Genomic DNA, 72,089 nt, shown 5'->3' with positions numbered 1-72,089 from the left:
CTGGCAAGGAGTGGAAGCGTGCGTGTTGTCCCGTTGGAGTCTAGGACTTACCGATTAGAAGCTGTGGCTCGATCGCGGAATCAGACGGACGTGTATACATACCGAGTCAAGCATTTAGGTGCCGATTCCGATCGGGTAAAAAATTTTCCCGTACGACTCGTATCCGTATTTTTTTATGTACGAGTCGTACAAGTCCCGTACAAACGGCGAAGTACGATTCGTACCGTAAAAATACATACAAATTGCCTCGGGAAAAGTCTACGAGATGTCCCCGGACAGATTAACGTACGAGTCGTAAAACTGAAGTCCGAGCGCACAAGTCCGATCCGTACTGGCAGTCCCGAATACCCAAGCATATGGAAAACGTCCCGTACGAAGCAAACTTTGTACGACCACTACCCCGGGTACACTTGGGCCCGGGGTACGAATCGTACAGATGTCCCACCCCACCCACGCATGTACGCGCCGTACCCCAGCACCCACGTATGTACGTGCCGTACCCCCCACCCCAGCACCCGTGCATGTACGCGCCATACCCCAGCACCCGCGTATGTCCGCGCCGTGCCCCCCACCCCAGCACCCATGCATGTACGCGCCGTACCCCAGCACCCGCGTATGTCCGCGCCGTACCACCCCACCCCAGCATACGCATATGTAAGCACCGTACCCCCACCCCAGCACCCGCGCATGTACGCGCGCCGTACCCCAGCACCTGCGTATGTCCGTGCCGTACCCCCCACCTCAGCAAATGCGTATGTAAGCGCGTACCCCTCACCCCAGCCCAGTACTTGGACGCACCGTACCCCAACACCGTACCCCAGCATCCCCCCATGTACGCGCCATACCCCAGCACACGCGTATGTAAGTGCAGTACCCCCCACCACAGCACCCGCATATGTACGCCCCGTACCCCCCACCCCAGCCCCGTACTTGGAAGCACCGTACCCCAACACCGTACCCCAGCATCGCTTATGTACGAGTCGTACAACACCATTGCACATGTGAACACTGTACAACAACATAGCCATGGACGCACCTTACCTACGCGAAAAAGACTCGTACTGAACCAGGACACTGTAAAACAGCACAAGGACTGTCAATTCGACTCGCACAATACCACAAAACACGTCTTCAGGACAAAAAAACAACTAAAAGACTGACCTGGCACATCCAAACAGTCAAGGAGAGGCCCAAAATCACAACCATCTCTTATAACACACCCACCAAAAGTTCAAACACAGCCACACCCACAAATGGACCAATAAAAAGGGCCCACAAACACAAACCATGAGCCTTTGCAATAGACCCACTGCTGACAGACATCACACACAAACAACTGCACCCATACACCTTAACTCACACACCTTCACACAACGTCCTTCACACAGACCCCCTCTACACATACACACACACCTACACATTCACACCCACACACCCACAGCCATCCACACCCACACCCCACACCATGCCCACAGACAAGAATCCAAAGTTCACAACGGAGGAGCTGGACATCCTTGTCAACGAAATCATCAGAGTCGAGCCACAGCTGTTTGGAACATTGGTCAGACAGGCCAGCATATCCCAAAAAACTAGCCTGTGGCAGAGGATCGTCGATCGGGTGAATGCTGTTGCGCCCATCAGAAGGACCAGGAATGAATGTCAAGCCAGGTGGCACGATCTGCGCAGGGCAGTCAAGCGCAAAATGAATGAGGAATACGCCCAGAGTAACATCACAGGAGGTGGGCTGCCCCGCAGACCTGTACATTACCATCCCTGGGAGGAGAAGGTGATGGCCCTGCTTCCGCCGGTGGGAGTACACGGAGTCGAAAGAGTTTGAGAGCCTGGTGAGTACACAATCAACTCACGTAACATGGGGGAATGGCATCCACACCCCAACTACAACAAATGCACTCACCTACCCCCAAGCCCTCACCTGACACAACCACACTCTAAACAACGCTCAGGCCACTAACTTGAGTATGCCCCATTTACAAAGCAAGGCCATGCCATGTCCCAGCCTACACAAACCACAAACCCAAGACAGGATGACCGGGATGCTGGGAGGGTGGGGATCACTAAACATATTGTACAACTCAGAAACAGACACCATTGCCCTCAGCCCATATGGCCCAGGTACATACACATGCACCATGCGCAATGCACAGGGACTGGCAAAGTACTGACAAGGTAGCTGGCACTTGGCCCTGCTGTAGGCAGCACAAGGCCCTCCTGTGACAACTGCAAAATCTAACACAAACACAACCAGCTCAGATATCTAGAACAGGAACTCACACTCACTGACATGGCAGCATGCTCCATGGGGGGACAGATACATCACCTGGGAGACCAACTGCCAAATCACACTACACTCACCAGCAGGCACCGTCAATCAATCAACAATCGATCAGGGTACTTGTAAGGCGCGCTACTTACCTGTGCGGGTCTCAAGGCGCTGAGGGGGGGGTTTCCAATACTGCTCGAAGAGACAGGTCTTGAGGAGTCATCAGACGGCAAGTAGGTCTTGGGTCAGTCGTAGGTGGGTTGGGAGGGTGTTCCAGCTCCTGGCGGCGAGGTAGGTGAAGGATCTGCTGCAAGCGGGCGTACGTTGGATGCGGGGGACAGCTGCGAGGGCGAGGATGCCGGAGCGGAGCTTGTGGGTGGGGGTGTAGAAGCTTAGTCTGATGTGCAGGTAGGCTTGTCCAGCGGTGTGGAGTGCCTTGTGTGCGTGGCTGAGGAGCCTACAGGTGATCCTCTTGTCGATGTGGACCCAGTGCAGGTCTCTCAGGAGGGGGGTGATGTGGCTGTGGCGGGGGGCGTTGTGCCAAGGCATTGCAGAAGCGTAGTAGCCGCCGTTGGTGTGTGGATGGGAGTCCTGCTTAGAGTGCAGTGGCGTAGTCCAGTCAGCTGCTGACGAGGGCCTGTGTCACTGTTCTACTTGTTTAAGTCGGGATCCACCAGTACATCCGGCGGAGCATGCGTAGGGTGTCGTAGCAGGAGGAGGAGACGCCGTTGACCTGCTTGGACATGGAGAGGGAGGATGCGAGGATCAATCCCAGGTTGCGTGCATGTTTGGTGGGTGTCGGTGATGTCCCCAGAGCGATTGGCCACCAGGAGTCGTCCCAGGGTGAGGGTGTGGGTCCCAGGATGAGGACCTCCGTCTTGTCCGAGTTCAGTTTCAGATGGCCACTCCGCATCCAGTCGTCGATGGCCCTCAGACCCTCGTGGATGTTTGTCTTGGTGGTGTGAGGGTCCTTGGTGAGGGAGAGGATGAGCTGGGTGTCATCGGCATAGGAGATGTCTTAGAGGTTGTGGTGGGATGCCACTTGTGTGAGGGGGGCCATGTGGATGTTGAACAGCGTCGGCCTGAGTGATGATCACTCACCCCTCACACAAGCACACACCCCCGGGGCAGCCAAGGGAGTCACACACTCTCACAATGGACATGTGACACAACAAGATCAAGCCACAGCCAAAAAAGCATCCAAGGCCAAATGCGACATATCAAAGACCCAGGATAACCTTTCAATCAGTCCCCTGCAACATACCCATCCACAAGTGAACATTGATGTGAATGCTAGGCACATACAGCTACCTGGAGTAACTGTGGCAACCAGAACATGTATGAAACATGGATGTCGCATGAAACAGCATTAACATTGTCTCTCTCCGACACACAGGGCAACGTCATGGATCTCCCCCCAACACTGGGGGGGGAACAATCACAGGCCCAGGCTCATCAGGAAGATGATCCCACCGGCAGCGACGACTCTCAGCACTCTGTGGATGACCCCAACCGACCTGGACCCTCTGGTGCCCCAGCCCCTGCAGCACCTGCGTCAGGCACATCTGTGCCAACCACCACCCCCATTCTTGCCACATCCCAGGAGACACCCAGGAGCCCTGCCCGCACAGAACAACTGAGCCAGTCTGACCTGGAGGGACAAGGTTATCCGGCCACCCAGGAGAAGGCAGACAACCCTGCAAATGCCATCCCTCAGGGGTCTGGTAGACCCGATGTGCCCATAATGGCAGGCCAGGCTCGTGTGGGCAGGGGTGGGGGAGTGGAGGCAGGCGGAGGCACGAACCTGACCAGCCAGCTGAGGGAACCGGTATGTCACACATACGCCACATCTTGGAGACATACCGGCGTGACACCAGGGGCATCAGCCAGGTAGTGGGGACCCTCAATGAGATTAAGAACCAGCCGGCCGAGCAACACGCCAGTCAACAACAACACCAAGGACGGATGGAGGCAAGACTGGCTGAGCTCCTGGCGGTGAAAACGGACATAAGCCGTTCACTCCGTCGGATCGCCGACAACATGGGCAACCCTCCCTGTGCCACCAGGCGAAGACCAGCACCAGCCACAGGGAGGGAGGAGGAGGAGGATTCGTCCGATGGAGCGTCCCAAGCATCCTCAAGGCCTGCATTTGAGGGTCCCGCAAGGAAGGTGGGTCTTCCACGGAAAAGACCGTGAGAGGCAGCGGACCATCCACATCTCCCTGGTCACCTGGCCTGGCACCTGGCCCTCAGGCGCAACAGCAGCACCTCATCCAATGACATTCTCTGCCACATGGACTTGCTGGTCACAGTCTGACCAATGATGACCAACACTGTGGTCTGGACTCTGATGACTCCAACTGACAAGGGTGCCATCTCCCCCTGTGAACTTTGGATTCCATGCACACTGTATTGCACCTAGTTGTCCACACTAAACAGGCCCCCCACCGAGAATAAATCTCTCTTTCTACAATTACATGTTGCATTCATTTTGCATGAGTACACAACCGACGTGTGGGGAAATGTCAAACTATGCATGAGTGTTGCACTAACTCCAGCCATCCATGCCCTGGAATCTGAGTCTGGGACAGGACACACATGGTTTACAATGTATCATACTATACAGACATGGAGCACAATACTCAACCGTGATGGCCTCAAGCTGCTGAGGGGGGGCATGCATTACTGTGCGGACAGACCAATTGGGAAGAGTATCCTGAAGGCGTAGAAGTCATGGCTCATGTGGATGTTGCCGGGGAGGGAGTAGCAGGTATGTCTTGCCAGGTGGGAGAACTACGTCCTGCATGCTGGAGTACGGTGGATGTGAAGAATGGTGGCCAGGGCAAGGTTGGATGCACAGAGTTGGCACAACGGGGTCTCGGATGACAGACGGCCAAGGTTGGTGTGGGTCTGGGTTTGTGGCCTGCCTCCTGAGTGTGGGTGAGGAGTCTGAAGGTCATCCTGCAGCACACAGTGATACATTGCAGCTATCTCTGGTGGACGGTGATGTGGCTGGGGCGCAGGATGTTGAAGCTGAGGTGTGCACATGCAGCCTTGCGGGTGTTAGGATGTACTTGCTCCGTAGAGGGTGGGGCAGTAGTTGACACGGCTGGTGTCGTGGTCCTGTGGCATGGTCTGTCTTTCCCTGGAGTGGATCTATCTGTGGATCATGTGCATCATGCAGAGGGTGTTGCACCCTGAGGTACAGATGCTGGTGATTAGCATCGCAAATGTGAGTCACAAATCCATGATGCACACCATCTTGTGTGCGTGGCCACTGGGTGTATGTGCAGGGCTCTTGCGGGTGGGACACAAGCAGTTGACCCACCTGTAAGGGGACAATCCTCAGATGATTACCTCAGTCCTGTACAAGTTCTGCCTCAGGTGGCTGATGTTTAGCCATCCATCAATGGATCTCATGCCTTCTTGAATGTTGGAACTGCCAATGGCTGCGTCTTTGGTGAGGGTGAGGAGCACCTGGCTGTCAATGGCATACGAGCTGATGAAGAGGTGCTGTGTGCATGTGATGCCGGTGAGGGGGACCTGGACACATTGAGGATTGACACGCTGAGAGATGATACCTGGGCCATGTGCCAGATGATGCCACTATACTACATGCTGAAGGCTTGAGTCCCACTCCCATGGCCTTGCTGGTGTACGGAGCCGGTGGGGAGTAGGAGGGACATTACCTGGTTGGTGTGACAGGGCCTGGAAGGCGGGGCAGCGCTGTGCAGGCAGTTGGAGTTGCACAATCATCATGCAAAGGTGCCGTGTGTGCGCCTAGGGTATGCCTGAGAGCAGGCGGTAGCTCCTTGGATGGACAATGCTTGGAGGGTGGCTGCAACATCAGACTGTAGTGTGATGTGGGTCATGTAAGGACATGAGGTTCGTGCAATGTGCATGTTGCATGTGCTGACGGTCCAGCCTTTGGCACCGCGTGGGCGCAACAGTGGCACAGACAAGCTGATGCCAGCCAAATGAGTGGGTGGAGGGAGGAAGGGAGGAGCATCTTTGAGGTGTGTGTGTTGCCGAATCTGTAAACTCTCTGTACCCTCGCTGCAGGGGCTGCAGCAGCAGGCGGCATGACCTGGAAACTATGCCACTAGTTGCACACAAAGACAAGGATGTCAGAAAGGACTACTGCAACAGGTGTATGTAAAGGAGGAGTGTCCGGTTTCCCATGCACACCCAGAGACAATGGATGCACAATCCCCAAAGATGACTGACACCGGATCATGAAACTGAAGGACGAGCTGCGCACAGGATACACACCCTCAGCAGGTGTTGACGGTCTGTTGTGGCAACCAACATGCCCAAATACATACACAACCATGGACATCATGCACAATGGATATTCAAATCCCTGAAGAACTGCATGCAGGTTGCTAAACTAAACATAGACTCATATGCCCAATCTTTGACAACTATGCCAGAGATGCCGCATGCAAAGTGGCAAGAGACCAGCATTGACAGAGATGAGGCACCTTGGAGGGTGAGGTACACCTTTATTACTCAGGTTCACACCTAGGGAAATGCATCAATATAAACAGACTCACAGGTCATTTTGCCGAACATGTGGGACCTACACTGGACACCCCCTTCACAACACAGATGCTGTAAATCCATTGAACTGGCACACATGTGAAGGGTGTGAGCCAAACACCCCCTGCTGTACACGGAGGGGCTGCAATTCCCCATTTATCCTCTAATGGGGATGTCCCACACTATGTCCACCCGTAGCATCCCGTATGTTTCAGAGGGAAGTTGTACACACATTGATGCCTTCATCAGAATCCACAGTCCCATCACAGATGACTGCTACGAAGGGTGACTATCAATACATGGGAGTCATGCAACATGTCATGTGCCCCATGGTGAGTTGACATGTATGTATAGTGACACAACATGCACAGGAGCAGTGCCCACACATTACAAACACCTACCAACACCAAAATGCCGTGCAGCAATCCTTAACCAAATAGACTTTTCCCCATGTCCGTGCATGGGACGCTGATTCAGCACACGTTGCAATACTCATGAGGAATAGCGGGAGGCCAACGATGACACGAGCAGACAGCATGCAAAACTACCAGGGGATGACAGACACACAAGAAGTCAGGGAAGAGATTGTCATCCGCATGCATGGTCATTTACTCGACAGGAATAAGTGTGTCACCATGCTATATTAAAATTGAGTGTCTAAGCTAAAATGTGTGGAAGGACATCATCACTTGAGTGACACATATGAACACACATCTAAGTCACTTAGCATACAGTCAGCTGGACACACACATAGCAACACATGCCACACAAGGCTCCAGGCGTGCACACTCAGACCCATGGACTCACCATTATGAGAAGAATGTGCGTATGAGCTGACTCCGGATGTCGTCGTCCTCCTCCTCCTCATCATCACTTGCCTCGTGACCAAGCCCTTCATCCTCCACAGGTGGATGTTCCTGCTCATCCGTATCCAGGATGAGTGGCACAGCCTTCTCCACTGCCATGTTGTGCAGCATGCAGCACATGAGGAAGATCTTGCAGGCCTTCACCGGTGCATATGGGAGGGACCCGCCTGTCTTGTGAAGGCACCGGAATCTGCTCTTCAGGAGGCCAAACGTCCTCTCAATCACTCGCCTGGTCTGCCCATGTGCGTTGTTGTAACGGTGATCTGCAGCTGTTCTGGGGTTGTGGAGGGGCATCATCAGCCATCGCATGTTGGGATAGCCAGAGTAACCTACATGGAAACATCATGTAAAGAAGTGGGTCAGGAGATGCCGTAAGATACAAAAATAGCGCTAAACAAAGGACAGAGTATACCCACCAACAAGACATGCTCGTTCGTTGTGCAGCCCCAGCATAATTTCTGGCACCCTGCTACGCCTCATGATGTAGGCATTGTGAGCTGACCCTGGAAAACGTGCTCAGACATGCGAAATCAGCATGTTAGCAAGACACACCACAAGGGCATTTATACAGTGTTAATGTTTACGGTTGCGATAGGCGACCTCCTGTGCCTGTGGTGGTACCAAAGCCACATGTGTCGCATCAATAGACCCAATGACATGGGGCATCCCTCCCAGGGCATAGAACTCACCCTTGACACCTGTCAACTACTCACAAGTTGGAAAATTGATGAATTCATCCAGGAGCTCCAACATAACTTCTAAAAAATCATGCAGGACACGGCTGAACATGGTCTGCGACATGCCACCCACATCAGCTATGGTGAATTGAAACGTACCGGTGCCAAAAAATGTAGGGCTGCCATCACCTTCATCTTGGGGGTCAGCGCAGTAGGATACCTGTGTCGCGGTTGGAGGTGTTGTTCAAGCTTTGCGGTCAAGTTCTCAATCAACTGTTGCGAGATGCGGTAACGTCTTATGCAGTCACGTTCCCTCATGGCACCCAAGTCTGGCATTGGTCGGGGGAGAGGCGGTGCCCTGCAGAAAATTGGAAGGAATAACGAAGAGTGAGTACCTAACAACATCAATGTCAAAGAACTGAGCACATGCTCAACTGCTACTACACATCTGCTAAATACAGAGTCAGGTCTGTGCTATACATCCAGGACACGTATGCCAGCCAGGTGATACTCCTACGACAAGCCAGCTACACCCGTTGATAGTCAAGTTCTACATGACATGGCCCGAAACTAGTTGTGGGCCAGTGTAAGTGAACAGCCAGAGACATCACAGGAGTGACATACATCCACATATCTGCATTTGAAGGAGGTCATCTCATACAGACTGCTGGTGGCAATCTAGACGCACAGGTCACATGTCATTGGAAATGTACAGATCATACACATAGCGATGAAGGGGTACACGTGAAAAAAGAAAACACAGACATGGATACGGCGCAGATATGTCCTCATGTCATAAAATCATCTTTGAAGCATCCAGAAACACGTAACGTGTGAATCCACATGTGGCATGGTGTGTGTATATGTGTGCCATGCCCATCTACACACAAACACATGTTGGATGCAGCAACAGCAGATGCAGTTGACGGAACACCAACAGCAAGCTCATGGTAACACATGAGACACACAGGACATAGTCACATCGGGGCACGCTGGTACTTAGATGTCAGGTGTTAGTGCCCCTGTCCCTGGCATCAGGGGACATTTGCGGGTGTTGGTGACTGTGCCATACCAGTGATGCAGTGCTTGACACGTTTGTACTACATGCACACATGTGCAAAGTGGGAAGGGGAAGTGTGCCACATACTGCCCCATCACACATGACATGTGTACACAGGTCATTACACATCTATTGTGCTAAAACATGAGGAGACATGTGCCACATCACTGCCTGACACACCTAGGCCCTGCACATGAAGGACTGCAATGACTATGACTTGATGTACAGCCGTGCACGAGTCTGACACCTCCATTCCATTCGTGTGTGCCTCCTATCACCTGTGTAAGCTGTGAAACGCACCGTGCACACGCTCTGAGGGCGTGTGAACGGTCCGTATCATCACATTGGTGTTCACGCCAAAGTACGGGTGTGTGTACGGACCGTACACATGTATGTGTACTACCAGTGTGTACACGTACGTGGACTATGGTCGTACACGTATGTGTACGAGAAGTGTGTACATGTACGTGTACACACTGGTAGTCCACGTACGTGTACACGCTGGTAGTCCACGTACGTGTACACACTGGTCGTACACGTAGGTATACACACTGGTCGTACACGTACGTGTACACACTGCTCGTACACGTATGTGTACGACCAGTGTGTACACGTATGTGGACTACCAGTGTGTACACGTACATGTACGACCAGTGTGTACACGTACGTGTACGACCAGTGTGTACACCTACGTGTACGACCAGTGTGTACACGTATGTGGACTACCAGTGTGTACACGTACGTAGACTACGGTCGTACACGTACGTGTACGAGAAGTGTGTACACGTACGCGTACACACTGGTCGTACATGTATGTGTACACACTGGTAGTACACGTAGGTGTACACACTGGTCGTACACGTACGTGTACACACTTCTCGTACACGTACGTGTACACACTGCTCGTACACGTACTTGTACGACCATAGTACATGTACGTGTACCCACTGGTAGTACATGTATGTGTACACACTGGTCGTACACGTACGTGTACACACTGCACGTACAAGTACATGTACACACTGGTAGTACACATAGGTGTACACACTGGTCGTACACGTATGTGTCAAACGCACTGTGCAGCTGGTGCGGTAGGAGTACGTGTGAAACACACCGTACCTGTGTGTAGATAGCTAAATTACATAGGGACACATGAGGGACACGTGTTAGGGCCTAAATGCATGCTGGTTGTCATCGATACCGATTTTCTATTTCAAATTTTCAATCATGTGGCCTGGAATAGGCAGTTGGCAACTAAATAAAATGTTGCAAAGTGGTTGTTGACTTCATATCATGCTCATATTTTGAACCATGCAAAGGCCCCCACTGGGGTATGTTTAAAGGGATTGGAGGAAATGTAGGATGCAAATGAGACTGACCAATCACTCTGTACTCCTGTAAATGAAACAGCCCAGCAAGGCAGATATAAGTCAGCCAGACCCCATGAGAGGACACTTGCCTGCACCACCTTTCACTCAACACCACTGCTGCTGCTTGTGCTTCCTCTGGCATCATGTCAGGGTCTGTGGAGAGGGCCCAGCCTTTCACCCATGAGGAGAATGAGGCATTGCTTGATGTCATCCTCCCACAGTACCCCAGCCTGTATGGGAGACCAGGGGAGCAGGTGAGTGCTGACTCCACTAGCTTTGACTGTGCACCTTTTTTGTGAGTGTCACTTCTGGCATTGTGTCCAGGTGTGACAGACATGCAATGTTGTTTAGAGTGGGTCCCAGGGGAGGGAATAGCTTATGTCTCCCATGCAGAGCATGATGTAGTTCCTGTGTGCACTCCTCACTTGCATTGTGCTTACTGTGACATTCACTGCATAGTGCATGGCACATTCAGCCTGCCCAATCCTTAGGGCAATTTTTGTCCTATTGTCCAGAGGTGATTCCCTGGCCCCCCCCGGTGTGACAGGTGACTGTACCCACAGATGTGTGTGAGTTGAGTGGAGCTGTGGTGAGAGTGTCCAAATGATGTGTACGCCCCCTGGACATTGTTGTGTGTGAATGTTCCTTGTCATGTGGGTGAGTGTCTCTGTGGAGTGTTGCACCCCAGCTGCATGGAGGAGGCAACAGCTCCACCCATCTGATGTGAGAAGTAAGCCGTGCAGAGTGTCTGACTTGCTGAGCTAGCACCACACCTGTGACACCCCACAGGCAAGTGGCACATGTGCAGAGTGAGGTTTGTATCCGCTGTTGCCAATGGCAGGTGATTGATCTGTGCCTGTGTGTGTCTGTGTACTCTGCTGAGGTTGCGTCAGTGGCCTGGGGCATGTGACTGCTTGGGGGTGGTGTCCATCAGCCTGGTGTTGCATGTGATGCACAGCGTGTGCCATGATCATGGAGTGTGTTGCACCCCTCATGCCACCTGTGTACTTTCAATGCCATGTAGTGCATTGGGGCTTCCACATAGGCTAATGTCCCTATGACAAAGGTGCTATTTGTTGCCAGCATACTATGCCCTGTTCAACATATCAAAGATGTTCAAATGTGTGTCTCTGTGACATGGAGCAGGTGTAGTGATGTTGTCTCACTTTGTCATCCTCACAGGTAACTGCCTACGCCAAGGGGGAGATATGGAAGTGGGCCGTCAGGGCCGTGAGATCTGTGGAGGGTCGCAGTCGGCACCTCGCCCAGCATAGTTTGGCCTCTGTGGCATAGTTCCCTGCCCTCATTTGTATTTATCTAAAGTGTGCTACATGTGCCCATTGTACAGGCCGACCCCATTTTGCTTGTGCATCCTCACACTGGGCAGTGCCTGAGTGTCTATGTACAACTATCTGTTGATGGTTGTTGGTCACAAATAAGTGTTGGCAGCCTCACGAGGTGATGTGGAGTACATTTAGGAAATCTTGATGCACATTTGAGTAAACCCAGATTAAGAGGTGTAACTTCAGGATCTGTCTCAATAACATTGTCTCAGGTATGGGGGGTTTGTGCGGCCAAGGCCTTCATGTCCAAACTTTATGTCTCCTTGCCTGGTCTGACCTGTGTGTGATAATTGTCTGGACAGACACTCAACATGCAGTGACCCAGTCATGTTGTGCTGGGTTTAATGTTTTTGCTTTGCAGCATGTGTCAAAAATGTAAATACATGGCTCATGCTCATCCATTTTTGCCACCAGTGTGTGGTCGAGATACTACGTAGTTTGGTCTGTGTGTGCTGACATCTGTGTGGACATTCTTGCTTGCCATGAGGGTGTCTCCTCAGTGCAGGTGCTCCTTATCCCGACACATTGCAGGCCCATTAGCTAATGCATTGTCCTGTGTTTGGACATGTGTGCCACTCCACATGACAGGCAGTGGGTCAGATGTGTTGTCAAATGTGTCATCATGGTACGGATGTCCATGTGACAGGTGGCATGATTCAAGTTTTTAGTCAATAAGTATTTTACCTTGGCACTCACTACACTTGTCAACATGTCTCAATTTTTCATATGCTTCTTTTTGCTAGTTGGTTGTGAAGGACAATAATGTGCCTGCATGACAGATGTCTCCCAGTGAAGTGCAAAATAAAGTACTTTTACACTTTCTGTGGACACGCTGGCACATTTTACTGGAAGGCACAGTTTGATTACCACTTGTTTTCTGATTAAACATATCCATGTTCACACAGTGTGTTTGCATGTGTGTAAGTCCTTGGTTGTTACTGATACAAACTTACGAGTGTCAACTCATCCAGACCACCGTGGTGCCATGTATATGTACTTACTGATACCCCATTTCTTATTTACAGTGGCTTTTTAAAATTCGGCTGCCAGCTCATACAATGACTGTATAAATGTATTTTTGTGTGCACATCATTGTGTGACTTCTGTCATACAGGCAGATGTGTCTTCTGTTCACATAGTGGCACATTCACACATTCTAAACATGTACATTGTGTAAAGTGTTGTGAGTCCCAAGGGATTGCAATGTTTTTGGCTATGGTTTCTTAAGTATTCACAGGTCTCAGAGTGTGGGGACACCTTCAGCATTGAGGTGTGTTATTTGGCCTTGGGTGCACCAATACTGTTTTGTTCACAGTGAACAAGAGGTGGCATGGATTCATATTCTTGCTGTGCTCAACTGTCCCCACACACTAGCTTCTCAGTATAATTCGATATCAAGTTATTTGCTGTTGCGTCATGATCTCCATTTTTTCCAAGTGTCATGGTGGGTCAACCAACTGGGGAGTGCAGGGTTTCATATGTGCGGACTATTCTAGATGTTACTCATGATGCATTTCCTGATATGCACTGTGACATTTTTATTTGGACTCATGTGTCTGTTGTATACAGGTGACTGATTATTTTCTGTCTCTTCACCTTGCCCACAGCATCATCAGAGGACACCGAGGGAGACACCTGCACGGATGTGGAGGAGGGATCCAGCACCGCTGCCACCACTGCTGCCGAGTCTGCGGGAGCAAGTGGCACAGAGGGCGAGGGGAGTCAGGTGGAGGACCTGTCTAGTGACAACACTGACTACGACGCTGACGGGTCCGATGCTGAACTCCTCCAGGTGGCGGAGGCTGCTACGACACCTGGCAGCAGCACTAAATCTGTCACCGCCCCCTCCATTCCCATCACCGCCCTCCCAGTTGCTCCGGTCCCTTCTGTCCGTGCTAGGCAACACCGTGTCTTCTTCGTGCCAGGCACTGCACACCCTGTCCCTGTCCCCCCTGCTGCCTTCACTGCAGAGTCTGTGGACATTCTGCGGCCATTGCAGGTTGGCCAGACATCGCTGCTGAATGTCCTCCATGGCCACACCTGAATGATGACACAGATGGTGTCGTACATGGAGGGCATGTCATCAGCGATGTCTGACCAACGGATGTTGCTGAGGTCCATGGACTCTTCACTGACGGCAGCAGTGAGTCTCCTGCAGCGCTTCGTCCCCCCTACCCCTGCACCATCCACACTTCCCACTCCCATACCTGTCCCAAGCACACACAGACATTCACAAGCACGCATCCCACCAGACACAGGCAGCACACCACCACGTAAGGGCAAGCGCACTCCTCCTGGCATGCACACTCAGGGGGATGAGTGCACACCCACTGGGTCTGGGGCACACAGGCATACATGCAGCCACAGTCCGAGGCTGCATGGCGCACTAACCAGTCCCTCCAAAGGCACTCCCCTCGGCTCCCCTACCACACATCCTGAAAAAGAGGCCTACTTGGCTGTGCTGGGCCTCAGCCCCTCTGGCTCTCCAGCCCGCAAACCGGAACGGCACTCCACGGGTAGGGGAGTTGAGTCCCCCCCATCCTCCCCCTCCCCCAGTAGCGCTGCACCCCATCACTCCGACCCCCCCTCCTTTGAGGCTGTGTTTTCTTCGGGTGAAGGGGAGACGCTGGACGACCTGGCAGCAGTGTGCAGCGCCGAGCTGACCTCCACCTTTGGCGCTGCCCCACCCCCTGTGGTGGAGGTGTCCATCCCTGCACCCACCACACCTACCCTTCCACCTCCTGTCCCTGCGGTGCCTGGTCCTTCCCCACATGATGCCCCCCCCAGTCGACGAACCTGAGGGTTCTAATGTGCAGGCAAGCTAGGGGAGACGCGTGGCCATGTGTCCCCCCCAAGGACTTCAGATCTGGACTGGCCATGTGCCTTTGTAAATAGTGTCCTTAACTACATTTTCATTTAATGCTGAATAAAGCATTTTCTTTTCAGTTTGAACACATTTGCATTTCAGGTATTGTTGTGGGTGCTGATGCTCCCGGAGTTGGGGTGGTGGTAATGTGTTATGTTTCAGGAAAAAGTTGCAGTCTGATGCTAATGGGGTGGACCATGGTATCTGCGTGCCATCACAATGTCTCTGCAAAGTATATTTGGTCGTGTGTGCTATTTGTGTTTGGAGACATTGTCCCAAGGACTGTTCCTTCCTCTGTGGCACCTGACATCTACCCTGCAGGGAGTTGCACTTTTGTCTACATTTCCTTTGTTGGTGACGGATCCCTTCAACTATGGCCATGCCTGCTCAGCAATGTCTCCGGCTGCATCCTCTGTGCCATCCTTGCTAGTCACTGTACTTGTGTATTGAGTATGTTGTCATGCCTTAATGGCGACATTCAGCATTTTCCGCACTATGAATGTGTGTTATCACAGCCTAGCACACATTTGGTACTTGTTCTGCAGGGTATTTGAGCACCTGACTGACAATTGTGAGCATTGTATCTGTGGGAAGTCCACCCTATTCCGTCCATGAGAGGCAACATCTTGGTGCCTGTCCCAGCACCTGTACATTCCATTCAGTCCTGGGATGTGCGTGACAGTGTGTGTTCCCTTTGGCTCTCTTAGTGTAGTGGCCATTGGCATGAGTATACAGTCTTGTGGCATGATCTCTGTGTGTGTATTGTGCTGCATCTGCCAGGGGTGGGTATGCAAGTGTCATTTGTCCTCACACCTACATGTGTTGTGTCATGCAGTGGGGGAAGGACATCCATCCTCATGGGAGTGGGACACTGCTGTCAGTGATGTGTTGTTATGGCACTATCAACATAGTCGAACATTAGGGATGCGTACATACACCCATTGAGTTGTGCTCATCTGATCATGATGTACACATCCCCATGACTCTGTCCACTGATAGGCACCCACCCCCATGTCTCTGTCCAATGCTGGGAGTTTTAGGCATCCACCCCCATGTCTCTGTCCACTGCTGGGAGTGATAGGCACCCACCCCTCACATGTCTCTGTCCACTGCTGGGAGTCCTCTGCACCCACCCCTCATATGTCTCTGTCCGCTGCTGGGAGTGATAGGCACCCACCCCCATGTATCTGTCCATTGCTGGGAGTGTTAGGCACCCACCCCCATGTCTCTGTCCACTGCTGGTATTCCTCTGTACCCACCCCTCACATGTCTCTGTCCACTGCTGGTATTCCTCTGCACCCACCCCTCACATGTCTCTGTCCACTGCTGGGAGTGATAGGCACCCACCCTTCACATGTCTCTGTCCACTGCTGGGAGTGATTGGCACCCACCCCTCACATGTCTCTGTCCACTGCTGGTATTCCTCTGCACCCACCCCTCACATGTCTCTGTCCACTGCTGGGAGTCCTCTGCACCCACCCCTCACATGTCTCTGTCCACTGCTGGGAGTGGTAGGCACCCACCCCCATGTCTCTGTCCACTGCTGGGAGTGATAGGCACTCAACCCTCACATGTCTCTGTCCACTGCTGGGAGTGATAGGCACCCACCCCTCACATGTCTCTGTCCACTGCTGGTATTCCTATGCACCCACCCCCATGTCTCTGCTTATTGCTGGGAGTCCTCTGCACCCACCCCTCACATGTCTCTGTCCACTGCTGGGAGTGATAGGCACCCACCCCCATGTCTCTGTCCACTGCTGGAAGTGATAGGCACCCACCTCTCACATGTCTATGTCCACTGCTGGTACTCCTTGGCAGACACCCACCCACCCACCCGCACCCTTGGTGTTGTACACTGCTGTCCTGGCCATGAACACACCCCAATATACTGGTTATATGCTGCACCAGGCCCTAAGCCAACATTCGTGGCATGTGTACGCCTTGTATCACTAATGTACTGGTGCCCTAGAGGTACGGGTTATGCGGTCCGTACCCCCGCTCTGAGGGCGTGGGTACGGTTCGTACCACCATAGTAGAGGTGATGTAGGTGTACGCGCCGTAACCATGCCCTCAGAGCGTGGGTACGGCCCGTACCACCATTGGAGTGGTAATGTAGGGGTATGCGTGGTACGGGCCATACACAAGCTCTGAGGGCATGGTTACGGGCCGTACCACCATTAGAGTGGTGATGTAGGGGTACGCGCTGTACCCACGCCCTCAGAGCGTGGGTACGGCCCGTACCACGTGTACCCCTACATCACCACTCCAATGGTGGTACGGGCCGTACCCACGCTCTGAGGGCATGATTACGGGCCGTACCACCATTGGAGTGGTGATGTAGGGGTACGTGCCGTACCCACGCCCTCAGAGCGTGGGTACGGCCCGTACCACGCGTACCCCTACATCACCACTCCAATGGTGGTTCTGGCCAGACCCACGCTCTGAGGGCGTGGTTACGGGCCGTACCACCATTGGAGTGGTGATGTAGGGGTACGCGCTGTACCCACGCCCTCAGAGCATGGGTACGGGCCGTACCACCATTGGAGTGGTGATGTAGAGGTACGCGCCGTACCCACACCCTCAGAGCGTGGGTACGGCCCATACCACGCGTACCCCTACATCACCACTCCAATGGTTGTACGGCCCGTACCCACGCTATGAGGGCGTGGTTACGGGCCGTATCACCATTGTAGTGGTGACGGGTACGCGTATGCGGGGATTGGTGGACACGCCCCCCGAAGTGACCAGACCCTGTAGGTGATGTATGGCCAGTATATGGTATATTTTAAATTTGGTGGAGGTTATGTTTCCTGCCCCTCGCCCCCCCCTTTGCCCCAGGGTGTTGTGCTGACCTTCTGCGGCGTGCGCGGCAGTTTCGGTGCACCAGGTCGTAGGCTAGGAGGGCCGGGATGACACGTAGGATGGGGTCCATGGCTGTCCATCGCGTACCGCTGCTTCTTCTTCGCGTCGTCCTCAATTTCCCGGGAGTTTTTGGCTGCCGTAAAAAATGATCTGTGCGGAGTGACGTAGGCACAAATCGTACTTGCTGATCCGTAGAACGCTGCCTGACTCCGTCCGGACGTCACGTACGCGATGTCCCGGATCGGAATTGTGGGTATTTTTTCGTCGCACGTAGTTTTTTACGATTCGTACGGAAATGGTATTTCTGTACGAATCGTACTTGCTGGTTTGTAAGGTGCATTTCCCCGGTACGAGTTGTACGGAGAATACGCTCTGTACGACCATTCGTACCTGGGTTTTACAGGATCAGAATCGGCACCTTAATGTTGAATTATATAGAGGCGGGGCAGGAGTGTTGATTGGATGTTATGGATCAGGTGGGATGTGAGGGAAATAGAGGAAGGACTAGGGTAGGGGGATTGATGGAAATGGAGGATAGACTAAAGAATGGCATGGAGGTGGAGACATCTTGGAATGTGCTGTGGGTGGCTAGTAAACAATAACAAGGAGACAGAAAATTCAATATATTTTACAGAAAACAATTTTCAGAACCCGATTTAAGGAGTTTAAATTAGAGACATTTTTAAATAACGGAGAGACAGGAAATTCAATATATTTTACAGAAAACAATTTTCAGAACCCAATTTAAGGAGTTTAAATTAGAGACATTTTTAAATCAATGATGTCCAGTCCTCAAGGCGATTCAGTCCAGTGTTGAGGCTGTCAGTTCTAAGTATCCATTTCAATTCTTCTTTGTTCAGAAGTTTGGCAATGTCCCTCCCTCTAGGGGGTAGTTTGACCACTGTGATAATAGTCCAGCGAATAGTTCAAAATATTCCACCATAGGTGCATTGGCTGTTTTACACCTGATTCTACTCCGATGTTGGGAGATACGTAGATGGATTTTTTAAGTGGTCTGTCCGATGTATATTTTGTCACAAGGGCAAAGAATTGCGTACACCACATTGCAAGTATTACAATTTGTAAACATACTCAGTTCACTTTTTATATCTTTAAATACAAATTCTTTGCCTTCTATGGTGAAATCACAAACCATACAGTTACCACATTTGGAGTGTCCTTTAAGCGGTGCAAGGGCCCATAGATCATTAAGGGTATTGGAGCTTTTTTTGTTGCTGGGTAGTGCTGCGCGAACAAGGTGGTCTTTGATGTTCTTGCTTTTCATAAAAGCAAACATTGGGTGTTCTAAATTTAGTGTGCCGGCATTTAGGACAGACCAGTTGCGTAATATGGTTTTGCGTATTGCTTTTGAGACTGGAGAGAAGGTGGTAACGCATACCAAGCGTTCTGAGTTGGATTTAGTTTTGGGCTCTAATAAGACCTCTCGGGGACAATACCATGCTCTTTTCATTGCATTTCTGACCAATCTACGTGGGTATCCTCTGTTGGCTAGTTTGGTACAGAGTGTTTTTGCTTCATGAAGTAAGTGGATTCTAATGAGTCCATATAAAGAATAGCCAGATTAGGGACAAAAATAGCCCCCATTGATGTGCCTTTCACTTGTTGGTAGAATTGGTCTTTAAATAAAAAGAAGTTTCTTGTTAGGCAGACCTCTAGGGGCTGAAGTATAAAAATGGTGGGGGACTGTGTGCGGCCATATCAACCCTACGTGAAAATAGTAGCCTAGTTATTAAACCTGCTGACAAGGGTGGTGGCATTGTGCTACAGACAACCAATCAATACAAAGAGGAGCTTAACCGTCAACTTTCCAACACAGATCACTACTGTAGGCTCCCTACAAACCCAACAAAAGAGATACAAACCCTAATAAAACAAATTACCGATGATGGTCTACAACAGGGTTTTCTTAGCAAACAGGAGTACCAATTCCTTAACACCAAATCCCCTCGCACACCTGTCATCTACACCTTACCTGAGGAACATAAACAACTGGTTAACCCTCCCGGCCGACCAATTGTCTCTGGTTGCGGGTTGCGGGTCCATTTTATAACCTTTAGGACTACTTTATCAAGGACTTTGTCCCACTCACACAATGTTTTATCAGGGACAGTAAGTCGATGATTAATTTCATAGAGAACTATCCTTTTGATCCTTCCTGTGAAATTTTGTGTACATTGGACGTTGAGTCCCTGTACACCAATATACAACAGAGGGACTGCTTTCTAGTCACGGAGTCCATCCTCAACTAAAGACCTCGACCGCACACAGTCCCCACCGTTTTTATACTTCAGCTCCTAGAGGTCTGCCTAACAAGAAACTTTGCCCCTAATCTGGCTATTCTTTATATGGACTCATTAGAAACCAACCATATCCTCTCATTAACAAACCCATTCAGCTCATGTATAGGAAAATGGAAACGCTACATAGATGACATTTTTATGATATGGCATGAGAGTGAACCCACACTTGCTTCATTTCTCCACTGGCTCAATAACAACTGTGGGGGCCTGAAATTCACCTTAACTCATGATAGGAAGTCTATTTCCTTCCTTGACCTCAACATTAAATACAATGATGGCTTTCTTATCACTGGATTATTCCGAAAACCCATGGAACGTAACACCTTGCTGAGCTATGATAGCAATCACCCTCTATTGAGAGATTCTCTTCCCTTCTCGCAGTTCCTTCATATTAGGAGAAATTATTCCCTTAAAATTGACTACTTTCATGAAGCAAAAACACTCTGTACCAAACTAGCCAGCAGAGCATACCCACGTAGATTGGTCAGAAATGCAATGAAAAGAGCATGGTATTGGTCCCGAGAAGTCTTATTAGAGCCCAAAACTAAATCCAACTCAGAACGCTTGGCATGCGTAACCACCTTCTCTCCAGTCTCAAATGCAATCCGCAAAACCATATTACGCAACTGGTCTGTCCTAAATGCCGGCACACTAAATTTAGAACACCCAATGTTTGCTTTTAAGAAAAGCAAGAACATCAAAGACCACCTTGTTCGCGCAGCACTACCCAGCAACAAAAAAAGCTCCAATACCCTTAATGATCTATGGGCCCTTGCACCGCTTAAAGGACACTCCAAATGTGGTAACTGTGTGGTTTGTGATTTCACCATAGAAGGCAAAGAATTTGTATTTAAAGATATAAAGAGTGAACTGAGTATGTTTACAAATTGTAATACTTGCAATGTGGTGTACGCAATTCTTTGCACTTGTGACAAAATATACATCTGACAGACCACTAAAAAAATCCGTCTACGTATCTCCCAACATCGGAGTAGAATCAGGTGTAAAACAGACAACGCACCTCTGGTGTAACATTTTGAACTAAATGGACACTCTGAAAATGACATTTGCTGGACTATTACCACAGTGGTCAAACTACCCCCTAGAGGGGGAACATTTCCAAACTTCTGAACAAAGAAGAATTGAAATGGATACTTAGAACTGACAGCCTCAACACTGGACTGAATCGCCTTGAGGACTGGGCATCATTGATTTAAAAATGTCTCTAATTTAAACTCCTTAAATTGGGTTCTGAAAATTGTTTTCAGTAAAATATATTGAATTTCCTGTCTCTCCGTTATTTAAAAATGTCTCTAATTTAAACTCCTTAAATCGGGTTCTGAAAATTGTTTTCTGTAAAATATATTGAATTTCCTGTCTCCTTGTTATTGTTTACTAGCCACCCACAGCACATTCCAAGATGTCACCACCTCCATGCCATTCTTTAGTCTATCCTCCATTTCCATCAATCCCCCTACCCTAGTCCTTCCTCTACTTCCCTCACATTCCACCTGATCCATAACATCCAATCAACACTCCTGCCCCGCCTCTATATAATTCAACATTGAATGCTTGACTCGGTACGAATACACGTCCGTCTGATTCTGCGATCGAGCCACAGTTTCTAATCGGTAAGTCCTAGACTCCAATGGGACAACACTCACGCTTCCACTCCTTGCCAGCACCTTAATTCCCCCCCCCCTTCTTCCAGGCGATCGAGCCGTCCAAGATACATAATTGTACCTATCCTTTATCGGGTTAAATCCCGAAGAATTCTACTGGTGAGTGCCTACCTTGACTTACTTCGGCCCTACCCACGACTCCGCATGGGTCTAACCAATTCTTTTCACTCCTAGACGCCGCCATTGTAGCAGCGCTCTCACCCCCAATCGCCGCCAATTCAGCAGCGCTCCAGAAGCACCTTCTGTTCCCTAACCAAACCCATTTAGGTATGTAAATTACCCGCACAAGTCACAACTCTGGCACAAGAATTCTTACCACCGCCCCCCCACCAACCTCCCTCTATTAATTACGCTTCCGTGGGTTGTATAATTCGGAAATTTTCATTCATGTAATGCATCATGATGGGTTTTGTAATTCCCGCTTCATTTTGCCAGTAAATTGTGGTCCAATGACGAGACCTTCTTGTTTTTAGAAATCTCTTGTGCTGCCTATAATTTGGGTTCACTCCATCAACTGTATGTTTTTTGAACCGGTTTCTATGTTTTAATGGTTAACTATCATGTATTAGAACAAATTGACCCACAATTGTATGATCTTTGCGATACCTTCTGAATAGATCAACGTCTAAGGTTTTTGCCGATTATGTCCACAACTCATGCAGGCTCAACACGAATGATCACGATTCGCATAATTATAATTGGCACGCCATTTCTAACTTTCTAGCAGCTCACTTCCTTTTGCAGTATTAAATATTCTTATTGCGACCTTTCTTGAAATAATTTTAACCGCTCTGGCCAAATCCACACCACCTTGTAATGCGCATACTGGCTATTCTCCGCTGACACCTTAACCTTAAGAATGCTCATTCTACGTGATCGTAGCAACTAACTGATCCTATTCACATCTTCCCCAGCATGGTTCCTATTTGCCGTTATTGCTCGCGTAAGCACTGTACGCCTTTGGCCTAATTAGTCACCTTGATATGTCACACGCATATCCTTAATCCACTATACCACGTACCCTATCACTTCCAGTACCGCTCCTTAACTACGCAACTCACTACCACTCACCGTTCTTCAATCCACACCTTCCTGAGTTTAAAACTGCGTTGTCTATTAACTTCTTGACATCTAAGCATATAAACCCTAATTTCTTCCTTGTTGTATTTTCCTTCCACACTTTTCCTTCAGGCTAATAGGCTCTACCCAACAGGCATGTACCTTATGTCCTGATGATGAACCGCCCATTCTCTCCACGGTTCGAAACGCCGTCGACACCTTGATACACCTTATACAAAAAACTGTTATTTATTTCTTTGTAAAGGTGTTTTTGCGATTTGTTCCTCACAATTCTGTGTATACCCATGTGAAACAAACCTATTAGCATTGCCTGAGCCTCCTGTTGTTCACCGTTCTCTCTTGTACCTCATGGCTAATTCGGACACAGGCTTGTGTCCCACTTTATGTACTGTCTGTACTAATTGTTTTAAAATTGTTTAAAAGTAAATATTAGACCTCTGTCCGGCTTGGCAAGTCAAGCCAATATAGTAACGACTGAGTCTATATTCATTTTGCTTTCAAAAATTCTTCCTTCTAGGGACCATTGTTGTCTAGAATAATTAACTCCCAAGGTCCCTGGTCCATTAACTTTGGGTTCCCTAGTTGTTTAAAATATGAAGATTACATAAAGGCTCGGCCTGCTCTCAGGAAAAACCCTGCAGCGTCACTCCCGAGAGAGATAATAAAAGTGTGACAAGGGAAAAGAAATACCATGGCTTGCCGCAGTGAAGGAAAGCTTGAGTAGTATTAACCACGTATTGTTTTTTACAAATTCCACCGAAATTGATAGTATGATAAAAAAAAGTCCTCCGGGGGGCCTTTATGATCATTACAGAACCATAAGACATGAAAGGGAGGCCCAGAAAAAGTCTGTAGCAATCTATATGCCCGTTGAGGATGTATTGGACATACCATCTAGTTATCTTTTAAAATCAATTGGTCGTTTGAGAAGAGGACTCCTCTTTCGTTTAAGGGCTGGCACAGTGAAACTTTTATTGCGTTTCCCTTTCAGGTACACTTCTAATTTAGATCAATTACCATGCCCATGTGATGATAGGAGTGGACAAACAACACTCCGCTTTTTATTTTTTTGTAAGTTCTAAAAAGAATACACAAAACAGTTTCTGATTCCATTCTTGAAAAAAATTTCACCTATTCAAAAATTTCAAAAAACTGCTGCCCTGACCCGATTGACTCAGCAGCAAGTGTCAACTATATGGCATCACAATTTAATAAAGCCATTTTGACCACTCTAGATAAAATTGCCCCTTTACATAATGTTAAAACTAAGACTAGAGTCGCCCCCTGGTTTACTGAGCAACTAAAAACCACTAAGGTGCCGATCACGATCCTGTAAAAACCGGGTACGAACCGTCGGACGGAGCATATTCTCCGTCCGACGCGTACCCGGTCGTAACAATATACAAACATGGAAGTACGATTCACACGGAAATACTATTTCCGTACGAATCGTACAAAACCCCGACCGACGAAAATAAACATACAAATGTGATCCGGGAAAGCGCCGACGTGACGTCGGGACGCACGCAGCCTGCCATTCACGAACTAGGAAGTACGATTCGCACCGATGTCATCCCGCACGGACAATATTTTCCGGCAGCCAAAAACTGCCGGGAAATCCAGACGACGCGAACAAGGAGTACCTGCACGCGACGGACAGACATGGACCCGAACCTACGTGTCATCCCGGCCCTCATAGCAGTCGACCTCCTCTACAGGTTACGACGCAGACGCCGCAGAAGGTCAGAACAACAAAGGGAGGGGGGAAAGGGGGGGGGCAGGAGCAGGGGCAGGCCACAAAACCCCCACCAAAGTCACAAAGCACACATGCCCTGGACATACCTGACCCCCAGGCCCTGGTCACTACGAGGTGGTGGGGGCGTGTCCAGCAAAGCCAGCGTCCGCCACAACGGAAGTGCTTGACGACGCGAACCGGCAACACAACAATACAGGTACGTCCAGTACCCACGCCTTAAGAATGTGGGTACGAGTTATACCACGCCCACATCTACGTCACCCCAACAATGGCGGGACGGCTGTACCCACATGGCAAAGGCCTGGGTACGGCCCACACAAGCATTCCATAGCGTGGGTACGGATATGTATGGACCGTACCCCCACCCCCGTATGCATGGAGCATACCCCCCACCCCAACAGTGTAAGTACAACCCGTACCCTCACCCACGTATGCATGGAGCGTACCTCCACCCCAACCGTGTATGTACAACCCGTACCCTCACCCGCGTACGTATGGAGCGTACCCCCCACCCCAACAGTGTAAGTACGACCCGTTCCCTCACCCGCATACGTATGGAGCGTACCCCCCACCCCAACAGTGTAAGTACGACCCGTACCCTCACCCGCGTATGCATGGAGCGTACCTCCACCCCAACCTGTATGTACGACCCGTACCCTCACCCGCATACGTATGGAGCGTACCCCCCACCCCAACGGTGTAAGTACGACCCGTACCCTCACCCGCGTATGCATGGAGCGTACCTCCACCCCAACCGTGTATGTACGACCCGTACCCCCACCCGCGTACGTATGGAGCGTACCCCCCACCCCAACAGTGTAAGTACGACCCGTACCCTCACCCGCGTACATATGGAGCGTACCCCCCACCCCAACAGTGTAAGTACGACCCGTACCCTCACCCGCGTATGCATGGAGCGTACCTCCACCCCAACCGTGTATGTACGACCTGTACCCTCACCCGCGTACGTATGGAGCGTACCCCCCAGCCCAACAGTGTAAGTACGACCCGTACCCTCACCCGCGTATGTATGGAGCGTACCCCCCACCCCAACAGTGTAAGTACGACCCGTACCCTCACCCGCATATGCATGGAGCGTACCCCCACCCCAACCGTGTATGTACGACCCGTACCCTCACCCGCGTATGCATGGAGCGTACCCCCCATGCCAACAGTGTATGTACGGACCGTGCCCCCACCTCGTATGCATGGAGCAAACCCACACCCGTGTATGTTCTAAGCGTACATATCCTGAAATAGGAGGGTTGGGTGCAGAGTCCTCCCAGCAGTGCCCAGACACAGGAGGGGTGGGTGCCTAACACTCCCAGCAGTGCCCAGTCACAGGAGGGGTGTGTGCAGAGTCCTCCCAGCAGTGCCCAGACACAGGAGGGGTGGGTGCAGAGTCCTCCCAGCAGTGCCCAGTCACAGGAGGGGTGGGTGCCTAACACTCCCAGCAGTGCCCAGACCCAGGAGGGATGTGTGCAGAGTCCTCCCAGCAGTGCCCAGACACAGGAGGGGTGGATGCAGAGTCCTCCCAGCAGTGCCCAGTCATAAGAGGGGTGTGTGCAGAGTCCTCCCAGCAGTGCCCAGTCACAAGAGGGGTGTGTGCAGAGTCCTCCCAGCAGTGCCCAGACACAGGAGGGGTGGGTGCCTAACACTCCCAGCAGTGCCCAGACACAGGAGGGGTGGGTGCAGAGTCCTCCCAGCAGTGCCCAGTCACAGGAGGGGTGGGTGCTTAACACTCCCAGCAGTGCCCAGACACAGGAGGGGTGGGTGCCTAACACTCCCAGCAGTGCCCAGACACAGGAGGGGTGTGTGCAGAGTCCTCCCAGCAGTGCCCAGACACAGGAGGGGTGGGTGCCTAACACTCCCAGCAGTGCCCAGACACAGGAGGGGTGGGTGCCTAACACTCCCAGCAGTGCCCAGACACAGGAGGGGTGTGTGCAGAGTCCTCCCAGCAGTGCCCAGACACAGGAGGGGTGGGTGCCTAACACTCACAGCAGTGCCCCTGCAAAGAAAAGGGTGCAGTACCCACAGATCCAATGCCCACAAATGTCAGTCAGGTGCACAAAGATCCTGCAGTACATGTACCACATGTGTGCGAGGCTGGGAGTATACACATGCATAGCGCCAAAAAGAAAACATGTACACATGAAGTCATGGCAACAGTCTACATACACAAGTACAGTGACCACCAAGGACGCCACGAATGATGCAGGTGGAGACATCGCTCAGCATGCATGGCCCAAGTCTAACGAGTCCGTCACACACCCAGCCAATGTAGACACAGCTCAGCACCTCATATTGGAAAGACCCTGCAGGGAAGATGTCAGGTTACACAGAGGAAGGAACACACCTTTGGACGATGTCACCATGCAGTAACTGCTTACATGAACAAAGTTATGTAGCCAACAGCTTGTGATGGCACACAGATACCAGGATCCACCCTATGACCAGCACAAGACTACAATTCCCACACACCCAACACATAATCACCACCCAAAATAATGGGGCAGGTCGACCAACAGCAATACCAGACAGACAGTAGTGTACTAAGGAAAAATAAATTGCTTTATTCAGCATCCAAAAATCTGTTTGTCCCTTGAAAGTTCAAAATGTACAATGCCCATAGGGCAATCCAAAGTTCGAATCCAGGTGGGGGACACAGTGGGACGCGTGTCCCCTAGCTTGCCTGCACAGTCAGACTCCTTCGTCTTCCAGAGCGGGGAGGGCATCATGTGGGGGGGAAGGACCAGGCACCGCAGGGACATGAGGGCGAAGGGTAGGCGTCGTGGGTGCAGGGACGGAGGACTCCACCACAGGGGGTGGGGCAGGGCCAAAGGCGGAGGTCAGGATGGCGCTGCACACCTTAGCAAGGTCCTCCAGCGACTCCCCTGTACCCGAAGGAACCACAGGCCCCAAGGAGGGGGGGGCAGAGGGATGGGTCGCAGCGCCACTGGGGGAGGGTGTGGACAGGGGGGGGGACTCAACCACCCTGACCGGGGACTCCCTTGACCGCTTGCGGGGTGGTGTCACTATGGGGCTCAGGGACAGAGCGGCCATGAAGGAGTCTTTGTCGGATATGTGGCCAGGAGAGCTGAGGGGAGGGGATTTGGAGGGAGTGGATTTGGTGGAATGCGGACTCCCACTCTGGCTCCGTGTCTTACGTTTGCCCCCCGACCCAGTGGGTGTGCCTACTTCACCCTGTGTGTGCGTGCCAGGAGGTGTGCGTTTGACCTTCCCTGCTGGTGTGGTGCCTGTGTCTGTTGTGGTGGGTGCATGCTAACGTCTGGGTATACGTGGGACAGGCATGGGAGTGGGAAGTGTGGATGGGTCAGGGGTAGGGGGTTGGACGTAGCGCTGCAGGAGACCCACTGCTGCAGTCAGTGTTGAGTCAATGGACCTCAGCAAGTTGCGTTGGTCAGCCTGCGATGAGAAAATGCCCTCCAAGTATGCCTCCATGTTGTTCAGCACTTGGCTGTGGCCATGGAGGACATTAAGCATCGCAGCCTGACCAACCTGCAACTGCCGCTGGATGTCCACAGACTCGGCATTGGCGGCAGCAGTGGAGACAGGGGCAGGGGGTGCGGTGCCTGGCAGGAAGGAGACATGCGGTGACTGGGCACACTGGGAAGGGACACGAGCAAGTGGGAGGCGGCTGATGGCAATGGAGGGGGCGGGGAGAGATGTTGTGCCATTGTCAGCTGCTGGTGCAGCCTCCGCCCACTCGGAGAGATCATCCTCGGACCCGTCAGCTTCATATTCTGTCATGCCAGTGGACAGGTCCTCGGCCTCACTCTCCTCCGCCTCAGTTCCACTCAATGTGCCAGCCACGATGTCACCACTGGCACTGGTGCTCGGTCCCTCCGCTCCGTCTGTGCTCATGTCTCCCTCCGTGTCCCCCGACGATGCTGTGGGCAAGGTGAAGAGACAGCAATTAATCATACACCTGTATACATATGTCACATGAGTCCAATCTACATAGGTTACAGTGCATAGCCTGAAAAGAAAGATCAGTAACATCTACAAAACAAGGTACAGATGTAGGGCATGCAACACACAGTTGGTTGACCCACCATGCCACTGAAAAACTATGGAGAGCATGACACAATAGCAAATTACATGAAATGGAGTTTGACAGAGGAGCCAGGCCCTGGGGACAATCCAGCGCTGCATCTGCACCACACAGCGTTGCCGAGAATAGGGATGAGCAGGGACCATATCCATGAACTTGAGGCACATGCTGCATAGGTAATACTGAAAACATGCCCACCATGACTGGCTCACTGCACCTTGAGTGTATGTGCAGACAAACATCACACACTGGCCAGACCTAGCAAGGAGATATCAGGTTTTGACATGTAGGCTTTGCCCGCACCAACCACCTCCTACATGAGACAATTTGTTGAGACACAGGAAGCACTTACATCTCTTAGTCTGGGTGAAATACACATGGGCTGGATAAATGCAAGATTGGACACAAAATACCCAAGGTGCGCCTGTCCAAATAATCATGTACAATTGGTCATCATCAGATGATTGTAACAAGACACACAGGCACTGGCCACCGTGAGTATGAACAAGGAAAATCAGGTCAGGCTGTACAGTGGACACTTGTACTACATTTTACGTCAATATACATGGTGCCAGGGGACAATGGCACAGAGCACAACCTATGCTGTAGACACTGAGAGTGTCCACATTTTGTGATGACACACATGACACCTAGGAAAATATGCCCCAGGGGACAGTAGTGGCCACACAACTCCATGGTCCTGAATGGCAATGACTGCAACACACGCCACCATCCCTGCACTATGCGTATCGCACACTCATGCACATCATGTCACAGGCCACAACATAGGACATGCGTGCTGTAAGGCATGACACTTGAGAGACTAACTCCCATGTCTGGACTCAGCATCAGTGCCAACTGACATGGAACCCACAAGTACTGAACTGGACAGGGCACAGGCAAGGTCCCAAAACCTGTTACACACCACCCCCACACATGATGCTACAGGCATAGTTCACGTGGAGAAAGTGCCAGCCTACATAACCTTGTGAAGGAGTGACTACACACAGACCAGGGAACACATTGCAAGGAGGGGAAGGGAGGCAGGAGAGCACCGCTATACTGTGGGTAACAGGATCTGCACAGCACCTTTAAACCCTGGCAGTGTATCCATGCAACTGTGCACTTACAAATGCTGGTGACACACAACAAACACACATGTACCTACCCCCTTCCTGCTGCTGCTTCTCCTGTAAGCGCCTGTCCAAGTCTGGAAATACCACTGCCAGCACACGCTTGTGGATGTGGGTCAGACGGCGGCGCCCGCGGTTCTCATGGGTCTCAGGTGAGTCCCCCAGCAGGACCCGTGCGATCCTCCACGTCCAGCACCGGATATCCTGCCAGCGTTTCCTCACCTGGGCCAGGCGCCGCTTGCGACCGTCTGTCCTCCTCACGGCACTGACGGCGTTCATCCAGATTTGCTTCTTGGCAGAGGCGCCTACCTGTGAGGATGAACAAGTGACACTACATCAATACACCTGGCACATGTCACAGAGACACATATTAGAACAAATTTGCTGTTTACAACAAGGCATAGTATGCATCCAACGCATTGCACCTTTGTCATAGGGACATGATCCTCTGGGGAAGGGCAAAAGCAGTACGTGCCATTGAAAGTACACAGGTGGAATGAGGGCAACGACACAATCAATGATCCAGGCTCACACTGTGCATCACAAGCTACACCAGGATAATGTGCCGCACCTCTAAGCAGTCACATGCCACAGGCCACTGACGCTACCTCAGCAGAGTACACAGACACACACAGGCACAGGACATTCACCTGCCATTGCCAAATGCAGCGACAAACCTCACTCTGCACATGTGCCACTAGACGGGGGGGGCTCACAGGTGTGGGGCTGGCTCTGCACGTCAGACACACAGCACTGCTCCCTGCTCACATCACATGGGCAGGGTATATCCATCCCTCATGCAGCCCGGGTACCACACTCCACATATGCACCCACCCACATGACAGGGGACTTACACACACACCGATGTCCAGGGTACGAACACATCATGTGGACACTCTCAGCACAGGTACACAGAACTAACACACATCTGTGGGTACAGTCACCTGTCACACTGGGCTGACCACATAATCAAATGAGGACTGTAGAGGCTACATTCCCAGGAGGACAAGACAGGCAGAATGTGGCATGCACCATGCAGTGATTGTCACAGTAAACACAATGCAAGTGAGGACGGCAGACATGCACCACAGCATGCTCTGGCTGGGAGACATCAGGCATTCCCCCCCTGGGACCCCCCCTACAGTACATAGCATGTGTGTCACACCTGGACACAATGCCAGAAGTCACAGTCACAAACAAGGGACACAGTCTGTGCTAGTAGACTCTGCACTCACCTGATACCCTGGTCGCCCATACAGCAGGGGGTACTGTGGGAGGATCACATCCAGCAATGCCAGGTTCTTCTCCAGGGTGAAAGGCTGTGCCCTCTCCACAGACCTTGACATGGTTCCAGGGAATCAGGAGCAGCAGCTGGGTCGTAGAATCCAAAGATGTGCAGGCAAGTGCTCCCTCATGGGACCTGGCTGCCTTATATCTGCCTTGCTGGCCTGTTTCATGCACAGGAGTACAGATTGATTGGTCACTCACATTTGCATCCTATGTTTCCTCCAATCCCTTCAAACCTAGCACAGTCAGTGGGTTCTTATTGTGTTTTTTTCTTGAGCATGATGTCAACTCCAGAACCACATTGCAACAAAGTAGATTCATTCAAACTGACTACTGCTGTGCACCTGCTGAAAGAAATTCAAACTTTAAACTTGGTCTCCATGACAACCAGCATGCATGTAGGCCTTTATACTTGTCCCTCATGTGTCCCCTATGTAATTTGGAGTTTCACACACAGGTACGGTGCGTACCGGGGCCCTAGGGCACCCCAAATGCATAGCAACGGCCCGTACAGGCGTGTGTACGGTCCGTATCACTATGGGTGTGCTCGCGTATGCGTACCCATAGTGATAGTGAGCGTACAGGCGTGTGTACGGTCCGTATCACTATGGGTGTGCTCGCGTATGCGTACCCATAGTGATAGTGAGCGTACAGGCGTGTGTACGGTCCGTATCACTATGGGTGTGCTCGCGTATGCGTACCCATAGTGATACGGACCGTACACACGCCTGTACGCTCACTATCACTATGAGTACGCATACGCGAGCACACCCATAGTGATACGCACCATACACACTCCTGTACGCTCACTATCACTATGGGTACGCATACGCGAGCACACCCATAGTGATATGGACCGTACACACGCCTGTACGCTCACTATCACTATGGGTACGCATACGCGAGCACACCCATAGTGATAGGGAACGTACACAGGCCCTCTGAGCGAATGTACGGTGCCTTTCACACATCACAGTGGTGACAGGCAGCAAACAGGAAGGAATAGAGCTGACATACTTGTCCATGGATGGACATCAAGGCATTGTATGGGCATTACTACATGTGTGGGGCACAGGTGTGAAAGTCTGTGATGTGGCACATTACTCCTGAGTCGAGAAGGCAACAGATGTATGATGAGATGTGTACAGATGTTATGTGTGACGGTGCAATGTGTGCCAGGCATGCCCTTAACTCCTTTGACATGTGTGCATGTCGTACAGCACACTTGGGATGAGCGTCACTGGCATGGCAAAGTCAACAACACACGCAAGTGTCCCCTGATGCCCGCTACAGGGGTTGCCACACCAGACATGTGACTACCCACGGTGCACGATGTGTCTATGTCATGTATGTGTGGGGTGTTCCCATTAGCTTGATGTTGGTGCTCCCTCAAAAGCATCAGCTGTTGCAGCAACCAACATGTGTCTGTGTGTAGATGGACATGGCACACTGTTACGCACACCAGGCCACATGTGGTATCGGATGTGAGGTGCGTATGTATGCATGGGACACGGAGTAGCGTAACAAGGACATGTCTGCATCCTCTCAATGAATGTGTGGTGAGTCATTACATGTACACCTTATTGGCAAGGTGTGTGGGCTGTCCTAGTGTAATGTCATGTGACCTGTGGCTCTAGTGTTCCGCTACCAGTCTCTGAAATCGACATCCTACTTCTGCTGATGTATTGATGTATGTCACTCCTGTGTTGCGTCTGGCTGTTCACTTACACTGGGACACAGCTAATCCCATGCCATGGCATGTGGAGGCTCACAATCTCCGTGTGTAGCTGGGTCTTGGTAGGAGTGTCACCTGGCAGCCATACGTGTCCAGGGCATGTGGCACATACCTGACTCCGTATGTCGCATATGTGTATTGACAGATTAACATGTGCTCAGTACAAATAAATTGTTGTTGTAGTGCACTCACTCTTCCTTGTCACTTCCAAATTACTGCAGAGCACCGCCTCTTCCCCGACCAATTCCGGACTTGGCTGACATGCGGGAGAATGACTGTATCCGGTGCTACCGCTTCCCCCAACCGTTGATTGAGGAGTTGACGGCGAGGCTGGCACCACACCTGCAACCGCTGCACAGGTATCCTATGGCACTGACACCCAAGCTGAAGGTAATGGCAGCCCTACATTTTCTTGCCACGGGTACCTTTCAATATACCATAGCTCATGTTGGTGGCATGTCCCAGAGCATGTTCAGCCGTGTGCTGCATGATTTCTTAGAGGCCATGTTGCTTCACCTGGATGAGTTCATCCATTTCCCAACTCCTGAACTGTTGACTGGGGTCAAGCGTGGATTCTATGCCCTGGGAGGGATGCCCCATGTCATTGGGTCCATAGATGGGACACATGTGGCTTTGGTACCACCACAGGCACAGGAGGTAGCGTACAGGAAACGCAAGCACTACCACTCCATCAATGCCCTTGTGGTGTGTCTGTCCAACATGGTGATTTCACATGTCTGTGCTTGTTTTCCAGGATCAGCACACGATGCCTACATCATGAGGCGTAGCAGGGTGCTTGAAATGATGACGCAGCTGCGCAACGAACGAGCATGTGTTGTTGGTGGGTACACTCTGTCTGTCCTGTATTTTGCGTAGACTTCCAGCACGACCGCTTCTCCTGTCCTACTTATGTCCATGTGGTTTCCATGTAGGGGACGCTGGCTATCCCAACATGCCATGGCTGATCACACCTCTCCGCAACCCCATCACGCCGGCCCAGCTCCGCTACAACACCGCCCATGGCCGGACAAGGCGAGTGATAGAGAGGACATTTGGCCTCCTGAAGAGCCGATTCAGATGCCTCCACAAGACCGGCGGCGCCCTCCCATATGCCCCGGCGAAGGTCTGCAAAATCTTCATGGTCTGCTGCATGCTGCACAACATGGCAGTTGAGAAAGCTGTGCCACTCATCCTGGATCAAGATGATCAGGACCATCCACCCGTGGAGGACGAAGGTCTTGGCAATGGGGCTAGTGATGTGGAGGATGTGGTTCCGCAAGAGGACATCCGGAGTCGGCTCATAGGCGACTTCTTTGCTTAGTGGTGAGTACCAGTGTCTGTGTGTGCACGCATTGGTCCCCGTGTGGCATGTGTTGCGATGTGTGTGTCCATCTGCATGTATGCCACGTGAGTCAGAGGTGTGTGTGGATGTGTCACTCGAGTGATGGTGCCAGTGATGAGTGTATTTCCCCAGTCATAATTGTGACCTAGCATGTTGTCATCCTTACATGTGTCGAGTACATGCACATGCAAGTGGCTGTGCTTTTTGTGGCTGACTTCTTGTGTGTCTCTCATCCCCAGGTACTTGCGCATGGCGTCTGCTGGTTGCATTGTTGTGGCACTGCTATTCCTCATGGACACATCATCGTGTGCTGACTCAGCGTTACACGCACGGACAAGTTTGGAAGTCTCCTTAGGGTAAGGGATGCATCAGGGGTGTATTGGGTGTGGCAGTTGTTTACGATGTGTGCACACTGCCCCTGTCGATGTTTGGTTCCTCTGCAGACATGTCGCATCACCATGGGACACATGACATGCAGCTGGGTACACCTGAATAGATGGTCAGACTTGTTGACAGTCATCTGTGATGGGATAGTGGATTGTGATGATGGCATCAATGTGTGTAACACTGCCCTCGGACACATACGGTTTGCATTGGCTTGACATGGTGTGGGACTTCCACATCAGAGGATCAATGGTGTATGGCAGCCTCTCCGTGAGCAGCAGGGGGTGTTTAGCTGTTGACCAACACTTGTGTGCCAGTTCCATGGCTATCACGCATTTGTGCTGCAGAAGGGGGGTTCCAGTGTTGGACCCACATGTTACTCCACATGACCTGTTTATGTGTACCCCGAGTTGCCTCTGCATTCCCGAATACATGATAATAAAGGTGTCCCTATGCCTCCAAGGTGCCTATTCTCAGTCAATGCTGGTGTGTTGCCACGGTGCATCCGGCATGTCTGGCATGGTTTTCCGTGATAGTGGCTATGTGTCTATGTGTCGAGTAGCAAGATGCAAGCTGTTTGTGTGGGATTAGACTGTGTATTGTGCATGATGTCCATGACTGTGTGGGTATTGTGACATGTGCCATCCCCATGCATCCAACGTTGGCCAGGCCACCATTCTCTGCATCCACCTGACTCAAGCTTGCAGGACATGGTTCTGCCACCTGTCCACACATAATTGGGTGCCCCACAGGACACTCCACATGATCCCTGACCTCTGCGCATGGCTGTCGCTGTACTCAATATGTCTGTCGGCACGGTTGTGCGGCCACCCCCTCAGCTGGTTGGGCCCATCACGGGTGTGTATGGTGCTTCATGTCTGTCTTGCCTAATACAATGTGACCCATGTTTGTCCTGTGCCAGACTCAGGCCCCAGGATGTGGATGGTTGAAGTCAAATGAGAACTCAGGCTAGGTTAGACTTTACAAGACACATGTAAGGTAATACTGCAAAATGTAGGCATCATCTCTTTATCGTGTAACTTTTTATTTTGGTTGGGGTACGGGGGGGTATGACATGAGGGGCTTTCCGGGTGTGTGGAATCCAAAGTTCACTAGGGGAGTTGGTGTCCTTGCCATTGGAAATCCTCAGAGTCCATGCCACAGTCTTTGTCAACATTGGTCAGACAGTGACCAGCAAGTCCATGTGGCAGAGAATGTCTTTTGCTGCTGTGCTGCTGTTGGTCCAGTGGGCCAGGTGCCGGAACAGGTGTCCTGGGAGATGGTGATGTTGCGCCGACCCTCACGGTCTTTTCCGTGGACGACCCGCCCTCCTGCGGGGACCCTCAGAAGCAGGCCGTGACGATGTTTGGGATGCTCCGTCGGATGTCTCCTCCTCCTCATCCCTCCCTGTGGGTGGTGATGTTCTACACCTGGTGGCACAGGGAGGGTTGCCCATGTTGTCGGCTATCCGACGGAGTGAACGGTTAATTCCCGTGAGCACCGTCACGAGCTCAGCCTGTCTGTCCTCCATCCGCCCTTGGTGTCGCAGTAGACAGGCATGTTGCTCCGCATGTTGCTGGGCCTGCTGGGTCTTGATCTCCTCGAGGATGGACACAACCTGGGCCATGCCAGTGGTGTCCTGCCGGTATGTGTCCAGGATGTTTCTGACATGGGAATATACCGGTTCCGCAGCCAACTGGTCAGGCTCGCGCCTCCGCCGTCCTCCACTCCCACCACCCCTGCCCATTTGCACCTGGCCTGCCCTTGTGGGCACATCGGGTCTCCGGGACCCCTGAGGGGTGGCATTGGCGTTGTCGCCTGCCTCCTCCTGGGTGCCCGGTACACCGTGTCCCTCCTGGCCAGCCTGGCTGCATTGTGGTGGTGGGGCAGGGATCCTGGGTGTCTCCTGGGATGTGGCAGGAGTGGGGGTGGTGGTTGGCCCAGTTGTACCTGACGCAGGTGCTGCAGGTGGTTGGACACCAGAGGGGCCAGGTTGGTCGGGGTCGGGTTTGTCCACAGAGTGGTGAGAGTCGTCGGTGCCGGTGGGTCCGTCATCCCGCCGAGCCGGGTCCTGTGAGTCTTCCCCCCCAGTGTTGGGGGCTGATCCACGACGTTGACCTGTGTGTGAGAGAGACAATGTTAATTTTGTTCCATGCAACATCCATGTTTCATTTGTTTCTAAGTTGGCACATTTCCTCTGGGAATTTGGATATGTCTTGCATTCCACTCACAGTGCACTTGTGCATGGGTATGTCCCTTGGCCACAGCTTTTGCGACTTTACCTATGTGTGGCACAGTCTTACTTGCTGCGTCAATTGTGACTGCAGTCAGCAGTGGAGTGAGCAGGTGTGGCGAGCCATGCATTGGCGCCTTCCGTGTTGCACTGTATGTGGGCACATGGAGTTGTTCCACACACTTAGATAATGCAGGTAGCTGGCGTTGTGCTCGTGCACAGGTTGAGACATGGCCCAGTGTTTTGCCATGGAGAAGAGGGGGGGTTCAGGCACTGGCCACCCTTGTCTACATGCACGCAGTCCACCTGCTGACGAGCAGACATTCCCACACCCCCCAAGGCTGAATTGGTCTCCCTGTGTGTCCCTTTCTCACTCCATCTCTGTCCCCCTCTCCCTCCCTCTGTGTGTCAGCCTCCTCCCTCTGTCCGTCTCCCTGTGTCTCCCTCCCTCTATCTCCCCCTCTCCCTCCCTCTGTGTGTCACCCTCTGTCACCTCAGCCCAGCTTCCTAGGCACACACTTTTTGCAGATCTTTGAATGGCCCTTGGCTTGTTGATGTGAGTTTGTTTCTGATCTCCAGGCACCCATTGGGTGTAGTGTCTGTGTCTGCGCTGCTGCTGTGGTGGTGTGTGCTGCCACTCTTTCACAGTGTTGGCTGTTCATTAGCTGCTGTCATGTGCAAAAACGTGCCGTCACCCCCATGTGTTAATGCAAGGCATCCGCCATTTGCTGGCAAGTCTTTCCTGTATGGGGACACACTGTTTGTCTGGCTGTGACCTAGGCCATATGGGCAGAGGGCATTGTTGTCTGCTTCTGAGTTGCACTATGTGATTTTTGGAGCCCACACTCCCGCCATCCGGCTTACCGTGTCTTGTGTTGGTGTTTTCTGTGGCCTGTGACTTTGCATTGTCCAGCTGGGTGCATGGGGCATGGTGGCGCCAGTGGCATGTGCGTGTTCATGGAGTGTGGTTGAGTCATGCGATAGCTTGGGGTGGTTGCGTGCCTGATTGTGAGTTTGGTTGTGGATGACGTTCCCCCCATGTGAGGTCAGTTGTTTGTGTACTCACCCGGGTCTCGGAGTCCTTCTAATCCGTCCACTGACACCACCGGCAGTATGGCCATCACCCTCTCCCCCCAGGGATGGTAGTGTACGGGTCTGCGGGGCGGCCCTCCTCCAGTGACGTTGGCCTGGTTGTGGTCGTCGGTCATTTTGGCTCGGACCCTCCTCCGCAGATCGTCCCACCTGGCTTGGCATTCATGCCTGGTCCTTCTGGTGGCCGCAACAGCATTCACAGCATCGACAATCCTCTGCCACATGGCTGTTTTTTCGGACATGCAGGTCTGTCTGACCAATGTTCCAAAGAGGTGTGGCTCGACTCTGAGGATTTCGTCGACAAGGACCTCCAACTCTCGGCTAGTGAACTTTGGATTCTTGTTAGTGGGCATGGTGAGGGGTGTGGGTGTGGATGGTTGGGGGGGTGTGTGTGGATGGTTGTGGGTGTGTCGGTGTGGTTGTGCAGGTGTGTGTGTGAATGTGATGAGGGGGTGTTTGTGAAGGTGTGTGTGTGAAGGTGTGCAAGTGTGAGGTGTAGTAAAGGTTCAAGTATGGTGCTGTAGGTTGTTTGTGGGGTCTGGCAGCAGTGAGTCTGTTGCAAAGGCTCATGGTTTGTGTCTGTGAGCCCTTTTTATTGGTCCATTGGTGGGTGTGGCTGTGTTTGGGATTTTGGCAGTTGCAGGTCAGTGAATGTGTTGTTTTTGTGCTTGTTGGACATGTTTTGTGGCTTTGTGCCATTCGAATGGTGTATTCTTGTGTTGTTTTGCTTTGTCCTGGTTGTGTACGTGCGTTTTTAGCGTGTGTACGGTGTGTACTTCGGGAATTTTGTTGTACAGTGCTGTCCTTGTGTCTGGCTTGGTACGACTCGTACATGCGCGATGTTGTGTGAAGGTGCTGGTGTTGGGGCCTGGGGTGCGCTCCGTACTTAGAATGTTGGGGTGGGGGTACGCTCCATACATACGCGGGTGAGGGTACGTGTCGTACATACATGGTTGGAGTGGGGGTACGGTCCGTACATACACGGTTGGGGAGGGGGTGCGCTCCATACGTACGCGGGTGAGGGTACGGGTCGTACATACACGGTTGGGGTGGGGGTACGGTCCGTACATACACGGTTGGGGTGGGGGTACGCTCCATGCATACGCGGGTGAGGGTACGGGTCATACATACACGGTTGGGGTGGGGGTACGGTCCGTACATACACGGTTGGGGTGGGGGTACGCTCCATACGTACGCGGGTTAGGGTACGGGTCGTACATACACGGTTGGGTTGGGGGTACGGTCCGTACATACACGGTTGGGGTGGGGGTACGCTCCATACGTATGCGGGTGAGGGTACGGGTCATACATACACTGTTGGGGTGGGGGTACGCTCCATACATATGCGGGTGAGGGTACGGGTCGTACATACACGGTTGGGGTGGGGGTACGGTCCGTACATACACGGTTGAGGTGGGGGTATGCTCCATGCATACGCGGGTGAGGGTACGGGTCATACATACACGGTTGGGGTGGGGGTACGGTCCGTACATACACGGTTGGGGCGGGGGTACGCTCCATACGTACCCGGGTGAGGGTACGGGTCGTACATACACGGTTGGGGTGGGGGTACGGTCCGTACATACACGGTTGGGGTGGGGGTACGCTCCATACGTACGCGGGTGAGGGTACGGGTCGTACATACACTGTTGGGGTGGGGGTACGCTTCATACGTATGCGGGTGAGGGTACGGGTCGTACATACATGGTTGGGGTGGGTGTACGGTCCGTACATACACGGTTGGGGTGGGGGTACGCTTCATGCATACGCGGGTGAGGGTACGGGTCGTACATACACGGTTGGGGTGGGGGTACGGTCCGTACATACACGGTTGGGGTGGGGGTACGCTCCATACGTACGCAGGTGAGGGTACGGGTCGTACATACACGGTTGGGGTGGGGGTACGGTCCGTACATACACGGTTGGGGTGGGGGTACGCTCCATACGTACGCGGGTGAGGGTACGGGTCGTACATACACTGTTGGGGTGGAGGTACGCTCCATACGTACGCGGGTGAGGGTACGGGTCGTACATACACGGTTGGGGTGGGGGTACGGTCCGTACATACACGGTTGGGGTGGGGGTACGCTCCATGCATACGCGGGTAAGGGTACATGTCGTACATACATGGTTGGGGTGGGGGTACGGTCCGTACATACACGGTTGGGGTGGGGGTACGCTCCATATGTACGCGGGTGAGGGTACGGGTCGTACATACACGGTTGGGGTGGGGGTACGGTCCGTACATACACGGTTGGGGTGGGGGTACGCTCCATACATACGCGGGTGAGGGTACGGGTCATACATACACTGTTGGGGTGGGGGTATGCTCCATACGTACGCGGGTGAGGGTACGGGTCGTACATACACAGTTGGGGTGGGGGTACGCTCCATGCATACGCGGGTGAGGGTACGGGTCGTACATACACAGTTGGGGTGGGGGTACGGTCCATACATACACTGTTGGGGTGGGGGTACGCTCCATACATACGCGGGTGAGGGTACGGGTCGTACATACATGGTTGGGGTGGGGGTACGGTCCGTACATACACGGTTGGGGTGGGGGTACGCTCCATGCATACGCGGGTGAGGGTACGGGTCGTACATACACAGTTGGGGTGGGGGTACGGTCCGTACATACACGGTTGGGGTGGGGGTACGCTCCATACGTATGCGGGTGAGGGTACGGGTTGTACATACACGGTTGGGGTGGGGGTACGGTCCGTACATACACGGTTGGGGTGGGGGTACGCTCCATACGTACGCGGATGAGGGTACGGGTCGTACATACACTGTTGGGGTGGGGGTACGCTCCATACGTACGCGGGTGAGGGTATGGGTCGTACATACACGGTTGGGGTGGGGGTACGGTCCGTACATTCACGGTTGGGGTGGGGGTACGCTCTATGCATACGCGGGTGAGGGTACATGTCATACATACACGGTTGGGGTGGGGGTACGGTCCGTACATACACGGTTGGGGTGGGGGTGCGCTCCATACGTACGCGGGTGAGGGTACGGGTCGTACATACACGGGTGTACATACACGGGTGGGGATTCGACTCGTACATAGGAGGGCTGGGGGGAGTGTTGGGCGCGTATGCGGGCACATGTCTCCATGGTTGCTATGGGAGTTCGGTGCGGACGGTGTTTTTTCCATACGGTTGTAACATTGGACGCACGGGATGGATCGTACTTGCGCGGTCGGACTTCAATTTTCACATTTGTACGGTAAATCGTCCAGGGACGTGTCGGACACATTTTCCGACCCGAGGACGTGTGGGGAATTATTCCCAATGCGATTCGTATGGTCTTTTTCCCATGCGAATCGTAGTTGGCAGTTTGTACGGCACTTGTACGATTCGTACGGTAAAAAGACCGGATACGAGTCGTACGGGGAATTTTTTTACAGGATCGTAATCGGCACCTAAATGTCTGTGCAGAACTGCCGAAAGATTATGGCGAAAAAGTAGAAACCCTGCTGACAGCGTAAGCTATAAAAAACAGCATCATATCTATATGAACGAAATAAAACTGGCAAAAAAATCCTTTTTGATGAATCGGATCACAATGGCAGAAATCTCCTCCAGGGAACTTTTTCATATTTAAAAAAATTTTACTGCTCCGACAAACCTGCCTACTGTGTCTGCATCCCTAAACTGGACAGACTCTTTATCTAAATTCTTTGAAGAAAAGATTATGAATATCCACCGGACATTTTTACCCATACATAACTGTACCCATCCTGAAGAACTGCCCTGTTTTTACTAGACCCCCCTGGCATTTTAGATAAATTCACAGAATGCGACCACAAGTTTGTAACTTCGGCTATGCTAAAGATAAAATCAGGCTCCCCTGCTGACCCTTTTCCCTCAAAATTCTTGTCTATAATGGCACCCACAGTTTTAGATGGACTGATTGAGCTTTTTAATAAATCTTTTTCCGAAGCAGACTTTCCTTCTGTTTGGAAGGCAGCCAGAGTCAGACCTATTTTAAAGAAGCCGACAGCCGATCCTATGGTGCTTCTGAACTACCGACCCATTTCATTACTTCCCTATTTTGGGAAAATGCTGGAGTCTCTTGTTAATCTGCAGCTGGTAAACCATCTTGAGAGCCATGGACTCTTAGACCCCTCTCAATCTGGTCTTAGAACAGCGCACAGTACGGAGACGGCATTGATTGAGGTTACTGATAATATCAGACTAGCCCTAGATAAACATCAATCGGTTATCCTCGTCCTGCTCGATCTGTCTGCTGCCTTTGACACCATCTCCCATAAGATCCTTGAACAAAGGCTCTGGGAGGTTGGTGTCAGGGGGAATGCTCTTAAATGGTTTATCACCTATCTATCAGAACGCACAAATACCGTCCAGATGGGAAACTTTGTTTCCTGCAAAAGACCGGTAAAGATGGGAGACCCTCAGGGCTCTATTTTGAGCCCTACTCTTTTTAATCTTTATATGACCCCTTTGGCTGAGGTGATCATATCACATGGTTTTGATGTCATATCCTACGCTGATAACACGCAGATTCTGATCACCTTAGGTCCTGACCCAAATGACACCAAGCAACGTTTTAAAAACTGTCTTACCAGTGTCGACAAATGGATGAGATCAAACCATCTCCAGCAAAATGGGGGCAAGTCAGAGATCATGCTCTTTGGTAAAGCTATCAACCATTGGTCATACGACTGGTGGCCTTCCAGGCTTGGCCCTTGTCCTGTCCCAAAGAACATGGTCCGTAACCTGGGGTTTTATATGGACGACTGTCTATCTATGCAGGGCCATGTAAACCATGTCGTTGGCACCTGTTTTGGTGTCATGCGTAGTCTTCGAAAGGTTTTTAAACGGCTCCCCATAGAGGCACGTAAACCCCTGACACAAGGATTGATCATAAACAGAATGGATTATGGCAACGCATTATTGCTGTCAATGAACGAAGATCTTATAAATAAACTTCAGGTTCTACAAAATACCGCTGCGAGATTGGTCCTTGACCCCCCTTACAGATCTCCCTCTGTAGCTTGCTTAAACACTCTCCACTGGCTCCCGGTTAAAAAGCGAGCTCTTTTTAAAATACTATGTCTCACTCATAAGCATATGTACGGAACTGGTCCAAAATACTGGCGAACGAAGTTACATTGGTATCACCCGTCCAGGATGCTACGCTCCAGGGTCGCGGCATTGCTGACTCCTCTAAGAATTAACACTGTCAGGCAAGGAGGCCGTTCGTTCTCCTTTTTGGCACCATCGTCCTGGAACAAAATGCCGTTTTACCTTCGTAGCATACCAGAACATAGTAAATTCTTTAAAGAGTTGAAAACCTGGCTTTTTGGAAATTAGATCTGGTCCGTTTATCAGAGCCGTCTGCAAGCGCCATGAAACTCATGTGAGTGATATGTGCGCGATACAAATGCCCCTGATTTGATTTGATTTGATTAATCTAGATGCAGTTTATATGGAGATTCGCAAGTTGAAAGATGATGAATTAACTGTTTGTGTAGGCACTTTTCTAAAAATTGCAGTACGCGCCCAAAACACAATGTGCGCTTTATGAAGCTCCTTTTATTGAACTAATTTGATATATTGTGGTCATGTTTTATATGAACTTAGTGGATATTGTCTATGGATTCGTTTTTAATCAGCTCACGATACCTCAAATGATTCATAGGGTTTTTTATTGTTAACTGCTTTTACTTGTCTTAACATGTTTTGTTATGTACGATTTTATCTTATTGTTTTTGTGACTAATGTGTTTGTGTACTCCCTTCTGTTATTATGTGACTTGTGCTTTTATGGATATACCAATATCCGAATAAAGATTTTTGATTGATTAATTGATTGATTGTCCAATCCACCATGCAGTCTCGATTAGATTACAGTAACAAGCTAATATTCGGCGTGAATAAAGCAGTGACCAAAAGACTTCAACAGGCACAGAACGCGGCTGCCCGTATGCTTTTTGCACTACCTAAGCATTGCCATGCCTCAGACCTTCTTCACCGGCTCCTCTGGCTGCCGATAGAACAGAAAGTCCACTTTAAGACACTATGTATCACGCACAAGATCTTGCATGGCCGAGGTCAGCAAATTTTGAACAAGCTGTGCTCGCTGTATGTTACGGCTCGAGCCCTGCATCTGGCCTGTGTCCCACGGGTGCACAGGTTAAGAGAAGGGGGGCGCTCTTTCAGGGCTATGGTACCCACCCTGTGGCATTCTATTCCTCTTGCTGCCCGGAGCACGCAAGACCATTTGGCTTTCAGAAAAATTATCAAAACGTGGCTCTTCTCCAACCTCTAGTTTAACTCCCCTGCATGCTCCTGTCAGCTTTAGCGCTGGGATGCCCTGTTGCTAGGGCAGCCATGCGCTTTGTAAGAACATATAGCATAACATAACATAACTGCTATGTTTGCACTCTCAAAATGTGTTGCTTTGTTTAAACATTGATATCCAATAAGGATACAGTTGATGATACACAATTATAATACCTTGTTGCAGCCTGAATAAAAGGTTAGCTTTGATTAATGGAAAAACATTACCATTATGTGTGATGGCTATATCTTAGATGAGGTCACAATTCTTACCTTAGAAATAAACGTTTTTGATCTCTGTGCATCATGCTCAACCCTCTGCTGCACTTGTCCATCCTGCTGAATCTGTAGTGGTAGTAGTTCATCATCTGAGTAAGATTCTGGCTCTGTTGACATTGTGAAGACCCTTCCTCATGGCTATGTTGTTTTTGCATTTGTCACCCCGAGTGGGAAGGGTGTGCCCAGACGTGGGTCCCGTGCTCTCCATGCTACTGAAATCAAGCTATCCTGGCTGAAGAGGGGTGAAACCCCAAAACCGGTCCTAGGATGCTTGTTTCCAGTCCAGTGAGGACCTGGCTTGGCAGTTCGGGCTGGACTGTTCCCATGTGGCACAGGGTCAAAACTGATTTGCATATGGCTGGGTTCAAACTGGAATGGCATGGTGAGCAAAAAAACGATGGATTTGGGCCCAGATCTCTGTATTGGGGTGAATGTATGACATTGTTCTGCATTCTGTCCATCAACTGTTGTTTTTGCATTTGTCACTCCGAGTGGGAAGGGTGTGCCCAGACGTGGGTCCCGTGCTCTCCATGCCACTGGAATCAAGCTATCCTGGCTGAGGAGGGGTGAAACCCCGAAACCGGTCCTAGGATGCTTGTTTCCAGTCCAGTGAGGACCTGGCTTGGCAGTTTGGGCTGGACTGTTCCCATGAGGCACAGGGTCAAGACTGATTTGCATATGGCTGGGTTCAAACTGGAAAGGCATGGTGAGCAAAAAAACGATGGATTTAGGCCCAGATCTCTGTACTGGGGTGAATGTATGACATTGTTCTGCATTCTGTCCACCAACTGTTGTTTTTGCATGTTGTGAAGAATAGCACATGTGCTAATGATTTTGCGAGAGGTCTCTGGTCGGTAGAGAAGTGCTCCAACAATCTTATGTAGGTATCTAAAACATGCTTTCAGTATTCCAAAAGTCTGTTCAATTATTGATCGCATTGTTTTATGTACCCTGTTGTACAGCCTTTCATTTCAGTATCCAATGGCACAAGGCATATGTACTGTCTCCTTAAACAGTATGAGAAGGAGAAACAATTTGATTATTTTACAAACATGCTATTGAACACTGTATGAATTTTTAATCAGCTTACTAAGTAAAAAGCCACCACCAAATTCACCCAGAGACAGACGGTTATTAATTCAATTTTGGTGAAACATATAGGAGTAATGTGTGATGCCTGGGAATTTGGCTACAAAGTCAGTTATTATCCATGAAGCATCACGCACTAGCTAAACATTTAGTGAATGGGTGCTCTATTAATGAATTAATTTGCAGAGGAAGGACATGTGGCAATATATGTACCATCAACAAAACCAATAATGTTTGGAAACTGTGCTACCCGATACAAACATTACTTTTGTGTGTTGTATATCTTGGGGAGTATTTGGAAAAAAAACATATTGGTTCAATTTGCCAACCATGATGTCCAAAAATCTATGAAAATAAATTGAAAATGTATTTTGTGACACTCCCCCTGCCACTGCCTTAACTCCCTAGTAACTGCCAGAATCTAAAAGGTGAAGACAACACAGTACCTACACATGTGGTGAAATTGCATTGCTGATGACTGTTGAGGTTTGTACCCGAGGATGTAACTCAGCAATTAAATCCAAAATTACCTTACTACTCAGTCAATAATTCTCATAAATCTCCTTCTCTGTCTGTTCAGACAGGGCAATACTCACCCTAAATATCCACATCTGTCTTCCACTCCTTCTCTGCCTATCAGCCTAAATCCTTACCCTCTTTGCCATGACATACAGAGCCACCATTCTGAAAGACTCAGATGCGTTTTGGGTGACTTTTTACAGTTTGCAGCTGGTTACCAGCTGATACACATTGAAGGTATTTACATTTCCTAAATGGCCATTTTGCGACCAATCTCAATTAGGAAATCATTTGTACATAGTGTTAGTAATTCGCTATTTGGTAATACCAATTTGCGATTTCCAATTTTAAAATGCAAACAATGAGATTTCTACATGATGGAAATCTCATATTGGACCCTCAAAAATGCCTTTCGTAGATACCGAAAGTAACCCCATTTTGCATTTCCCAACGACCTGAAATAGCGATCCTCCCTGTTAGGAAATGCAAAATGGCTTATTGAACATATGGCCGTCTGTTGCTAGCCCCTCATGGCACTAAATGAATATGCTGCACTCTGTTGATGACTGCCTTTGCACTGAGTAAAACTTACCTTAGGTGTCAGCCAAGTGTTCCTGCTGCAGTTAACATGGCTTTAATGGTGTCAAGCTGCACATGAAGGGGGAGATTTGGCTGCAGATGACAGGTTGGGAGCAGGGCCTGCTCAGAATCCAGTTATTGCCTCCAACCTCTGCTGTGTACTGGGGATGGTGACCCGCAACAAGATGGGGCTCTGTAACCAAACACTTTCTTCAATCCACTTACAAACGTGATAAACAATTTACTCAAACACATCTCACTGCAAGCTAACTCAAACAGTACTATAGGGAACACAGCCACCCTCATATACCCACAAGGCCCAGTTATAAACCAAGACACCTATTATCGTGCATGCACACATCTATCAACATACATCGCAATGCCATCATTACCTACCAATAAGGTAACCATCATGCACGCACATAACCACCTTTTAGCAATATCCAAAAGCATTACTTCATAAACCTTATCACACCATCACACAAACATTCACACACACACATATCATCACATGTTTTGACACGTAGTAACAGGTGTGGGAGGTTATGTTTGACCTAATACTGGTAGGATTGGGTAATGAGTTGGATATGAGCACCTTAACTTGGGAATATTTATTCTATTTTGTTTTTATATGTCACATTAAATCCCTTTCAAATTAAATCCTTACTTTGAACTGATATACAGCATTTCTTTCTTTTTTTAAAATAAAATCAGGGGTTAACAGCCCACAAATAACACTTTCAAATTTGAGTGTTAATGCTACTCAAAACAGAATGAAATTCCTAACACCCAAAGTAGGGAAATGCATTAGAACTTTATTTACTTTTAACATATTATTCATTTAAAAAAAGAATCTTTGGACATGGCCATCAATGACCTCTGGACAGGTAAGGATTTTACAGCTAGTGATGTAAATGACTGACAAATACCCAATTGTAAAGGTGTTGTTATGGACATAAAATTAACATTGTACAATAGGATGCCCTGACAAGACTTTACCAGAAATGTGAAGGGGGAGAGGTGCACAAAAATTCCTGACTCCAAGATGACCACACTTAAGTTAGGCTGCTTTTGCTGGGGATCATTACACAACCTAATTCTTATTTTAATGGACTCAGAAAAACACATAATCAAGGCCACTACCATGTCATCACAGCCTCTGTAGATGAAGAGGTGAATCAAGCTTAATAGACACCTCTAAGGCATATCTCATTGGGATGCCAGATGAGTTAGACCAACCAACACTGCCAGTTATGCTGCACTTGAAAATCACTGTACCTCCCAAGCTGGGTCCTTCACTGTGCCAGCAGTGGTCCGATAGCATGCCTCATCTGCCATGTTAACCCGGGCTGGCATCAGGCTCTTCTGTGGGAGCCTGAGGTAGGCTGCACTCTGCCCAGGACTGGGCTGTGTGGTGCTGTGGGGTGGAGTGGGCTCCGGGCCAAAGCTGGGACCTTGATCAGCCTGCAGTCCAGTTCAGGTACTGACGATGGTGCAGATCATAAATGTGGTGTTCCGGTGTGGACTCTTAATTATCTCCCTTCCTCCCTGGGGCAGGCTGATTGAATGGCATAGACACACTCACCAAAATGAGTAGAACGCTATGACGACAAATACTCCATGATTAGGCATTAACACTAGCCTTTCATATAGAGAGATGATCCCATTGGAGAGTGCATTTCCACAGGTTTGGTCAAAGAAATAATTAAAACAATTATGTAAAGCAGACCAACATAACATTTAATGCAAAACAAATATTCAAACAGGAGATCGTGATGGGGATCAGGCTTCACAGGGCACCTCTGATGATTCAGCGGAACTGGAATTTGTGAAGCTTAAAGCCATGCTAAGATCCTCATATCCCATGACTATAAAATAAATTCACTGACAGAACAGGTGGAACAGATTCATTCCAAACTGTATAGCCAGGAGGGTAGGTTGGCAACCACCAAAATATGAGTCTCCATCCTTGAAGACAACAATGATAAATTAGTAAACATGGAGACAATTCTCAGTTTAATCAAAGCAAAGAATAATCTGTGTATTGTTGGTAGCCAAGAGACCATCATTAAAGGTAGGCTAAGGACATAATCACTACCCTATTCAGCCTAAAAATGTATTTTGCATGTTTGCTGTTGGGTGAGCTCGTCACTGCTGGGCCCTAGCCTTCTGCTTAGAGCTACACCTCATTCCATCATTAATCACCAGCTAAATTTCAAAACCTCAGACATGGCCCTCAGACTGGCAAGGGGAAAATGTGACATACCTCACAGAGGTATCATGATCTCTATTTACTCATACTGTAACACCGTAGTACAGGAGGCAAGAAGCAAATATCTCTGAGTCAAGCAAAAGCTTCAGCGGGTGAGTATCTTCTTTGCCATGCTATACCCAGTGAGCTTAAATATAATGCAGTGCAATAAACCCAACATCTTTGCTAATCAAGCAAAGTGCTTCCCACTTTGTTAAAAAGCTTTTGTTCTGCACCATCATCCAGCCCAGACACCAGGTTCTGATACTGGGAGAGCAGTTGAAAAACTTGGAGTGACTAATAAACTTTTGGATGCCCTGAATTTTATTTGGCAGCATATGCGGGGATACTGGAACATCACAGGGTGGAGCTGGTGAGTTTACATGTGGCAAGGCTAGTGTATGTCACTCTGGTTGTGCACATTCTTGGATCCATTCATGGAGACAGATTTCTGTCATGGATAGCTTGCCTACTGCAGCTTAGCATACCCCACCCTGGACAGCTGGGACACATGTGCAGACCACAGAGTGGACTCGAGGGGGATTATTAACCATACAGAGATGTGAAATGTATTTGTTATTTGTTGCTTCTCAATGTGCTAATGTGTCAATTAGATGGCTGGATAGCTGTATTTGCAGTCTCAACAAACTGTGGTGGGACAGGGGTTTTGGCGATGTAAATCATGACAGCCATCCCCAGCGAGCACAACCTATAAGGAGGTGCTGATCAGCCAACGCTTATGTTTTCCTCCAGGACAGCCCTCTTGGTCATATCTGGTGACCCTAAATTAGCGTGGTCTGCATTGACTTCCATTTTGTTATGTTGTGGGACTGATAGGAGGGAAGTGTTCACTAGCTGGCTAGGTTGACTAGTGTGTTTAGGTGCAATGGATACCAGAAAATGTTCATTAGGCTTATACAGTATCTTGCTTAGTCACTATCGATGTGAGGCGCAGAACTGGTGAATGCAATAATAAGCAAGGGAGAGATTGGCAGACTTTCACGTTATTCTCACTTGACAGGCAATTGAATGACTAGCACTGATGTGAACTATCATTATCCTATGTGTAATTTTAGGAGGTTAAATAACCAACTTAAAGTTCAGGAAACTGAGCATATTTAGACGAGCATGAAAAAGATGTAGCATTCCTCCAGAGACATAGCTAACCAAATAGGCCGGGGGTAGATTTGCATTGAAATGGAGTAAGTACGCGTCATCTTACTTTGCATACACCAGAGGCACATCAATTCCCTTTAAACATGGTCTGCCATTTCATCTGCTGCACACTATTAATGATACTCAAGGAGGAAGATACAATTTTGTTCAAGAAAAAAAAGAGGTAAGCACATCAGGCTTACCAATATTTATAGGCCATACATAGATGATCAGAATGTCTACAACAGATCTGGGAGAAATTAGTCTCTTTATCTTTACAGTCATCGTTATGGGGAAGGTTTTAATTTAGAGCTGGACCATACCGCAAACCAGATCACTCATGCCCATCTAGCTGCCCCATTCATGCCCCATCAGCCCTGCTGACTGACATTCTGAAGGATCATAACCTAAGTGACATTTGGCATAACAGACACCCAATTGCATACAAAGGTATACACATTATCTTCTGTTGATAATTTATGGTATAGATTAGGCTATTGGGTATTCATCAGTGATGTATGCATCTGAAGTAGGGCTATAAATCTCCCTGCATGCTCACTGCCTGACCATTCTCCGGGTTACCTATTCATTATCATTCCAGACTTTCAGCACAGGATATTATCTTGGTGCCTCGCACCAAGGCACTCCTGGACATGGTCTTCAAGAAAGACATAAAAGCTTTCATTACTGAATACATTGCCCATAAAGACATTTTTGTGACCAACATAAGCACCCTCTGGAAAGCCTATCTGGGTGTTTTGAGAGGGGTGCAAAAACTAAACAAGCATTGGCATAGCCAATAGGTCTCGCCTTTCGGACCTTATAAATGTTTAGCCATGCAACACTTGATGTTGTTGCACCAAGGATATTGTTCTTGATAACTAAACACTTATAAGGTCCCAAAGGGAAGACCTATTGGCTATGCAGTGCTATCAGGCTCCGGCTGCCACTTAGTCCAGCGCATCCCATGAAGACGCTGCAGCCATCTTTGAATGGCTTTAAAACCAATTCAAAAGCGGTGGCCAGTGCATGTGAATCCCTATTTCAACTGTGAGACTGTTCTCCTGCTTCCCAATTCTATTAAATACAAATTATGTAAAAATAATATCCCTTTCTGAGCTGCACGGCTCATCCTACCCACGTTTCACACGCAGATTTGAAATACTGACGGGTTGGGTTTCCCGGAATTCAACTGGTTGAGAGGTAGAGAGGTGCAGAGAGGTAGAGAGGTGTAGAGAGGTAGAGAGGTGTAGAGAGGTAGAGAGGTGGAGGTGTAGCGAGAGGTAGAGAGAGAGGTAGAGAGAGAGGTAGAGGTAGAGAGAGGTAGAGAGAGGTAGAGAGGTGTAGAGAGGTGTAGAGAGGTAGAGGTAGAGAGGGAGAGGTAGAGGTGGAGAGGTAGAGGTGGAGAGGTAGAGGTAGAGGTGGAGAGGTAGAGAGGTAGAGGGAGAGATAGAGGTAGAGAGAGAGGTAGAGGTAGAGCTAGAGGTAGAGGTAGAGAGAGAGGTAGAGAGAGAGAGGTAGAGAGAGAGGTAGAGAGGTAGAGAGAGATAGAGAGCTAGAGAGTTATAGAGAGGTAGAGAGAGATAGGTAGAGAGAGAGGTAGAGGTAGAGAGGTCGAGAGAGAGAGAGAGAGAGAAAGGTAGAAAGGTAGCGAGGCAGAAAGGTAGAGGTAGGTAGAGAGAGAGAGAGAGAGGTAGAGAGAGGTAGAGAGAGGTAGAGTGGTAGAGAGAGTGGTAGAGAGAGAGGTAGAGAGAGAGAGGTGGAAAGAGAGAGGTAGAGAGAGAAAGAGGTAGAGAGGTAGAAAGAGAGAGGTTGAGAAAGAGGTAGAGAGAGAGAGAGGTGTAGGGAGAGGTATAGAGCGAGAGGTAGAGAGGTGGAGAGAGGTAGAGAGAGGTAGAGAGAAAGAGGTAGAGAGAGGGAGGTAGAGGTAGCGGTAGAGAGAGAGAGAGGTAGAGAGAGCTAGAGAGCTAGAGAGCGATAGAGAAGTAGAGAGAGATAGGTAGAGAGAGAGAGGTAGAGGGAGAGTTAAAGAGGTAGAGGTAGAGAGAGAGGTAGAAAGGTAGAGAGGCAGAAAGGTAGAGGTAGGTAGAGAGAGGTAGAGAGAGATAGAGGTAGAGAGAGAGGTAGAGGTAGAGCTAGAGGTAGAGGTAGAGAGAGAGGTAGAGAGAGAGAGGTAGAGAGAGAGGTAGAGAGGTAAAGAGAGATAGAGAGCTAGAGAGTGATAGAGAGGTAGAGAGAGATAGGTAGAGAGAGAGGTAGAGGTAGAGAGGTAGAGAGAGAGAGAGAGAGAGAGAGAGAGAGAGAGAGAGAGGTAGAAAGGTAGCGAGGCAGAAAGGTAGAGGTAGGTAGAGAGAGAGAGTGAGAGGTAGAGAGAGAGAGGTAGAGAGAGGTAGAGTGGTAGAGAGAGTGGTAGAGAGAGAGGTAGAGAGAGAGAGGTAGAAAGAGAGAGGTAGAGAGAGAAAGAGGTAGAGAGGTAGAAAGAGAGAGGTTGAGAAAGAGGTAGAGAGAGAGAGGTGTAGGGAGAGGTATAGAGCGAGAGGTAGAGAGGTGGAGAGAGGTAGCGAGAGGTAGAGAGAAAGAGGTAGAGAGAGGGAGGTAGAGGTAGAGGTAGAGAGAGAGAGAGGTAGAGAGGTAGAGAGAGCTAGAGAGCTAGAGAGCGATAGAGAGGTAGAGAGAGATGGGTAGAGAGAGAGAGGTAGAGGGAGAGTTAAAGAGGTAGAGGTAGAGAGGTAGAGAGAGAGGTAGAAAGGTAGAGAGGCAGAAAGGTAGAGGTAGGTAGAGAGAGAGGTAGAGAGAGAGAGAGGTAGAGACAGGTAGAGCGATAGAGAGAGAGGTAGAGAGAGAGAGAGGTAGAGAGAGAGGTAGAGAGAGAGGTAGAGAGAGAAAGAGGTAGAGAGGTAGAGAGAGAGAGGTTGAGAAAGAGGTAGAGAGAGAGAGGTGTAGAGAGAGGTATAGAGCGAGAGGTAGAGAGGTAGAGAGAGGAAGAGCGGTAGAGAGAGGTAGAGAGAGAGAGAGGTAGAGGTAGAGAGGTAGAGGTAGAGGTAGAGAGAGGTAGAGGTAGAGGTAGAGAGGTAGAGGTAGAGAGAGGTAGAAAGGTAGAGAGAGAGAGAGAGGTAGAGAGAGCGAGGGGTAGAGAGAGAGGTAGAGCCGCAGAGAGAGGGGTAGAAGGGTAGAGAGAGAGAGGTAGAGAGAGAGGTAGAGATAGAGAGGTAGAGAGGTAGAGAGAGGTAGAGAGGTAGAGAGAGGTAGAGAGAGAGAGAGAGGTAGCGAGAGAGAGAGGTAGAGAGAGAGAGGTAGAGAGAGGTAGAAACATGTTCATTGATTAGAATAGGCCTGGCAAAGAGTAAGCTGAAGATTGTATTTTGATGTTTATTTATTTTGCGTTTTTTGCAGTGCCACATGACTTAGGCCACTGCATAGGGTGATGCTGCATTGAAAACCGACCTTCATATTTATAGACAGTCAGGGTTAGGGACTTCGAGGTTTTGCTATAGTTTCTGACTGTGATTTTCTATAATACCCCGGTTTGAACGTTGAACTTCATTAGCTGTGTAAGCTGGCTAGTGATATTCGATAAGAAGCCGGTCTTCACACCACCCCTTTGAGTAAATCTTGACTGCTCAGTCACCAGTGCCAAATGAGAGCCAAGGAAATCATGAGTACAATATCAAGAACCTGTAAGCCGTAGAGAGAACATGACAGCAGCCTTTGGCATTGCAAGGTCCTCCCTCAAACAACAGGATCTGGATGGACAACCCGACTGAAAGGAGGAGACAGAGGAAGGAAGAAAGTGAGAGGAGGAAATAAGAATAGGTAGAAAGAGAGAGGTAGAGAGAGAAAGAGGTAGAGAGGTAGAAAGAGAGAGGTTGAGAAAGAGGTAGAGAGAGAGAGGTGTAGGGAGAGGTATAGAGCGAGAGGTAGAGAGGTGGAGAGAGGTAGAGAGAGGTAGAGAGAAAGAGGTAGAGAGAGGGAGGTAGAGGTAGAGGTAAAGAGAGAGAGAGGTAGAGAGAGCTAGAGAGCTAGAGCGCGATAGAGAAGTAGAGAGAGATAGGAAGAGAGAGAGAGGTAGAGGGAGAGTTAAAGAGGTAGAGGTAGAGAGAGAGGTAGAAAGGTAGAGAGGCAGAAAGGTAGAGGTAGGTAGAGAGAGGTAGAGAGAGATAGAGGTAGAGAGAGAGGTAGAGGTAGAGCTAGAGGTAGAGGTAGAGAGAGAGGTAGAGAGAGAGAGGTAGAGAGAGAGGTAGAGAGGTAAAGAGAGATAGAGAGCTAGAGAGTGATAGAGAGGTAGAGAGAGATAGGTAGAGAGAGAGGTAGAGGTAGAGAGGTAGAGAGAGAGAGAGAGAGAGAGAGAGAGAGGTAGAAAGGTAGCGAGGCAGAAAGGTAGAGGTAGGTAGAGAGAGAGAGTGAGAGGTAGAGAGAGAGAGGTAGAGAGAGGTAGAGTGGTAGAGAGAGTGGTAGAGAGAGAGGTAGAGAGAGAGAGGTAGAAAGAGAGAGGTAGAGAGAGAAAGAGGTAGAGAGGTAGAAAGAGAGAGGTTGAGAAAGAGGTAGAGAGAGAGAGGTGTAGGGAGAGGTATAGAGCGAGAGGTAGAGAGGTGGAGAGAGGTAGAGAGAGGTAGAGAGAAAGAGGTAGAGAGAGGGAGGTAGAGGTAGAGGTAGAGAGAGAGAGAGGTAGAGAGGTAGAGAGAGCTAGAGAGCTAGAGAGCGATAGAGAGGTAGAGAGAGATGGGTAGAGAGAGAGAGGTAGAGGGAGAGTTAAAGAGGTAGAGGTAGAGAGGTAGAGAGAGAGGTAGAAAGGTAGAGAGGCAGAAAGGTAGAGGTAGGTAGAGAGAGAGGTAGAGAGAGAGAGAGGTAGAGACAGGTAGAGCGATAGAGAGAGAGGTAGAGAGAGAGAGAGGTAGAGAGAGAGGTAGAGAGAGAGGTAGAGAGAGAAAGAGGTAGAGAGGTAGAGAGAGAGAGGTTGAGAAAGAGGTAGAGAGAGAGAGGTGTAGAGAGAGGTATAGAGCGAGAGGTAGAGAGGTAGAGAGAGGAAGAGCGGTAGAGAGAGGTAGAGAGAGAGAGAGGTAGAGGTAGAGAGGTAGAGGTAGAGGTAGAGAGAGGTAGAGGTAGAGGTAGAGAGGTAGAGGTAGAGAGAGGTAGAAAGGTAGAGAGAGAGAGAGGTAGAGAGAGCGAGGGGTAGAGAGAGAGGTAGAGCCGCAGAGAGAGGGGTAGACGGGTAGAGAGAGAGAGGTAGAGAGAGAGGTAGAGATAGAGAGGTAGAGAGGTAGAGAGAGGTAGAGAGGTAGAGAGAGGTAGAGAGAGAGAGAGAGGTAGCGAGAGAGAGAGGTAGAGAGAGAGAGGTAGAGAGAGGTAGAAACATGTTCATTGATTAGAATAGGCCTGGCAAAGAGTAAGCTGAAGATTGTATTTTGATGTTTATTTATTTTGCGTTTTTTGCAGTGCCACATGACTTAGGCCACTGCATAGGGTGATGCTGCATTGAAAACCGACCTTCATATTTATAGACAGTCAGGGTTAGGGACTTCGAGGTTTTGCTATAGTTTCTGACTGTGATTTTCTATAATACCCCGGTTTGAACGTTGAACTTCATTAGCTGTGTAAGCTGGCTAGTGATATTCGATAAGAAGCCGGTCTTCACACCACCCCTTTGAGTAAATCTTGACTGCTCAGTCACCAGTGCCAAATGAGAGCCAAGGAAATCATGAGTACAATATCAAGAACCTGTAAGCCGTAGAGAGAACATGACAGCAGCCTTTGGCATTGCAAGGTCCTCCCTCAAACAACAGGATCTGGATGGACAACCCGACTGAAAGGAGGAGACAGAGGAAGGAAGAAAGTGAGAGGAGGAAATAAGAATAAAATAAAAGAGGTCATGGAGACGGTAAGAAGCGGTGGGTAGAGTCAGGAAGGGGAAATGGAAGGAAGAAAGGGTGCAGAGATAAAGCATGAAGTGGCGAATGGCTGGAGAAGAGGAGGAAAATGCAGAAAGCGAGATCGTGGAGTGAGAGAAGACTGGTTGACGAAGGACAAAATAAGAGGGAAGGTGGGAGTGGGTGGAGAATCGAGGACAAGGAGTGATGGAGAGAGTGGTGAAATGGAAAGGATGGGTGAGGAGGAGGGAAAGCACGAGGGAAGGAAAGCGTGAGGGGAGCAAAGGAGTACAGGCGAGAAAGATGACGAAAGAGGAAGAGTAGGGGAGAGGCAGGGCAGTATTAAGGGCGATTGTGTGAAGAAAGGGGGTGACCAAATAAAGATGGGAAGAGGGAAGAGAGACATGGCCGTAGAAAGCAAAACAAGTTATGACGCTTGAAAGTGTAACCAGTGATCGAAGCGCATTAAACAAGCACAAGCAAGGCAGGCTGCTGGCAGCAGGGAGAGGAGCGCGCTCGCCTTGCGCGGCAGCAGGGGGGAAGAGGGGGGCTGCATGATTCCCTTGCGAGAGCGATAATTGCTACCATATGGCGGCGCTCGCTCCCGCAAGGGAGTCGCCACACGTGCATGCGTTGCCATTGAAGGCAATGGAACGCGTGCACGTTTTAGCCTGAAAAAGGCACTCGATGGCTACAGGTCTCTTTCCTATGCAATGCATGCGCACTGCGTAGGCGAGACCTAAAAAGCACAGTGTCAGGAAGACACAGGGAGAGCACCTGGTTAGGCTAAAGAGAAAAATGTGCTAAATTGAAACAAGTTGCATGATGCATCTGGACCCTGCAATCCTAGCTGACATTCAGGCTAAGCTTCCCGTGTTTTTATAAGTGACAGAAAGAGAGGTTAACCATCTTGGCAAACATTTCAAGACTAGAATATATGGGGAGAGTGAGCGACCAGGTAGTATGCTGGCTGCACTTATTTTTTCTCCAAAGGCAGTAAATGATATAGTATAAATTATAGCATATAATGGAGACATGCTTTATGAGGCAGAATACAACCTAAACAAATTAATTCTATATTATGAATGAATTAATGTAATTTACAAAGCGCAACTTATGCCCTTGGGCGTCTTGGGGCTTATACCAACCTTCATTGCTCTCAACCGTTACCAACATCCACTGCGCTCTCTTGTTTCTTTCAGTGCATAACTGTACCCTGGTTGGTTGATCCACACTGACAATTCCTAGAAGAATGCCTGCATTGGTGTTAGGCAGTCCAAAGTGCACCAGTACATGGAGAGAACAGAACTGCACCATTTATTTCAAGATGCACTGCAGTTCTGTTCTCTCCAGGTGACACAATGCAACACAGCATCATTGGTTGCTGCACTGTGTTGCACCACTTCTTTGTAAATATGTATCTTAGTTCACTATATCACTTGAGCCTCTAGCTTGTATCATTAGGCAGCAACATGCCAAATGAGGCCTTAACTTTAACTCTCGTAACCAAATCACATCATTCTATGCGGATGACATAATACTGTTTGTTCAAAACACAGTCACAAACCTTAGCTCCATCATCAGAGAATTCTTCACATTTGGGAGCTTGACTGGATTATCTACAAACTGAAATAAATTATTAATGTTCCCACTTATGTAAGGTACAGGACATGCAGTGGAATTCCCCATCACTTGGAGTACATTCTCTGTAAAATACCTTGGCATCTGGGTCAGCAGGGACAGAGGTATAATTATGCAAGAAAATTATGAACAGCCTTAACAAAGATTAATGGTCAAATTAAGCACTGGATCTCACTCCCATTGTTCATGGTGAGTAGACGGGCCCTGATGAAAATGATTATTCTTCCCAGTCAACGCTACCTTTTCTATAATTTCACAATAATCCTAAATCAATATTTCTACAAGGGGTGAAGACCATTGTGTTACTAGCGTGGGCTGGTGATCATCCTTGGGTCAAAATGGGAGATGCCCTACCATATGATCATGGGGGCTTTGCTGCACCTTTTTTAGAACTTTACTATAACTGCATGCATTCACACTTTGAATTCTAATGTCTGTATCCCACCCCTTACATACCCCATGTAGCCAAAGAAAAAGATACTGAGTGCCCAATTTCTCTCACCTCTCTGATTGGGCGATGCCCTCCCGCAGTTTCATTATAGTCAATTTAGTAGTATGTTTCCAGTCAGCATACAATAAAGTCAGCAAGAGATCCACAGAGAAGCAGAAAGTAATCATATAGCTTTGTAACTTAGGGCTAGTAACAATAAGTGACCTATTCCAAGATGGTATGTTCCAGAAACTTCTGTCCATCGCTCACATGGCTCATCAAACACTGCTCAATATTCTGCTTTATTGAAGGTTCTATTCACCATGCTTTTGAGTTTTACACAGGGCTATAGCCATGGGGGGCTGAGGGGGCCGGGCAACCCCATAAAAATGCCTGGCCCACCTAAATTCAACTGCAAGCATGTCAGAGATTGCTTTCAGAATGAAAGCTTGCTCTACAATACTTACGGGACTAGTGAGGTCATCCCTGAGACAGCAGTCCTAAAAAAATTGAAAATCAGGAAACAGGCATCACTTTTAGTTTTTACACAGATGCCTTTTGCTTTTCCTAAGGCTTTAGGAGAGAGAAAATGCCTGAAGGGAAAGCACTGCTAGAGCCACAGTCAGATGCTTTTGAATAGAGAAAGCAGCAACACTGTAATAATTCTGCACAGGGTAGTGGGAGGAAGCAGGTTTCTCACGTACCCTATCCACCACACCCCCAAAGCAAAACAGGAACATTTCTCTTCAGGCTACAGTTCCTCTTTGGACTGCAGCAGCGCAAGTCACACTGGCCATCAGTCAAGTGGAAGATCAGGTCAGTTTCTGATTCTGTTTTATAGTTTGACTCATAACATTAAATCATACCCATTCTCTGTGTTCAAAGTAGCATTAGGTAGTCAGTGACTAAACAGTCACACTCAGCCAGAGAGCATGTTGCTTGTATATGGGGGCTCTCCTGTGGGGCATTCTACAGCAGCAGAAGGAGTTAACTGACAGGTCAGTGGGTTGGCTTTTTTTGGCTGTTTGTGGTCTGTTGATGGTCTGGAGGGCTGTTTTTACAAATGATTACCACAGCCTTTGTCTTGCAAAACAGCCCTACATCATGTGTCCATAAGCTCAAAATTAATCGGATTTATAAATGTGGGGTTCTCCATTTGATTTGCCAATGAGTCCAGGTTTATTTTGGTTTTCTAGCCTATTTTCTTTCATAGTCCAACCCATAGTCCAACCTGTAGGCTGAGAAGAGAGACAGAGGTTCTGTCTCCTGTGATCCCATGACTGTTAAAAGAGGAAAGCAGGTCTTGGGAAGAAAGGGTTTTTGCATTACTAGGAGAAAATTGGTGAGTGAGGTAGGTTTCTTGTAGTGCTTCAGTGAATATGTTTCTAACCCTATGGCCATTCAAGTCCCTCTTTGTTTGTTCCTGAAGAGGGGAAACTACCTGACATGACTTCTTCTCTCTGAAGAAAGAATCCTCCACCCTCTGTCTTAGAAAAAAATATTTGCTCCTTCCAACAGCTTATCTTAGCATAGAAATACATACTCCTATGTCTTTATAGGTGTGCAGCCAACAGGGATTTCAAGATTGGGGTATGGTGTTAGCAAACTCAATGAAAATACAATTTCCAGTATTTTTCAGAGGGCAGCATTAAGAGTTAGTGGATAGAGACATGCAAGGCCACTGCTTGCATTGTAAGGGGAAGGGACAGCAATGTCAACTTCCAGGAAATCTAAATTATGGCCTGCTACCAACAGTAAGCAGAACTAATGGCAGTGTCAAAATCTGTATATTGTATTATAGTGATAGAGCGCTTCATACCCTTAACAAGGTGCCAAACGACATGCATATTTGTGTTTGCATATGTGTCCACTGATATGTATGCTGGTGGGTGAGTGTGTGTGTGTTTCTGTGTGATGGACGTGGGGAGATGAGGCTGGTGTTCTATTCCCAAACTAAGACAGAAAAACCCTTCCAATTTTGTCGAGTCTATCATTTTTAAGCATAAGTGCCTTTAGTTTTTCTTGCTCCACATTGACAAACACCTCCAGTTCAATGTGAATTAACTGGAGAAAATACATGTTCATGACTTCTTTGGTACATCTCCTATTCCAACATGTTGATGTGTATGGTCATTTGTCCACTTTCACACCTATCACTGCCCAGCTCACTAGTATGCCTGTTTATTGGCTGAAGGTCTAAATAAAACACAAGACACCTTTCTCCATTGATAATGCCCAGAATACCCCAGTGCCCGGCCTGTCACTGAAGCCTTGCAAGGTGAAGTGGGATTCTTCAATACGGCACTGTTTACAGGAGAATATGCTAAATTGACTTCCTCAGCTGTCTCATTCCCATTCCTGGATGAAAGAAGAAATCTGCCTCGCACCGTGATTTGTTTCCAGGAGAACAAAGGACGTTCTCATGGCAAAGCATATGAGATTAATGTTAGCAGCTCTAAAGTTGAGCCAGTAATTTATTGTAGAGCATCAGGACAAAACTGGGGTTTTTGAATCATGCTGTCAGTGACGCTGCCATGGCTCAGTAGCAGGTGCGTAGCAGAGGCCACCACGGCCCACACAGCCCCCAGGGTTTCTTGTTTTGGAGGAGGACCCCTCACCCTCTAAGCCATGCCATTGCTGAATGTGTGCAATGGTATGGAATAAGAAATAGTTAAATGCTCTGGAAAGCCACTCCCAAGCAGGCCCCTGCAGGTTAAGGGGGTACTCAACCATTCAGATGTCCCCCATAGAGCCCAAGACCAATAAATATCTGTGCAATCTGGGATACACCAGGGTCCTTGATCACATTCTGCAAGGGAGGCATAATTTTGCCTTATGCCACTGCTCAGTAGTTGTATATTTTTAACAAAATAAACCACCACAACACTGCAGCTAATTGTGAGTGACATGTACGCATCGTATTTAATGAATGAGAGAAGTGACAGTGGTACCAGTACCACCCAAGCGCCTCTCCCCTTTTAGCCAGACAACTCTTAAAGCAGGAAGGGTGGTCCAGGACAGTCAGTAATATGGTAGCAGCTTCCTGTCTGGATCTGGTATTTGCAAGGTTGCATTTAAATTTGGATTAAAACTTGTGTTAAAAACAAATTGGAACACTCAATTCAACCTATGAAATACAACTAACCTATCAATTAGTATTTTTACATTGAATCCTGTTTCTATTAGATTGAGGTTTATTATATATTCAGGACAACAAATACCAGAATGCAAAGGAAAACAGGAATAGAAAAGCTACTACAACAAACAAAGAACACCTGCAGGTTAAACCAACAGGGCATGAATGTGGAATTCTGCAGATTCAGAAAACATTTCAGTCTGCAATGTATTGGTACGGAAGGAAGTGGCCCTTAGGTGCCACCCGGGTTACTTACAACCACCTGCTATGCCTTCCCAAGAATAAAGAGTCGGTCAGACAGTAGAGAATACAAACATACATGTATTAGTAATACTCTGCAGAGGAGTCCAATCTGACCTGCACCCTAAGATGTCTGCCGAGGGACTGAATCCCCCAACAGTCTACAACACGTAATGAATCTTCCCAAGAGTCTCCAACCATCCCCACAGTGGAGAGTTACCGGCCTGGGCCGAACATGAACAAGGAGGGCACAGAGGGATGAGCTACCACCTGGCAGCTGGGTACATGTTATCGGCAACTAAAGGTTACTGTGCTGGGCCTCAGCATCTCCTAATGTGGGAGCAGAACTACACACTTGGATAGGCATGCGAGGGCAGAATGGCCTATTCATTAGTAAGTCGAGAAACAGCCTTGAACAGAAGAGAAAATAATAACGAAATACAGTGTTCTGCTGAGGCAAGCAATACGAGTAATGAGGCATGTCTTGCACCACACACATTGGCTAAGGCTTTTTTTAAAAAAAGAAATATCTCTTTATTGACGTTTTCAAGCATGAAAAAAGAGAACATTTTGCAGTATTGTTACTGTAGCTCTGTGAGGGGAGCAGTCTTACGTCAAAGGGTGGCTAAGGCTTTTTCAATACTGATAAGTTTAGTCTGCTCTTGATAAAAATACATGAAATGGTTGAATCAGCAGTTGTGTGAGAAAAAAAAAATTGTTTTCCCCACCCAACAAAAACTGGCCATCAAAGCATTGGATTCTTTTATGAGTGTCATTTCAGATGAATTGGCTTTCTAGCAAATGTAATTGAATACTGGTCTAGGACTGCAAAATGCACTATTTGACCCACTTAAAAAAGGCAGGCACTCTTACTACAGTCTTATTTTTTAGCTTTGTAGTGGAATTGGGCAGTAACATTGGTAGAAGTGGGATACACTTGAGAAGAAAGTGAGTAACGTCTTATAAAAAAAGTCTGGACTCTTGTACTTATTTTATCATCATCAAATTTCTTTATTTCGGTTAACAAAGAATCATAAAAGAACAATCTCGGAAGGAACAGATGACAGACAATAAAACAAGAGAAACAATCAACAAAATTGAATAGCACACAAACTGAAAGAGCCTATGCTATAGGAACACAAACAAATCAAATTGGCCAAACATGACTAATAAGATAGACTCTAGATACATATTACCTAAAAATGCTCTTAGCCAATGTAAAATGTATGTATAAATATGTTTAAGTGAAACTTTATATATATAATCGGATATTACCTCAGGAAGCAGGTTTGCTTCCTAGCTATGGACCCCTCGCCCGGAAGTTGGCTAATGTTGTCCACAAGCCTTGAAGAAATTTGCTCCAGTGGGAGCTTTTCGGACCAGCCTCCTCCACGACCGACATACCGTGCTTGCAGTGTTTGAAGGAGGATCAGAGGACCTGACGAGACCCCGTCTCACCCGCAGTAAGTTCACGGGTCATTTGACTGCAGGTGGGGAGGGGCTGACAGTGCCACCAATGTGTTGGAGGGAGAAATTTACGACACAAAAATACAAATGAAACCAAAATGCAGCTATAACTAGAAGTGCCATGTCTGATGACGCGTTACGCGAAAGAGAGAAAGCAGCAGAGGAACTGTTTACAAACTTACTGAAAGTTCCTGACAAAGCTGGTTCTAGTACCAATAAAAATGAAATTAATTTGGATGGAAAGAGCCAACTTAAAGCGTTAGAGAAAAACAGCAGGAGCGAGTTAACTAAATGGTGGGAAGTAAAATCATTGAAAAAGTACCATGAAGCTGTCAGGTTTCCACAAGGGCTACGGATAATGCTTGCCCCAAGTTTTGACAGCCCGAATCCGCTCCTGTTGAAGGAGTGGGCGGAAAGTAATTTGGAGACATCAATGCGTCTGGAATGCTTACTTATTAAGTATGCAAGAATTGATCGGGACACTAACCTGAAAGAAATCGAAAGATTAAATATTGAAATTAAAAAAATTCAAAATTTGACAAACAAAGACATATTTGACAAAGGTCTTGAAGAAATGAACAGCTGCCTTAAAAAACAAGAAGAAACAATTAAAAATAGAAAGGCGTTTAAATTTGCGCGCGACAAGAGAGAACTGGGCCAGGTGTTCACGTTCGCGTGCAAATTCGATTACCTGAGGAAACAAAAAATTGGCGGAAAGGAACAAAACAAGACGCTTCCAGTTACCGAAGGTGATATTAATATCTACATCAGATGTCAGCACTATTTTGAGTGACTCCGATTCTAATTATAGTGGAGATTATGCGGCGAGCAGTAGAGATGACTTGGGTCACTTATCTTATGCTGAAGAAATTGATTTTTTAGCGGAAGAGCGGAAAAAATCATTACGATCACGGAACGCCAATATGACACAAAACAAAAAAGAAATCGCCGAAGGAGAGAAAGGCGCAAATGCCTCAAAAAGCAGAGGAAGGGGGCAGCAGAAGAAGAGATGGCAAATACGTGAGCCTCCGTAGAGCAAACAATTGTTATTTTAATGGACATTGAACTCAGCCTAGTGGAGAAACAATTACTGGCTTTAGGCCTGAGCTACTGTCTTGAGAGTAATTTCAATTATAGCAAAACCAGAATTGATGTTTACAAGTTCATAAGGAAGCTTACATTGACCAAATATTACACCATCAAAAAACAACCTGAAAAAAATGAAACAATATATAGAGAACAATCAAGAAACAAGCCTAAAAAGTAAAAATCTAGAAAAAAAAACGTGGATAACAAGGAATTCCCAAAAATACACCATGGACCTCACAGCAGGCGATGCACTACTAATGAAAACTCTCCACCACTTAGGCACTGATCAAGATAGCAACAATAGCAGACACGCTAGTGCTGGAGTGGGCTTTTCTTTTAAAAGTTATATACCCTCTCCATTTTGCATGTTTAGATTAATAAGATTAATTAATTAATAGTAATTATATTAATGGTTTGCTGTGTGAGTTAATCAATATTACTAATATAAGAAATACACGTGGGAATTGCAGTGGCATGGCCTAACTAATGACGTAAACTAAATTTGTATGCATATTAATAATATATATTCAGAAATTGCATGATTATATGTTGCTTTCGTGATGTATCTGTGATTTGTGCTTTATTAATGTGATTATAACCCGCATTAAGTGTTGCTTCTGCTAGATAAATACATACACATATGGGTATTAGTAAGGGGATAACAGATTATTAGTCATTTCTATGTATTAATTACATTTATGTGTTTCTTTGCTTAAATTGACCATTTGGTGGCCACAAAATGGCCGACGTCCCTGTTAGACGAGAACAACTCCATTATGAGCATCTCTGGGTGAAGTGCGCATGCGTCGCCATCAGCTGCCGCAGCCTTTACATGACCCCGACTCAACTGTGACAACCAAGGCTATTTCTCGGGCTTACGGCCAAGCTGCTCTGAAAGAAACAATGAAAAGATACTATTGCGTGGATTGGAACTATATCTAAAGACACATTATATGTATGGGAAAGAAGTCGAACTTTCCCCAGCGGACCAATCGGACGTGTTCAAAATATCAAATGTTACATTACGGAATGTAAATTTACTATAAAAATTGTGGATTAGAGAGGGGCTTTAGCTGCTATGAGCCTTTGCCTTTCAACTGTTCGAGACCCTTCAGAAGATTTGCGATTTACTGACGGAGAGGACGGTGACACTGCGGGACAGCTGTTTCCAAAGACTCTGACAGTATGAACCGATGACCGGGATTTTGACTTAGAGGGCGACTTTTAGCCAGAATAGGTAACTATGATGATCTAATTTGCTTGATTAAAAACCAGAGAATCGAATTCAATTATGTAGATAAAATGTAATATTCATTACAAAGAACTGTGTTGGGTCGTTATTTTTTGAGAAAATTTATTTATGTAAATGATATTATAAATTATTGTTATCACTTCAATCTGCAGCTAGTAGATCCATGGCCTATACATGGGAGGAGTACTAAAGTTGAAGTTTAGGTCTTTATAAATAGGGTTATGTGAGTACTCTCTCCCATTACAGCGAGTGTAACGATTTCCTCTTTTGAAACAGGTTATTGATGGAAGTATGTTGGTGTTATGGGCCCCACCAGCGTATTTAGTATAGTTTGTGATCTGTGACCTGTGACGAAGAGAGGGATTTTGCATTCCGCGCTGCATCACTAGCACGCAAGAAGTAGCGGGCGCTGAGGAAATCAGCATATCATCTCCAGGTTAAAGTCCCTTTAAACCCACCTCTACTTTTGTACCAGTCTTGCTCCGCGATGCAGTTGACATCTTTCATGACAGAATAACGGATGAACTCAAGAAATTATAAAAATAAATATCAATCCTCAGCTTATTTTCAACTCATGAAGAAACTCAAAAGCAACACGGATGTGATAATAAATAAATCAGATAAAGGGAGCAATATTGTCCTGTGGGGCAAGAAAGACTATAAAACAGAAGCTTATCGCCATCTGAATGATCTGGAATGCTATCAAAAATCAATGCAATCGTGTTAGACCTGGCACCTTGGCGTGAGTCTCCCTTCCACTTTTTTGTCGCTGTGCCTCATGTGTTTTTATGGTGTTGGACGCTCAGAGCACTGTGCCACTGCCAACCAGTGCCACAGTGCCAGTGCTCCCTATGTAAAATGTATATGTTGGTTGGATTCCTTGATTGGCTTATTTGGTTTACTATCAGACCCCAGTAAAGTGAACCAGGAGTGCCAGGGCGTGTAAATACAAATGCCGCTGGTGGGCTTGCAGCACTGGTTGTGCCACCCACAGAAGCGGCCTGGTAAAATGTGTCTAGGTCTGCCATTGCAGAACCTGCATGCAGTCTGGTACTGACATGCTGACTGGGCAAGTGCACACCCTTGCCAGTCCCTAAACCTTCCCTTAACTTCATGTTAGTCACCCCTATGGTAGGCCCAAGGGCAGGGTGCATTGTAAGCATAAGGTAGGACAAGCCCTGATGTGTGTGGCATGTCCTAATAGTGAATTACAGCCATTTTCGTTTTTCACTATTGTAAGGCTACCCTGTTCTCATAGGCCAGAATGGGCTGTTAAGATTGTTACATCCTATGATCCTAACAGACCCAGGGAACATGGTAGAAAATCGAGTTTAGTATGCCTGAACTCAGAATAATAAGGTACATCTTTTAGTAAGGTTTATTTTAATATTCTGCGTTTGCAAATGCCACTTTTAGAAAGTTGGCCTTTGCTTGCCTAACCATTTCATCCCGCCTCTGCGTGATGTGTATCTGCTGTCTGGCTTGTGTGAGTGACAGGGCTGGGGAAACCCAGATGGGCAGGGCTAGGTAGCCTGGTGGTGAATAGGAAGATTGGCAGGTAGATGGGTGGGAGGAGTACACCTGGACTCTGAATAGGGCTGTGCTCTGCCACCACAATGCTGGCTCCGCCCTCTGTGGAGCGTCTGATGGCTCTGCCCTGCACCCTGAAAGAAGAAGCCTGCATCGCATCAACAAAGTGCTCCAGAACTGGACTGAACTAGGCAAGGGCCCCCCTGGCCTGGGAGAACAAAGGATTTGTGGTATAAATGTAGGAGCCCTGCTCCTAAGAAACTAGATCCTGTCCTGCCAAGAAGAAACCTCTGTCTGACCTGAAGGAACTGGAAAAGCTGCATGGAGGAGTACTGTCCCTGACCTGGGGGATTGGCCTGCAGTGGTTGCCTTGCTGCTGAAGAAGAGGAAGAAAAGACTCAAGAAACTTTTATTTGACTTGTGCTGAGAGATCTACAAGGGCTTGTGAGTGAGCTTGCCCCCTGAACGAAGTCCCAGGACCAGTGGACTTCACCGCCGTGAGAGCTCCTTGGAAAACGGACCATTTTCCCCGCACCTTCGACTCGAACTGCTGCGCACGTCTCGCTGATCGCAGCGTACCCCCTGCAAGCTGGTATCCCGCTGTCTGGCCCGAACAAAGCGTCTGAGGCCCCTCTACGAGCCGTAGCGCGCACCGCAAAGGAAGGTATCATCCGGCCTGAGCAACGCGACTAACAGGCCCCTACGAGCCGTAGCTCGCACCGTAACAGAAGGACTTCAAACCGTACTTGCTTCTATCCCCTACGAACCGTACTGCCCAACGTACGCTCCTTTCCTCTGCTTTGGGAAAACTGCGGTGCGTACGGTAGTCACGTACGTCTCCCCTGAGCGGAGCGTACTGTTCGCTTGTGTCCAGCACTTCAGCTCAAGATTGCCGATCTCATGGTAAGGCGCGAACGCCGCATCGAACATTGAAAGCACCGTACCTACGCACCATCCCCTGAAGCCCTGCACGCCCAAGGTCTAACGTACCGTAGTACGCATCGCACCAGGAGGACAACGCACCATACACCGCACTTGATGTCAGCGCAGCATCCGTGACGAACTCACCAAAAGTAAAGGTACTGTGCCTGTTCGCACCGTAGGGTGTACGCTTCATCCCGAAGCGCCTACAGTGCGTGTGAGACCCATTCCCAAGCAGTTTTTACCACGTACGAAGCATACGGCAAGGAACGAAGCGCACAGAACTTTAAAACTACGCTAAACCTAAGAACTCTTTGTCTAATAAGTATTGTGGGCCGTTTAAACGTTATCTGATCTTGTGCTAAGCCTAAACTATATATATAAACTGGTATTTTTTATATATTCCAGTGTGGAGTTCATTTGTGGGGTTGTCACTGAGTTACTGTGTGTGTGTTCACAAATGCTTAACCTGAACGCTCTGAGATAGGCCTTGTCTGCTCGCGCCAAGCTACCTAGAGGGTGAGCAGTGGTTATTGTTGGAATGTACCCCCCTACCCTGACTGGAGGAAAGGTTCCCTGCTTGATACAAGTACCTACCTGTGCCAACCAGAGAACCCGGATTCTAACAAATGGAAGTTGGCAAAATTAATAAGAACTACTAGGATGACCTCAATATGTGGGGGAGAGAATCTATGATCAGTAAAGAGGAATTCAATGTTCTTAATAACGTTTACCCTGTTCTTCCTACTATGTACTTTATACCGAAGGTGCATAAAGGTGTTAATCCTGTCCCGGTCAGACTGAATATTTCTGCCAGACAAAGCACTTTCGAGAATACATCCCGCTATGTAGATTTTAATTTACAGGATTTTGTTACTGGCCTACCTACTTACATACGTGACAGCAAAGATTTTTTACTTAAATTGAGTACGCAAGTTTGGTTTTAAGATTACAGGTTTTTAACATTGGACATTACTGCCCTCTATACCAGTATTAGGCACGCAGACGGTATGCAAGCGGTAGAATATTATTTAAACAAGAGAACAGTTGAATTCTACTCACACAATAAGATGCTACTTTCCATGATTCATTGATGCCTGTACAATAATGTGTTCACATTTGATGGTACTTTGTTTCAACAACTACAGGGAGTGGCAATGGGGGCATGCTTCTCCCCAGCTATTCGTGTCTTCACGTTGGCTGGTGGGAGGAGCATGTCCTTCAGAATAATTATAAGGACATTTGGTGTAAACATATTGTGAATTGGTGGCGCTACATTGATGATATTTTTGTTATATGGCACGGCACACAACAGGAGGCAGAGGAGTTTGTAAGTAGAATTAATGTTAACACCAATAACCTACAATTCACTACTAACATCGATGATACCAGTGCCAACTTTTTAGATATTAAGGTTTATATCAACCATAATAACATCGAGACCTGTTTGTATCGCAAGCCCACCGCTGGCAACAGCATATTACACGCCAATAGTTTTCACCCTGCCCATACCATCAACAGTCTCCCATACGGCGAATATTTGTGCATACGCAGAGCATGCAGCAATGATGCTGACCTTACTTTCCATCAGAGTGAAGCAACACAAGGGTTTCTAGAAAGGGAATACAAGCGCCAGAAAATTGAGGGCAGCAAGAAATAAGGCTAATATGAAAGAAAGACAAATCTTGTTCAGTTGTGCGAACTACACACCGAGCACACTTCCTGAAATAGAGACTGATGATAATGAGCAAGACAGGATTACCTGTAGGCTGATCACCATATATAGCAAACAGGCAAATGAGATTAAGGCGCCGATCACGATCCTGTAAAAACCGGGTACGAACCGTCGGACGGAGCATATTCTCCGTCCGACGCTTACCCGGTCGTCAAAATTTACAAACATGGAATTACGATTCGCACGGGAACACCATTTCCATACGAATCGTAAAAAACCCCGACCGAACAAAATAAACCTACAAATGCGATCCGGGAAAGCGCCGACCTGACGTCGGGACGCTCGCAGCCTGCCATTCACGAACCAGGAATTACGATTTGCACCGACGTCATCCCGCACGGTGAATATTTTCCGGCTGCCAAAAACTGCCGGGAAAGCAGGACGACGCGAACAAGGACTACCAGTACGCGACGGACAGACAGGACGACGCGAACAAGGAGTACCAGTACGCGACGGACAGACAGGACGACGCGATCAAGGAGTACCAGTACGCGACGGACAGACAGGACGACGCGATCAAGGAGGACCAGTACGCGACGGACAGACAGGACGACGCGAACAAGGAGGACCCGTACGCGACGGACAGACATGGACCCGAACCTACGTGTCATCCCGGCCCTCATAGCAGTCGACCTCCTCTACAGGTTCCGACGCAGACGCCGCAGAAGGTCAGAACAACTAAGGGAGGGGGGAAAGTGGGGGGGGGTGGCAGGACCAGGGCAGGCCACAAACCCCCCAACAAAGTCACACAGCACACATGCCCTGGACATACCTGACTCCCATGCCCTGGTCACTACGAGGGGGTGGGGGCATGTCCAGCTAAGCCAGCCACCGCCACAACGGAAGACCGTCACGACGCGAACCGGCAACACAACCAGACAGGTACGTCCCGTACCCACGCCTGAAGAGCGTGGGTACGAGTCGTACCACGCCCACACCCACGTCACCCCAACAATGGCGGGACGGCTCGTACCCACGTGGCAAAGGCCTGGGTACGGCCCGCACAAGCATCACATAGCGTGGGGACGGATATGTACGGACCCTACCCCCAACCCTCATGCATGGAGCGTACCCCCACCCCAACAGTGTAAATACGACCCGTACCCCCACCCGCGTACGTATGGAGCGTACCCCCACCCCAACAGTGTAAGTACGACCCGTACCCACACCCGCGTACGTATGGAGCGTACCCCCACCCCAACAGTGGAAGTACGACCCGTACCCCCACCCGCGTACGTATGGAGCGTACCCCCACCCCAACAGTGTAAGTACGACCCGTACCCCCACCCGCGTACGTATGGAGCGTACCCCCACCCCAACAATGTAAGTACGACCCGTACCCCCACCCGCGTACGTATGGAGCGTACCCCCACCCCAACAGTGTAAGTACGACCCGTACCCACACCCGCGTACGTATGGAGCGTACCCCCACCCCAACAGTGGAAGTACAACCCGTACCCTCACCCGCGTACGTATGGAGCGTACCCCCACCCCAACAGTGTAAGTACGACCCGTACCCCCACCCGCATACGTATGGAGCGTACCCCCACCCCAACAGTGTAAGTACGACTCGTACCCCCACCCGCGTACGTATGGAGCGTACCCCCACCCCAACAGTGTAAGTACGACCCGTACCCACACCCGCGTACGTATGGAGCGTACCCCCACCCCAACAGTGTAAGTAAGACACGTACCCTCACCTCGAATGCATGGAGCGTAGCCCCACCCCAACAGTGTAAGTACGACACGTACCCCCACCTCGAATGCATGGAGCGTACCCACATCCGTGTATGTCATGAGCGTACATATTGTGAAATTGGAGAGGTGGGTGCAGAGTCCTCCCAGCAGTGCCCTGAGACAGGAGGGGTGGGGGCCTATCACTCCCAGCAGTGCCCTGAGACAGGAGGGGTGGGTGCAGAGTCCTCCCAGCAGTGCCCAGAGGCAGGAGGGGTGTGTGCAGAGTCCTCCCAGCAGTGCCCAGACACAGGAGGGGTGTGTGCAGAGTCCTCGCAGCAGTGCCCAGAGGCAGGAGGGGTGGGTGCAGAGTCCTCCCAGCAGTGTCTAGAGGCAGGAGAGGTGGGTGCAGAGTCCTCCCAGCAGTGCCCTGAGACAGGAGGGGTGGGGGCCTATCACTCCCAGCAGTGCCCAGACACAGGAGGGGTGGGTGCAGAGTCCTCCCAGCAGTGCCCAGAGGCAGGAGGGGTGGGGGCCTATCACTCCCAGCAGTGCCCAGAGGCAGGAGGGGTGGGTGCAGAGTCCTCCCAGCAGTGCCCTGAGACAGGAGGGGTGGAGGCCTATCACTCCCAGCAGTGCCCAGAGGCAGGAGGGGTGGGTGCAGAGTCCTCCCAGCAGTGCCCTGAGACAGGAGGGGTGGGGGCCTATCACTCCCAGCAGTGCCCAGAGGCAGGAGGGGTGGGTGCAGAGTCCTCCCAGCAGTGCCCTGAGACAGGAGGGGTGGGGGCCTATCACTCCCAGCAGTGCCCTGAGACAGGAGGGGTGTGTGCAGAGTCCTCCCAGCAGTGCCCAGAGGCAGGAGGGGTGGGTGCAGAGTCCTCCCAGCAGTGCCCTGAGACAGGAGGGGTGGGTGCCTATCACTCCCAGCAGTGCCCTGAGACA

This window comes from Triturus cristatus, chromosome 6 (genome assembly GCF_964204655.1).
Source record: "Triturus cristatus chromosome 6, aTriCri1.1, whole genome shotgun sequence".
Taxonomy (NCBI): domain Eukaryota; kingdom Metazoa; phylum Chordata; class Amphibia; order Caudata; family Salamandridae; genus Triturus; species Triturus cristatus.
The sequence above is the reverse complement of the archived record's forward strand: the minus strand, read 5'-3'. Positions refer to the sequence as shown.